The sequence below is a fragment of the Rutidosis leptorrhynchoides genome, chromosome 10 (assembly GCF_046630445.1).
Source record: "Rutidosis leptorrhynchoides isolate AG116_Rl617_1_P2 chromosome 10, CSIRO_AGI_Rlap_v1, whole genome shotgun sequence".
Classification (NCBI taxonomy): Eukaryota; Viridiplantae; Streptophyta; class Magnoliopsida; order Asterales; family Asteraceae; genus Rutidosis; species Rutidosis leptorrhynchoides.
In genome coordinates, this window is record NC_092342.1 from 137,359,534 (window position 1) to 137,431,622 (window position 72,089).

Consider the following 72,089-nt stretch of genomic DNA (forward strand, 5'->3'; position numbering starts at 1 on the left):
CAACATTTGATCAATGAAAGGTAAGGGAAAGTGATCTTTTCTGGTGGCGTCATTTAATTTTCTATAATCAATACACACACGCCATCCTGTTACAGTCCTAGTAGGAATAAGCTCATTTTTCTCATTTGTAATGACAGTCATGCCACCCTTCTTAAGCACGCATTGAACTGGGCTTACCCATGGACTATCAGAGATTGGATAAATTAAACCTGCATCTAGCAGTTTAATAATCTCTTTCTTAACTACATCTTGCATATTAGGATTTAGTCTTCGTTGGCGTTGCACATACGTTTTATGACCTTCTTCCATAAGGATTTTATGTGTGCAATACGAAGGACTTATTCCTTTAATATCATGAATCTTCCATGCAATGGCTGGTTTATGAGCTTTCAACACAGAAATGAGTTGTGATTTCTCATTTTCAGTAAGAGAAGACGATATTATTACAGGTAATTCAGATTCACCATGTAAATAAGCGTATTCCAAATGGTTTGGAAGTGGCTTTAATTCTAATTTCGGAGGTTCTTCTATCGATGATTTATATCGATATCTGTCTTCTTCTTTTAGCATTTGAATTTTTTCTGTTGTTGGTTCATATCCATTAGCTATAAGTGTAGCTAACATTTCAGCTTCATCAATTGATTCATTACCTTCTCCTAAAGAACATTCTCCTGTTCCTTGTAATTCTGGAAATTCTTCTAATAATTCTGCATGTGCATCTATAGTTTGAATATAATAACATGTATCATCTGCAGATTGTGGTTGTTGCATTGCTCTATCAACTGAAAAGGTAACACTCTCATCCTCTATACTTAGGGTCAATTTCTTACCGAACACGTCTATCATTGTTTTAGCCGTGTTTAAGAATGGTCTTCCTAATATGAGAGGAACTTGAGAATCTTCTTCCATGTCCAGAACAACAAAATCTACTGGAAATACTAAAGTACCAACTTTAACTAGCATGTTCTCCATTATCCCTCTAGGATATTTTATTGATCTATCTGCTAGTTGTATGCTTATTATGGTTGGTTTCAATTCTCCACGGTCTAGTTTATTGTATAGTGAATACGGCATTAGATTTATACTAGCACCTAAGTCTGCCAATGCTTCTATTGAACTAAGACTACCCAGAAAATATGGAATTGTGAAACTTCCTGGATCAGATAGTTTTTCTGGTATCTTATTCAACAGTACTGCTGAACAATTAGCATTCATGGTAACAGCCGAGAGTTCTTCCATTTTCTTTCTATTTGAGATTAGATCTTTCAAGAATTTAGCATATCTAGGCATTCCTGAAATCACATCAATGAAAGGAAGATTTATATTTATCTGTTTAAACATATCCAAGAATGTGGATTGCTCGGCTTCAAGTTTCTCTTTCTTCATTTTACTCGGGTAAGAAAGTGGTGGTTGGTATGGTTTAACATAAGGTTTAGCCTTAACTGTGTTATCTTCATTAACCTTTTCAACTACCGGTTCTTTTTCCTTATCTTGATCAGGTTGTGGTTCTTGTGGAGTAGGAATAGCTTCATCAGAAGTTACAGTTATTTCAGGTGGTTTAAGTGTTGTACCACTTCTTGTGGTAATAGCTTTAGCTGTTTCATTCCGGGGGTTAGCATTTGTATCACTAGGTAGACTTCCCGGTTTTCTTTCACCTATTAACCTTGCTAGGTTACTTACTTCTTGTTCCAGATTTTGAATAGAAGCTTGTTGATTTCTAAATGCTTGAGCATTTTGTTCATTGGTTTGTTTTTGAGATGTGAAAAACTGCGTTTGAGTTTCAACTAGCTTCGTCATCATATCTTCTAAATTCGGCTTTTTATCATCGGTTTGTTGTGGTGGTTTGTTTTGAAAATTAGGTCTTTGCTGATTGTAATTATTATTGGATACTTGTTGATTGCTAGGACCTTGTTGGTTGTTGTATGGAATATTTCGGTTATAATTCTGGTTTTGATTGTAAATCGGTCTTGGCGGTTGATAATTATTCTGATAATTATTTCCAGGCCTTTGGTTTATGTATGAAATATTCTCTCTTTGTTCCATTGTTAATTCAATACTGAGACAATCTTTTGTCAAATGTGGTCCTCCACATTGCTCACAACTAATTCGTATTGAGTGAATATCTTTAGTCATCTTTTCCATTCGTCTCTCGACAGCATCTATCTTTGCGGAAATGAAATCTAAGTCATGGCTAGAATCGGCTCTAGCTGCTTTAGATGATCTAACGATATCTTTTTCTTGGTGCCACTCATGTGAGTGGGAAGCAGTGTTATCAATAATTTTGTAAGCAACAGTTTCGGTTTTCTTCATAATAGAACCACCAGCTGCTATATCTATGTCTTTCCTTGTAGTGATGTCGCATCCTTGGTAGAATATTTGTACTATTTGACAGGTGTCTAAACCATGTTGCGGACATCCTCTTAATAACTTTCCAAATCTAGTCCAAGCCTCATATAGAGTTTCATTCGGCTTCTGTGTAAACGTAACAATTTCTCCTTGAAGTCTTACGGCTTTAGATGCAGGAAAGAATTGTTTAAGAAAATTTTCAACTAAAACGTCCCATGTATCAATCGCCCCTTCAGGTAACGATTCCAACCAATCTTTGGCTTCTCCCTTTAAAGTCCAGGGAAATAACATGAGATATATCTGTTCATCCTCCACTTCTCGGATTTTAAATAGTGTGCAGATCCTATTAAAGGTACGTAGATGTTCATTTGGATCTTCCTTCGGCGCACCACTAAATTGGCATTGATTAGTCACCATGTGTAGAATTTGTCCTTTGATTTCATAATCTGGCGCATTAATGTCTGGATGAGTAATTGCGTGACCTTGGCCAGTGCGTTTAGCTCTCATTCGGTCTTCCATACTTAAAGGTTCCAGATTCGCCATAATTGAATTTGTTGAATCGGAATCACTAGAGGATTCTGATTTAATGGTTCGTTCCTCAACAATCTCTGTTTGAATGATTGGTGGTTCCGGAGGAAAATTTAATGGTTCAGGATCTACGAATCGTTCCTGAATATTCTCCGGATTCTCAATTGTGAGGTCGGGTTCAAAAAATGGATTATCGGAAATTTGAACTGAAGTACTTGGTCGACTGGATGACGATTCTAAAGAAAAATCAACGGTGGTAATATTTGCTAAATGTCTTGATCTAGTTACAGGTGGTGAACGTACAAAAGGTGGTGAACGTCTTACTCGGTGCATTCACTGAATATCCTATTAGTTTTTAAAAGGAAAGAAAAATTATAATAAGTTATCCAATCAATAGAATTTTCTGATTTTGCCCACGTTTCGAATAGCCAAAAGATGCAGCAGAGGGGCAGGATTCGTTTGGTCTCAATATAATTGAGGACTGTTTGGCTCCAATAACCCGGTCCACGTACAAATCCAACTATTACTACAAACCAGAAAATTTTGATGTCTATCAATTTAACCACTTAAAATAAATTTTCGTAATTTTAAGAAATTTAGATAAGAAGTAGAATAAAAATCTATGTCCTAAAACTAGAATAGCGAGAAATAAGAAAGAAAAAGAGCGCGTCGAAAAAGGTCGAAAAAGAAAAATGGTTGAAAAATAAAAAGTGACGGAAAATTAAAAGAAACTTATAAAACTTAAAAACACTTGACTAACCTAACCTTATTACTACAACTAACTTAAAATTATAATCGCAAATTGAGATTACTAATTGGAATGATAATTGATACATAGGTAAAAGTCGTCTAAAAATATTAAAGCTTACAGGAAAAACTAAATCCCAAATGGAAATAACTTAAAAAGAAACTAAAACTTAAAAAGGCGTCGCAAAATTCTAAAGCACCTAAATCTTAGTCTAAAGAAAAAGCACTTAAGGAATTCTACGGCAAAGCCTAAAAATCTAGAAGTAAAAATAACTATGACAAAAACTAAGTTTAAAACTAAATATGAGCGAAAAATACAAAAGTTACGCTAAAACTATTAAAAAGGGACAAAATATAAAAATATACAAAAAGTTGTAAAAAGTACAAATTTTATAAAAATATTATTTTTATATTAATTATTTATTAAAACTATTAATTTTACAATTTAAATAAAACTAATTAATTATTACAAATTAATTAAAACTTAAATTAAATACTAAATTAATTAACCCTAATTAATAATAATAATAAAAACTCCGTAATAAATGCAAATGTAGGGTTTCTGCAGGCGCGTCAGGGTGGCTCCGCGAGTTGCGGTATTCCAAGCAGCAAACCCCGCGAGTCGCGGGGTTCCAGTTTTCAACTCTGGAACAGTTTAAAACTTGACATTTTTTTTTTATATTTTATGTTTATATCAAAATATTTATATAATAAAAACTTATATTTAAAAACTTAAATAAAAATAGAACTACTTTATAAATTTAAAAATATCTTAAAAATAGATTTATATATATTAAATTTTTTTTTTATATGTTTTAAATAAAAACAAAATACTTAAATAAAACTTATATAAAAATAAAGAAACTTTATAAAACTTAAATATTTAACAAAATCTTAAAAATACTTATATTTTTGTTTTTCTTTTTATATTTTCGAATATTTAAAACGTATTTTTATAAAAACGACTTTTAATAAAAGTAAACTAAAAATCTTTTTTTTTTATCTTTATATTAGCGTTGCGCTTCCGGCGTTTAAGAGTTCCCCGGCAGCGGCGCCAAAAATAACTTGATGTTTCGCGAGGTGTATATAAAATACTATTAATTTTTACAAGGAAATACTATTAAATACGATACAATTTTACACAAGATATTTATTTATTTAGAGAATGGATATACTTAAACCTTGCTACAACACTTATAGACAGTGTACCTAATCGTACAGTAGTGTAGTTTTTAGTAAGTCCGGTTCGTTCCACAGGGAAATCTTTAAACAAAGCTTAACGTTATATTAGTTTACTTTTATAAAAATAAAAATATATATATAAGTAATATTATTATTATAAAGGGGGGTTTTACCGTTTAATGACCGGTTTGTCGATTTTAAAACTTTAGTCGCAGTTAAAACTAAATGTAAAATAATAAATACAAGACTTAATTTAAAGCGTAAAGTAAATAACGATAATGAAATTGCGATTAATAAAAATGCGATAAAATAAACTTGCGATAATTAAAAAGTACGATAATTAAAAGTGCAATTAAATACAATAACAATAAAAATGCGATAATTAGAAGTGCAATTAAATTTAAAATAAAGGAAATTAAATATGAAATAAAAGAATTATGCTTATTTAAACTTCCGTAATCATGATGTTTGACGTGTTGATTTTAGTTTATTCCCATGGGTTAATTGTCCTTTGTCCTGGATTATTTAATATGTCCGTCTGGTTTTTGTCCATAACAGTCCATCAGTCATAAATATAAAGTGCGAGTGTCCTCGTCAAATTATCCTTATACCCGAAGTTAAATATTCCAATTAATTGGGGACTTAAACTGTAACAAGATTTTAATACTTTGTTTAATAATTACACCAGGATGTCGACTGAGTGTAACCCAAGGTTTTAATATTTTGTTATCAATTATACCAAGTGTCCTTGTACATAATTTCACCCCTGTTTTAATTATTCTAGTGGCTATTAATCCATTCCCGTGTCCGGTTAAATGAACGATTATTCGTACATATAAATACCCCGCCCATCGTGTCCGATTGAGTGTATATGGTAATTTATAGGGACGCCCAATTGTAAATCTTTATATTAACATTAACAAACTATCATTTAGTTAAATAAATATAAAGCCCATTAATAGCCCATAGTCTAATTTCCACAAGTGTCGTTCTTTTGTCCAAACCCCAATTATGGTACAAAGCCCAATTACCCAATTTTAGTAATTAGCCCAACATCATGATTACTTCGGATTAAATAAGCATAATAATAACTTAGCTATGAGACATTAATATAAAAAGGTTGAACATAACTTACAATGATTAAAAAATAGCGTAGCGTTACACGGACAGAATTTCGACTTACACCCTTACAACATTCGCTAACATACCCTTATTATTAGAATTATAATTAAAATTAAAATTAAAATATAAATTATAAATATAAATATTACGATATAGATAGAGAGATGGATGGATATTGGATGATTTTTACGATCAGAATGCGCGAGCTTTATAGGGAGTTTCAGAATTTGGGGCTCCGCGACTCGCGGCCCTTTTTGCCTTCAAACTCCGCGAGTCGCGGAGTTTGTAAATACAGCTCACTCCATTTTGGAGTCTTTCTTGCCGACGGTTTATTTTATTTATATAATATATAAATAATTATAAGAATTATTTAAATATTATATTATATTTATGTGCATAGTTGACTTGTAATTTTTAGTCTGTTGCGTCGAGCGTTGAGAGTTGACTCTGGTCCCGGTTCCGGATTTTCGAACGTCCTTGCGTACAATTTAATATCTTGTACTTTGCGTTTTGAATCTTGTACTCTTGTAATTTCGAGACGTTTCTTATCAATAATTGGAACCTCTTTGATTGTATTTTGTACTTTTGAGCTTTTTGGTCGTTTGCGTCTTCAATTCGTCGAATCTGTCTTTTGTCTTCACATTTTATTATTTAAACGAATATCACTTGTAAATAGAACAATTGCAACTAAAAGCTTGTCTTTCTTGAGGAATAATGCTATGAAATATATGTTCGTTTTTAGCATTATCAAAAATTTCAATTTTGATAAAGCAAATGCTCGTTCTATGCCAATGGGTAGCGCGATGAAGTTATCGAAGAATCAATCACCTAAAACGGAAGAAGACAAAGCGGAGATGGAAAAGGTTCCGTATAGATCGACCGTGGGAAGTATTATGTATGTTATGGTTTGTACGAGACCGGATATAGCTCATGCATTGGGAGTTGTAAGCTGTTATACGTCTAATCCGGGGAAAGAGCATTGGGAAGCGGTCAAATGGTTGCTTCGTTATTTGAAAGGTACTTCTAGTATGGGATTGTGTTTCACTAAGGGCAATGTTGTACTTAGAGGTTATGCGGATGTAAATTTGAGTGGATTTGGTGATTCAGGTAAGAGTACTACGGGATATGTGTTCATGGTTGGTAAGACGGCGGTCAGTTGGATGTCTAGACTACAAAGGACTGTTGCTTTGTTGACCACCGAAGCCGAGTATATGGCTATTGTAGAAGCTTCTAAAGTGCTTGTTTGGTTGAAGAACTTCTTGTGTGAATTGGGAAAAATACAAGACAATTGCGTCTTATATTGTGACAACCAAAGTGCAATCAATCTCGCGAAGAATCCGGTGTTTCATAATCATACGAAACACATTGATTTAAGGTATCATTTTATTCGAGAACGTATTGAGAATGGTACTTTGATATTGGGGAAAGTCCTTGGTATGAAGAATCCCGCATATATGTTTACTAAGGTGGTGTCAATGGACAAGTTGAGGTTTTGCATAGCCTCAACGGGTCTTCTCATGAACTAATGAGAAGGTGGTGACCGACTAGGGAGATTGAGAGATGATGATTCGATTCTAACAAGAAGTGTTGAAGACCTTGTATCGAAAGTCTGCTTATCCGACGTATGTGATAGGAGTGTGCGTGTCCCAAATGAAGTTTGGCGGTAAAGGGTGCTTTGGCGATCTTGATTAGTTTGATGATATGATGGGTTGACAATGTGAGTAATGGTTTTGACTATCTTCAAGTGAGAGATTGTTGGATGTGAAGGATATCAAAACAATTTGAAGAAAACGTTTCAAAGGAAGAGGCGCGCCGCAGCCCTTGAGAGGCGCGACGCGGCATAATACATAAACAGAACATCAGATTCGAGAAACTTCTGTTCAGGATTTTGCCTTGAAGGCGCAGCGCGGCCCTATATAGCCGCGGCGCGGCTCGTCTGACGGGGAATTTCCATATTGACGTTTTTCTTGTTCTCCAAAGTGTTTCCTTGTGGTTTTTGGCCTATATAAGCATCCTATTGTAAGCCTCATGTGCATGTACGAATTATATCAATAAAATCTCCTTAGTTGGTCTGTGGATTAAAGTAATCGACATTCGATTACATATAACCACGTTAAATCTCGCGTTCTATAATTTTTCATTATTGTTCCTTCGTTTGTCGATTGTGGAAGGGTAATTCTCTGGAATTACTTTATTGTTTGGGTCCTATAATCCTTATAAAGAACGGACATATTCTTCTTTGTAATTACTGCCCATGAATTCAGCTTTAACTGAAGATATTGAAGGAAATTAATTACAATCACTATTACACCCAATTAGATGGATTTACTAAAATGTTTGCTTAATAACACCATGTGTTGGTGATTCAAGAGTTTGTAACAGTATTGCTAACATTATGCAGCGAAATTACATAAGATATAGAGGGCACCAATCAATAACTCATCCTTCTGTAAATTCAGCTCCTCTTCTATATGCCTTCACTCCTCATCATGTTAAGACTTCAATTCTCTTAACTGACCTTCAATTCTCTCAATATAAAGCATCCTTTCCAATTAACACTCTTAACGATTGCCACCGAATGACAAAGTGGACAACTTATTTACAACTTAAAATTGTCAGCAGGAGCATAATGATAGTCCTTACTCCCTTGAGCTATATTGCGAAGTTCCAATTGTAATTAACACTTCCAAGGTTTTAAAAATCTTCTCTAAATAAGAGAACCTAATTCTTTATGTTATGCTATAAGACTATTTCCAACCCTGACTATGATGTCAGAGTCGAATTGTGTACTTTTTGGTGAAAAAATGAGTTTTTGATTGTGACTGTATTTGACCTTCGATAACCCAAAATGTCAAATTTATGTGTCAAATAGTGGTAGAGTAATTTAGTAAAATCTGATTGTAATTTGGGTGGGTAAAATAAATAAATAAAGAAAAAAAATATACTCTCTCTCTCACCCTGATTGGTCCTTCTCTCCCTCACGCTCCAGCTCTCCTCCGTCTAAAGCCCTGTGCCGTCAAACTTTGACGCTGCGATAATGGCGTCAGATTCCGTCAATCGGCGCCATCTCACTTGACAAATCAAATGTGACGCTGGGCTAAAATCAACCTAGATGGCTATACTAATACACTCATGTGTATAAGGGTCATGCTAAAAGTGATCAACTTCAACCATCCAACCACTATTAGTAGGTTTAAGTGAACAATTATTGATTGATTGTCCACTTACATCAACATATAGGTAATTAAGATCTATCTTCAAGGAATTTTAACAGAACTCTACAATACCTTGCCCACATCATGAGGCATCAATTCAAAAATACATTGGCAATAGCAGCTACTGACCTACTGTGATATTTGATGCAATGCTTTCATCACTATATTTAAAAAAAAAAAATCATTTTTCCCGTTATTTATATGTCATCAAAAACATGACCAAATTAATATCTAAAGGGTCTAATGATTATGATAGGTTAAACAAATGATTGTCGTATCAACAAATAAGTGGATAAATGAATGGATCGGTCAATAATTTTGGTAACTGATCCCATAATGATTATGGTATGAAATTGAAAGGAAGTGGATGTGATATTATCCATTAATTTCTCAGATCAACGGATCAATTTTTCTTTTTTCTTTTTTTATTTTTATTTTTCGAAAAATACTAATAACATTAAACAATCGGGAACACTTCATCTTTTATAATGAAGCCCCAATTGCAGCCTACATATCAAAAGCATTCGGACACAAGCTAAACAAAACTAACAAGCGCTCATAACCTACACAACTAGAGAAACCAATTACGAAACAAAGGCAAAATCGCAGACAAACAAAAAGTCTTATAAAGCTAAAACTGAATATCGAAGAGGGAGCCCAATCAAAAAACGTCAATTTAAAGATTACGCACCATCCAAGTTCGTAACACTACATTTTGCTTATAAACTCTATTTCATATAAAATAAAGTAGTGTGTCGAATTTGAGCCGTTAATAACATAATCAATACCAAGATCGCCGTCATTCCTTCCCGCGTGACCTGAATTTTGCGGACACATACATTGCATATGTGCGCGAGGTTCGAGGTACGATGTAGGATAATGAGAATTTTCCGTTTAATTCGGTCGACTCGTCATGTTCGCGATTTCCCGGTCATTGGACATCCCATGTTCCACATGTGCAATGTGCGATATGTGTATACGTGAATTAATCATTCATGATATATACCTCAGATTTTACGATGCATGGAGAATTCCACGGTTGTGATCGAGAATTCTACGATCATGATCGCCAAATGTTCAATCACGAGATGAATTTCTTCTTCATCGCACAACGCACATTGCACATGTTTAGTGTACGGTGACCAATTCTGTCATGACCGTCTAAATCATTACCCGATCATGACGAAAATCTCAATGATCATATACCTTACACATATGCCTATGTGATAAGGTATAAGACAAATTAGCAACTTTAGAAAGACAAATCGTTATAAGGAATGAAATATCAATTTGGGTGACACATAATCGTTATTAAATGGGAAGTGATTTGTCACCACTAAAACTTATTCATAACACCACTAAAACTCCAGGCATGATTTAAAATCCATAGAAATTTGACTCTATCATTTTCATGGCGTTCATTTTTCATTTATTTTGTATTATATATATATATATATATATATATATATATATATATATATATATATAATTTTATTTATACATTTGTTTTGCTGGTGATCATATACGTAGCATTGTATATGTATATTTTATTTACTAAAGGCTAAAAACAGAATTTACGCGAAGTGTATTCAAGAGGTTCGAAATATTCGCTGAAAATAAATATAGCGGATCAGCTGCCGCATTAATAAAAGACTGCGGGTTATTTCGCTAGGATTGCGTGGATGATTAGACAATCCGCAGACCGCGAATATTTTGAATACTATAAATAGAGAGCTTGGCCTCTCATTTATAGGTTGTTGATTCTCTGCCATTTTCCCGAACTTTTGTAATTTTCTCTTGTGATTTTGCCCAAGGAACTTTTACATCGTGTTAAGGTGAATCATGCTAATTAACAATCAAGACCGGGTCGGGGTTGTTGATCACTTGATTGCTAAAGTGAAAGACGATCATCAGGACCCAAAATAATCATCAAACGTCCCATCCTCCATCTTAATCTCATTGCACTCAATCTTTAATTAAGTAACTCATTAATTATGGATTGATCAATTTGGCGCCATCCGTGGGACACGTTTTAAAATTAAACTCGGAATTTTTTGTTTTGTGTTATCAAACAATTAATTGGCTGGTTTAATTTCAATCGATGTTTTGTTATGATGATTTGCAGGTACTTTCTAAGGCGTATCAGTTGATGTGATTATCGGCTATGGCAGCTAATGTAAAGCAAGTAAATAGTTCTGTAAATGCTGATGTGATGGCTAGTGATTCGCAAAATGCCTTGCCGTTCAATTCGCAAGAATCTCGTTTCCCTGTGCAATTGTCGTGGATAATGTCGGTATCGGGGATAAGATCGATAAAGTTGATCGTGTGTTTTGGCGGTTCGAGTAACAATTTTGGATTTTGTTGACCATAGTTGAACCGATTCCGAGGACGGAATCTCTTTTAAGGAGGGTAGATTTGTAACACCCGCATTTTGGGCCTAGCTGAAATGACCCTTTTGACCTTGGGCGTGTTTGTATGTTATTATAATAATTATTTGTTTATAATTATTTGGTTGTTTAGTTGAGACCAGTTTGTGACAAGGGTCACAGAATAGGTTCATTTGTTTAATTTGGACTCCGTTAGGGCCTCCCAGCGAGGTACGAAAGATATCAGATAACTGGTAAATACCCGTGTGTGATGGGGTATGGGATTTTAACCTCAAATAAGTGTAGTGAGCTGCATTTGGTTACCAATTTCTCCATCTCTCTAGAATCTTCACCAAACACCGTACCTTCATCCCTCTCATCTACCAAACCCTAATCCTTAAACATTGATCTTGAGCTCAAATTGGTGTCAGAATCATGTTTGTTATCGTTTACTGAGTCTATCAAGGTAAGTAACATGTGTTTTTGTGTTCAATTCGTTGTTAAATTCATGGTTTTGTGTGAGTTTTGTAAAAAGCTTGAATTTGTGTCAAAACAAGTGATTTAAGTGTTGTTATGGTCAAATTGTTGTGAGTTTTGAGTCTATAACAAGTAGTGAACAAGTTGTGGTCGATTTTGGTGTTTAAAACGAGTTCTAGATCGAGATTTGAGGATTTCATCGTGAAGTCTGTAGCCTTTGTTCAGTTTCTGAGGAAGATGAACACAGTCGGCCGACTGTCGGTCGATAGTCGATCGACTGAGGGTGAACCGACCGATTGTTTAGTGAACCGACCGACTGAGATTTACCTTCGGCCGATTGATGTAATACCAAATGAATCGACCGACTGGAAAGGTCAGTCGACCGGTTGTGTCTACAGTCGACCGACTGTCAGTGTCAATCGACCGACTGAGTGTCCAGGGCAGAATATTTACCAAAGTGTCATTTTCTAGCTGTTATGCTGCCCGTCTGTATTTTGGCGTTCAGAATGTAAATTTTAAAAGTGCATAAGTGTTGGGTGGACTTTTAGCGGCGCTTTTTGTGACTGATTTATGTACTGTGTTGTTTTGTGTTAACGGATAGAAACTAACTTGATTTGCCTTATGTTCAGGTGATAAGGATAAGGAAGAAGCTCAGTGATAGTTTATCTGAGCTGGTTGCTGGTAATCGGTGAGTGGGATTATCTCGGGGTGTAGTATAGAGTAGCAAGTTGCGCTACTATGTTTATATTGTTGATAGTTGCCATGATTAGTAGTTATGTTGTATAGTTGATCGCAGTTAAGGTTGCCATGCTTTTAGTAGTATTAGTTGCCTGTAATAGTAGTAGTTGACTGGTTGTATGTGCACAAGTTGTTGTTGTTGGAACCTATTGTTGTTAGGTTCAGCTCAGAGAGGTCAACCTAGTTGTGGTTGGGTCTAGTTGGCTACTGTTTGTTGAGTATAGTGCTGAATGATGCATCACCTGCGTGCGGATGACTATACTAGAGATTCAGTAGTAAAGACTATCGGTAGACGCTAGACTGATCAGCTAGTGGTCATGTGCCCGTACAAGCCGCCGATCCTCTAGTTGGAGCACAGTTGCTAGTTGTTGTTTGTTGTATGTGGTTGCATATAGCTGTTGATATAGGAGTACAAGTTGGTACTGTATGCTAGACCTTTTGATAGTTCCATTCACTAAGCCTTGTGCTAACCCCTCACCTCCTCCCTTGCAGGTTTTGGATCTTAGTGCTGGTAGGGACGGGAGTCGGGCTGACGATATGTTTGACAAGGCGAACTCTGATGTTTTAAGTTTTGTAAATATGTAACTAGTCGTTTAACGTAACACATGTGGTTTGTAATAAAGTAATTAACTTATGATTTGTGGTAATCATGTTTATAACTAACTAAGGGTATTAATGTAAACTCAGTCTTCCGCTGTGATTAAAAAAAAAAAAAATCTAGGGTGTTACATTGGGAGTTTACTCGGGTTTAACCGACCCCTTGGATTTTTTGCAGCGGTTTGAAGGGGTGGTAAGCACCTATAATTGGGATGAGCCGGTAATGTGTAGATTATTTCCTATGGTTTTACAAGGGTCAGCAGGGGAATGGTTCCATAGCTTGCAAGCCCACAGTATTCTCGGTTTTATTGATCTTCGAGATAAATTTTTGTTGCAGTTTCAAAATCTTTTACCGCAGAAGAAGACGCATATTGAATGTCATGACATCAAGCAAGGCAGTAAGGAAACTTTAAGCGCATTGCTTACGCGGTACATTTATGAATGCCAAAAGATATCAAGTTTGAATGAAGACCAAAAAATCTCTGGGTTTTTGCATGCCATTAATCCGCAACGACATCCAACGCTTTTGCGGTGTCTGTGTAGAGATGTTCCGCCAACTTTCGCTAAGGTGCAACAAGAAACGTATGATTATCTCAGAGGTGGAGAGGATAGTACTATAAGCCCTGCATGTGGGTGGGGAAAGGATAAAAGTTGGCGAGATGATAATGATTCTTTTCGTGATGGAAATAGCGATAATTATCGCGGTTCAGGATATATAAGGCGAAATGGCGACGGTGGCTACCTGCGTAATGATAGACATCAAGGTCGAAATGATAATCATGGATATAGTCGTCGAGATCGCTATTCTTCGCGAAAATGGAATAATGAGTCTTTCAATATCATCCAGATGTTAACAAAAACACCTAAAGAAATTCTTTTACAAGAAAGGGTTGCGAGATCTTTTCCTGATCCTCAACTTTTAGCGGAGAACAGCAGACGAGACAAATCCAAGTTTTGTATTTTTCATGATGATTATGGTCATGATACTAACCGCTGTAGGGATTTGGTAGAATTGATTGCGGAGGCATATGAGCAAGGAAAACTAGATCATTTAATAGCACAAGGTACTGCAAGTACTACGAATGTGATTATCTTGCCTACAGAGTCCAATGCTCCGCAAGTGCCAAATGCTGCTGATAGAAAAGCTCTCGCGGTGAAGAATCTTGCGGTAAAAATGGTAAGTAAGAAGGAAAATTTGAGCGGGATTCAGGTCATTAATGTGGTAGAGGTGCATGGCAAAATGTCAGTGTTCCAAATATCTGAACAAAATGCGAGCTGGCAATGTCCCTCTATTACTTTTCCTCCTGTAAGCTTGAGCGCGGATCTTGATAAGCCAGTGGTGGTTTCATGCCGCATTGCGAATACTGGCACTGTGATTATGAAGGTGCATGTTGACACTGGTAGCAGTGTAGATGTAATGTATGAGCAATGTTTTAGCAAGTTGCCTGTGAACATTCAAGTTTTGATGAAACCTACTGCGGTTTGGCTTGCTGGTTTTTCAGGGGAATCAACTTGGCTTATTGGTCAGTTGGAATTGCAAGTTGAATTAGTAGATGACTGCGATGAATCGCTAAGGCGCCAAGCTTTGTTGAACCTTTATGTCATGCGAAATCAGTCGCGGTTTAACATGATTCTTGGGCACACTGCTTTGTACATGTTTGGCGCAATACCATCCACGCTGCATGGAATGGTGAAGTTTTCTGCTTGTAAGGGTATTGGCACGCTGACTTCGGCGGTAGTTGAGTCACTTTGCGTGATGATTATGGCGCGAGAAAGTGTGGGTGTTGAGGGGCATGCAGTGCTCACTGAATAATACACACATTTGTAATAGAAGAACTTGGATAGAATGCTTAATCATGATTGATCATGATCAATATGTTGTTTTCATTGCTGAGCTGTTATTGCTAAAAAATAATGCATAAAACAAAATTAATTTGTGTTCTAGTTATTGTTTCTATACAAAGCAGAAAACACTGCGTGTGGGCACGCGTAGTGATCATTTTGCAGAATACAATTGCTTAAATCTTTAAACACTGAATTAATTTTTGTGCAAATGTGACTAAGTGTTCGCAGATATTTTAAAACAAATGGCATTGTTTTGCTAAGTAATTATGCGGCCTACTTATGCTATAATAATGCGGATGTATATTGTGAAATATCAACTCTAGAACCAAGTGATGAAATTGCACACTTGTGTTAAATAATGAATATTGCGAAAGGATAAAATTTCCTAAGTATTTGATCTTGCCATACTTAGATGCTTCGCAATGCTAATAAATTGCCTAAGGATCGTTTTGGCGGACTTAGAAGATTCATATTGTATGAAAACAGATTGTTTCGTGAAAGTACATACTTATTATGTGCACAATAGTAAAAGTTGGAAATTGCAAAGGACAAGTCTGAATTATGAATATATATTAAATAAAGCGCTATATAAATAAGTCAAGTTGCAACTGCGGAATATAAATATTTCATTAATAACGCGTTATGCGAAATGCGTAAAATTACAAAAACGCAATATATGATTGCGGATTACATGTTTACAATTTAAAAGAACTATTTTAAAGCTTAAGCGCTTTAATATCTTCAAAGGTAACATCTTCACGCCGGCTAAGTTCCTCCAGTACCGGGATAACGAACTTCTCAACTTCCTTCTTCGCTATATTCAACGCTTCTTGTGCTTCACCGGTTGGGCATATTTCTTCTTGTGCAGAGCAAGTTATACCACTCGCAGCGGGTAGCGAGCTTGGCAGCTTGGGCATATGCTTGAAATTTTTCGGTCACTGGTGCCGAATCCATTACCTTGTCGCCAAACTCGGGCAGATATTTGATAAGTTGAGAGAATTGTTTTTCTGCGTATTCCGCTCTCTTTTTGAGCGTCGCATTTTCATCCGCAGCTTTCTTCAGTTGTGCCTCAAGCTTCTGCATTTTTCTGCGCTGAGCACCAACAATTTTGACCTGCTTATCAAAATGATCAGACATTTCGTTGAATCGCTCAACATTGTCAACGGTCAAACAAATAGCATTGAAACAGTTGTGTATTCGCTGTCTTTCAGCCTGAGCGAATGAGAGTTCGCAGTATTGTGGTTGTACATTTCTGGGTACAAACTTGCAAAGTTTGCGGTAGAGTCGGTTGGCTTGTTCCTCTTCTCAGCCTCATCCGCATCTTCTTCGCGATTTGATGCTTCGGCGTCAAAGGGGAGATTTAAATCTTCATTGTCGGGCTCTTCAAAAATATCGTCGGGGATCTCCCTAGTAATGTTGTATAGTTGTTCCGGCTCCCCTGTAGAGTCTGAAAGCACAACTAAAATGAAATAAGCAAATAAAACAAATTAATGTGACAAAATTATCAGTGTAATGTAAGCGATAATGCGGAATGAAATTTACTTACTTGCTTCTTGTTTGGTTAAAAAACGAAGAGGTTTTTTGCGAGGCGTGGTAGCCCCCTCTGCTGTTGCTTTACGTTTTTCGCGGTCTTCACCACCGGGAATAGAAAACGTATTGAGAATCGGTTCGTCAATAAGTATGCTCTCGCTGTCGCCGTCTTTTAAACGACGTGCAGGTCAGATCGTGTTAACATCCGCTGACCTCATCACCAACTCAAGGTCAATCTCTGCAAAATGGTATCGCAAAAAAGTTATACAAATATCGAATGATATATAATGCGTTTTTGTATAAAGGAAAACTATAAGCAATATACCATTGTTTGCTGCATCAATCAAAAGTGCGTTGTAATTGCCCCATAGCCAATAGATGGAAACCCTGCAGATATAAAGCGGCACGTTGGAGTACGCCCGCATAATCAAGCCCGCATTCTTGATTATTTTAAGAATATCTTGCTCAAAGTCATCTGGGGTGACCTTGTCATTCGTAGTGGCGTCCATCTCGGTACACCAAGTTTTGGGTATGTTGCTATCGACGTGGGCGGTGTTGTTAATAAAGAAGAATGAACCGCGCCAGTTCCCAATAGAATCTTTGGGAGAAGTCATTACACCAAGGCGACTGCGGAATGAATACCACCCTGCGTCATGTGGTGTAAGACTGTTGAAAGCGCGGAAAACGTTAAGTAATGGTTGCTTATTGAGAGCCCTGCAATACATCTCAAACAGCACAATTTTATTGACAGCGTTTGGGTGCGGCTGAGCAACTGCAACTTTGTAATACTCGCATACGCTGCGAAAGAAAGCGGTGAGTGGCAGTCGTAAATTGCCGTGAGAAATCGCGGCCTCGTAAATCGTTATCATGTTCTTAGGAGGGGTGTTGCCCTATCCACCGCCGATGGTGCGGTGGGAGAGAATTGTGCAAGGAGTGGGTAATGCTCTTTGAGGGTTTCGACTTTCGCCTCCGTCATATATGAAACGAAGGCGCTAGGTGTGTTGACAGATGATGAAGATGCCATTTGTGATAACGTAAGTAGATCTAGTAATGGATTTGAAGATAGCAAAGGGTGGATCGCTAAATTGCAAGTGATGCGTGTAAGTTTCGGTAAAGAATTTTTGATCGATTAGGAAATTGAAGGTGAAAGCGTAAAGTTGTTAATGCGAATTACTTGCCTATTTATAATTGAAATCTGGGCGAGGAAGTCGTAAAGGTAATGGTTAATTTTTAACGGCTAAAATTACCGCAACGCGTTAACGGTAATTTTATAGCCGTTACATCGTTTTTGATTTGACAGCTTTACAGAGTTGCTGTTATTATTACGCGTTGTCATTGCGAAAATCAACGGTAATAAATTAGCGATGAAAAATTATTAAAATTTGTTGCAAATATATTTGTAAAGTCGCATATTTTATTTTTTAGAGTTTATCATGATACATTTGCTTCGCAAAATGTATCATAATAAACTGAGAGAACTTGATCATATACATAGCATTGTATATGTATATTTTATTTACTAAAGGCTAAAAACAGAACTTACGCGAAGTGTATTCAAGAGGTTCGAAATATTAGCTGAAAATAAAGATAGCGGATCAGCTGCCACATTAATAAAAGACTGCGGGTTATTTCGCTAGGATTGCGTGGATGATTAGACAATCCGCAGACCGCGAATATTTCGAATACTATAAATAGAGAGCTTGACCTCTCATTTATAGGTTGTTGATTCTCTGCCATTTGCCAGAACCTTTTTAATTTTCTCTTGTGATTTTGCCCAAGGAACTTTTACATCGTGTTAAGGTGAATCATGCTAATTAACAATCAAGACCGGGTCGAGGTGGTTGATCACTTGATTGTTAAAGTGAAAGACGATCATCAGAGCCCAAAATAATCATCAAACATCCCACCTTCATCTTAATCTCATTGCACTGAATCCTTAATTAAGTAACTCATTAATTATGGATTGATCAGCTGGAGGTCCTCATGGAAGCAATCTCTCTATCCGTCGAACATAGAGAGGGAAAACTTTCTCTAGCCTTGTAGTGTTTCACTCGGGAGGAGAAATGACTTCTCTTTATTCTAGGGTAGATGAAAGATTGTCTACGTCTCACCTCCCACATACCCTACACATGTGAGATTGAGTATGTTGTTGTACAATATAACATTATAACACATATTTAATGATAAAACATGTTTAGTGATGTACATTAAAGTATGGTATACGATCATCAAGTTTTAAATATAAAAGTGATAGCTAATGACAACCCTAAGAGTTGTCATTAAGAAATCTAGACATATGTATATTTTCATTGTACATTTTCAATAAGGAAGTGATATATGTACACAATCCATTTTTGTTATGTACACAACCATAATGCTTTACAGTGTTGTACTGTACAACACTGTAAAACACAATAGTTGTGTACATAACAAGAATGAGTTGTATACGTATCATCACCCTTTTCAATAACTAGATACTTTTATGAAAAAAGTTAACCTATATAACTTACAAATGTACAACTTTTTTTTGTATTAAAAAACTTCTTAATGATAACTCTATTAGTTTTTATAAACAAAACACAAAATAATAAGTTTCGGCGAGATCAATGTACGGTCCCTATATAAAATCAATAAACCAAAAGGTTAAATTTAAATTATTTTTTAATGTTTTCAAGAAATCAAAAAGTTTTAGCAATTGATCAGATCAGATCAGATCAGATCATATCAGATCCTGTGCGAGATAACCATCATGACTACAGGTGCGCAACACCCCGATCCCACCCATTTCAACCCGATAAACAAGATCGCACTAGCATCACTATCTGCCATGGTAGCAGAGACCACAACTTTCCCCATTGACATAACCAAAACCAGGCTTCAATTACAATCACCCGATCGCCCATCATCGGCGTTTCAAATCGTTACCGGCATCGTTCGCAAACAAGGGTTTACAGGTCTATACAAAGGCTTATCACCTGCTGTTATCAGACACATTTTCTACACACCTATTCGAACAGTTGGTTATGAACAATTGCGTCATGCTGTCGTCACTAATCATGATGCTAATCCTTCTCTTTCGTTACCAATTAAGGCAATCATTGGTGGTGTTTCTGGTGTTATTGCTCAGGTGAATACTTACATTTGCAAACCCTATGCCCCGTTTGGCTCACGGAATCCAATAAGATTCCGGCGGAATTGGAATGGAATCTAGACACGAGTCGTGTCTAAATTCGATTCCAATTCAGCCGTAATCCCAGGGGATTCCGTGAGCCAAACGTGGCCTTTTGTTTCTGTTTAATTAGTTTATTGATATTGATTATATGTGATGGTGCAAGTTATGCATTTGCTGTAGTAACTGTTTAATTTAGGATATCAATTTAAAGAAGACAATTAGGTTTAAGTTGGATATTGTTTAATGCCTCAGATATATAGTGCCTTATGCCCAAATTGTTACATATAGATGTAAAGCTATTAGTAGCCATTAAAGCTAGAGATTTCGGTCCCTTGAAGCCTTCGATAAGATAACGATTAAAGTCTCTATCTTTTTGACAATTTAGAGAGTTTAAGCTTTAAGTGATTGAGCACATTTCATTTTTTTGAAATCGGTTTTCATAAGAGTAGTTTGTAGAAATTTTCATCTGAAGCTCTCGAATTTTTCATTCATTGTTTTATGTAATTTGATAAGTTGTTACGAGTATTATTAATGACATTGCTCAAGCCACTAGTTTGGTCATTTCGAGCGTGACACTTGGTTAGGTAGTTGAGTTGTATTGACTCGGTTATTATATACTGTTTTAGTTTTGATGCATATGTTACGTAATTGCACTTGCCTTCGAAGGAAAAAAGGATTTTCTAGAACATAATTTACGAACATTGCATCCATAAAGCTTTGAAATATAATTTTGATATAAACAAGCTTTGAAATTAGTTATTGAGTCGACAGCAAACGTCGATTTATTGGCGACTTGACTAACTCTTAGAGCCTAAAGTAAATTACAGGCAGGATTTAAAACCCATGGAAATTTGATTTTACCATTTTCATGGTGTCTCAGTTTTATTTTACTTTTTTAAAAGTTTTTTCCTACTTATTGGCCGAAGGTCCACTCGAAAGCAATCTCTCTATCCGTAGAGTAGAGAAAGGGATGACTTTCTCTACTTTTGAGAGTGTTTTCACTCTGGGTGGAGAAATGACTTGTCTTTAATCTCGGATAGGGGAAGGATTGTCTACATCTCACCTCCCCATACACCACTTATGTGATATTGGGTTTTGTTGTTGTTGTTGTTGTAAAATATAAATTAGTACGGAGTAACACTGAAATTAATTTTCAACAAAGGCCTCTTCTTTAGTTCGTTTTAGTGTTCATAAGAGCTTGATCCACTCCTGCATATTAAGTTTAAGGGAAAAGGATCGTAATACACTTTTTAAAGTGTTAGGACAAAATACACTTATCCTTTAGAAATTGAAAATTTGTACCATAGGTTGGAACAAACCTTTGTCTGAACCTAGTTCACTGGTCGGAAAAACTTGCTGACTGATAAAATACAACCATGATCCCGTGCAATAGTTCGAACGGTGTTCGAACACGACCATGGTCGAACCTAATGTTCTTGTTCGAATTCATGTTCACTATGCACGGAGTTCGAATTCGAACAAGTTCGTGTTAGAACCTGTTCAAACTTTTTTTTTTTCGGAATTTGTTTGCGTGTTAGCTTATCCGGATAATAATATAGTTATATTTAAAGGAAACAAATAAGAAAAGTTAACATACAAGTTTACAAATATATTACACAAGTCTACTAGGTATAATAAAGCTTGTCTACGTCAATGCTTTTTTCTGAATTATGAAGATCCACCATCTTTGTAGAATACCTATAGAAAAAATTGAGTTATTAGTGAAATATCTAATATCTGTTGGGTAAGCAAAGTTGTTTAAAAGGACAAAAACTGTTAAGATTATGACTATAGGTAAAATTTAAATACGTTTACCAAATTCCTCATAGTAATGTTAAGACTATGAGTTAATCGTCTTGGGGAAAACACAGAAACCTTATAGAGTACCGGAAGAGATCCTACACATATACCCTTAACCTCTCTAAGGATTTTGTAACGAATAGTACTAGAATTTGTACCACTGGTATCCTAGATATTAATACATAATACTTTGCACATCATACCATATCGAGAATCTTACTATTACCACTACCGTCAGATCACCTAATACATTTGGAACACAAGACTTGATAATAACAACCTAATGAATATTAACCAACATAATTAACATAATCTTACAAAGTTTCAAAGAACTCAAAAAAATCAAACAATATGAAAAAACAGTAATACCTTGTTGAGTTTGCCACTTTCAGATCATCCTTTATATTTCCGAAATCCAAGGACCGTGTTTAAAGTCATCATCTTCTCTTGGATTTTCAAGCATTTCCCTTATATAATCGTGTGTAACTTAGCAGCCTGGATTATACAAGCAGGACCTGGAATCAGATAACTTAGAGGAGGTAAGGTTGTGGTTTCAAATTGCAATTGAGAGGAATTGCAAGTGCGTATAATAATATCGGAGTCGTTAGCGTCAAGACTTACTACCCATGAAGAAGAATGACCCATTTTTGTTAGGGTTTGGAACTATAGGTGTGTGGGGTTTTATCTTTTAAGATGGTGAAAACGGTAGTGCTATATCTATGAAGTGAAAATGTTATTCGAAGGAATCTACAAAATCTAAGAAAATATTATCCGGATAAGTACCAACTGTAGTTGAGTTCGAATATGGTTTAGTTCGAACCATGTTCGAACCTAAGATGATGCACAAGTGAAAACGTCCTCTAAAAAATCTCGAAAAAATACGGAAATTCTTATCCAAAATTTTTTATCCGGATAAGTCCTAACCATAGTTGAGTTCAAACATTGTTTAGTCGAACCATGTTCGAACCAAAGAAGATTCACAAGTGAAACGTTATCCAAAAAATCTAGAAAATCTACGAAAATCTTATCCGGATAAGTAACAACCATAGTCTGAGTTCGAACATGGTTTAGTTCGAATCATGTTCGAACCTATGAAGATGTACACGTGAAAATGTTATAAAAAATATGGAGAAACTACGAAAGTCATATCTGAAATCTCATCCTGATAAGTACCAATCATGAACATGGTCTAGTTTGAACCATGTTCGAACCTCTGAAATTTATATGGATAATAGATCTTATAAATACGGAGTTTTTGGACAACCTTCTTATCCATATTCGTACAAGATAAGACATTCACATTATGGTTTATTTTTGTATAACATTTCATATCCATATTTGCCGTATACCACAACACAATTACAAACTTACAATAAAAATTACAAACTTACAATTACAAGCTTAGAGTACTCTTAACGGTGTCGTCGTTGGCACGTCTTGGAGCTCCGTCTTCAATGGCGCCAATATCAGCATCCATGTCATGATCCGCCTTCAACCACACGTGCTTCATTTCGTGGTTGCCACACACAATTGAAGACGAAACCAAAAGCATTTATTTAATGTACATTTTTCATTCTTACTTGTACCACTAAATAATTAATTAATTTAGTGGGTGTAAGGAAGTGTGTGATGGGTATGTCATGGATGTTAGCAAAATGTCTTGGATTAGTGATGGGAAGGAAGTGATGATAAGGCGCTGATGTGGAAGTCAGTCTTGGAAAGTAAGTGCGTCATGGTTGAGAGTGGTCTTACACCTTTGCATTATCAAGTAAGTTTAAATATTACACGTGTTTCGATGGTGAATTTAAACATGTAAACATTTGTCCGATTTATATTTTCCACCAGACTGTTTTTTACGCCTGAAACTCCCAGTCGCACCAGTAAAACCTATGAATCGTCGGAACTTGTTAAAGCATGTTTTTAAATACTTAGGTTTACCACTAGATTCACAATTATGTACGAGATACATAATGGATAACTTTGTGTTAACTAACGATGATGATAATTTTAGTGATTTCTTCACATACCCAATTATAAATTAACCGATAGAAATATATCTTGTCGATATTGCACGTTCAATGCATGGTTTAGGTTTTAGGTTTTGAAATGGATCAAAGTAGTAGTGGTGGTAGAAGGCTTCAACAGTCAAACCAACCAACTTCCAATCAAGGGTTGGAAAACTCGGCATACTGTAACACCCCAAATCCGGTTTACCAAAAGCGACATACATTTTTTTTTAATGGTAGAACATTTGGACGTTCAATACACTTTCAAAACAATTACGACCCAAACCAAATAATTCCATTCGATCCCAACTCATTCACAATTGTTTTAACACATTCATTACACATCCAAACTCGTGTTTAACGCAAAACTTAGTTCAAAACGTACAATAGAACCTTAAAGGCCCGTTACATAACGAAAGCGGTAATTACGACCCAAACACGCAACTAATCGGGTTAAGACACAACAACCCAACCCGATACCAAGAGCATAATCCTGGGGATTTACCAAATCCTCACTCCAAGTCCAAATGATCCAAAAGCTATCCCGATATAAGCTCAAGCACTCCTGAGTGTCTAGTCTAGCAACTAGATAGCTTCAAGCCAAATGGTACTTATAAAAAGGTAAACAACGAGGGAGTAAGCATAAAGCTTAGTGAATGCAATAATTATACATATACATATATAATCCACTTACTTGCAAACACTTACACAAATACCGCATACAAGCTAACAATCCAATTAGCATACAATCTTAATATATAATGCTAAATATCCACAATACACAACAAGCTAGCTTCACCAATAGCATATAGTCATCACAATATAATATGCTAATACTACAATTACACAACTATGGTTGACCATAAACACACACAAACACACAAGGGAACAGTACTCGCATAATGACCGTTGGTACTCGCACACTTGTAGCGACCCCGACAAATCGTCAATTGACGGCGTCGACTACTTAGGTCCCGTTGCGTGGTCATAGGTCTTTAACGTGACGTTTGACCAAAGATATGTCGCATTCCTTTCAAAAATAAAGATTGTTTCAAAGTTTACAAGAATTGTTCATCCAAAAGTTACGTTACAAAGTTATAGTTACATGTGAAACCTATGCGACACAGTTTTAAAGAAAGTCAAAAGACGCTCCATGAAATGCATGTATACTCGACATCCAATGCAAGTATCAAATAATGAGCGGAAGCATGTTTCACATAGCGTTCAAAGACCTGAGAAAAACATAGAAATCTGTCAACGAAAACGTTGGTGAAATCATAGGTTTAAGTAAGTAAGTACAAGTGAACCACAAGATTTGCATCAATGAAATAATAGTAATACATTCCAAAAGTTTGTTTCACGAGCACCCAATTATCAATGCTTAACATTCCTTCCATAGAACCCCATCACTTAGTGCTAGAACATACACTGTTTCTCGAAAATATATTTCATTCGTAAACGGTAGCGAACCGTTTGAATGAGGGTTTGTCAAACCCATATGGATCCATACAACATAAGTTCTCGCTTACACCCGGCAAGTGTAACTAATGATAATCGAATTGAGGATTTTGTTCTAAACTCGTATGTAGAATGTTTGTTTTCCTGTACTTGTGTTCACTTAGTAAAGAAATGTTTATGTTTTCTCATCCCAAATGTAAGTTCAAAAAGAGTAAAAGTGGGACTATGATCTCACCTTGAGTGCACGAGTAGTAAAGTACTTCAACAAGTAAACGTGTGCAAAGAACAATGCTAGTCTTGACCTAAACAATAGGTTGTATCAATAACGGTAAACACGATAGGTCAAAGATGTTCAATTAGTCCTATGGCTCGTTAAGACTCGATCATAATAGCATGTGAATCAAATTGTCATGTTTCATGCAAGGTACAAGTATAAAAACATGTTAGAACGATTGCACAAATATTTGGTTAAGTTTGATTAAAAGTCAACTTGGTCGGGTCAAAGTCAACGAAAAAGTCAATATGTTCGGGTCGGGTCCCGAACTATTTTTCTGAGGTTTTTAATCATATATGAGCATGTTAGAACAAGTTTCATGTGAATCGGAGGTCCGTAGTATGCCAAACATTTTTCGTATTTTGGACATGGAGGTCAGAGCCTGGACACGGCTTATGCCGCGCCGCGGCCCATAATTGTCGCGCCGCGACAATACACGGGAGCTGGTACCTGGCCAGTTTCAAATGTTCAAGTCTTGATCCAAAATTCGTTTTAGCACAAAATGCAAACCGTAAACATTTAGAACTCGCACCTTATATCGTTGGAAAGCTCTTTTGACAAAGAACATAACTAAACATGTTTCATCAAACAAAAACATCATTTCCAATGACCGATTTCTCGTCATGTGATCATTTAAAGTCCATTTTCAAGTTTCAAGTTCACAAAATGCATTTTAAGTTTCAGGAATCCAATTCACACATATGATATGCCGTTTTGAAGGTAATGAAACATGCATTACAACTAAACACTAACAATTAACATTTCATGGTATTCAAGCATCAAAAAGTTCATCTCAAGAACGATCAAACCCTAATCAAGAATCACAAAATCATTAATCATGTTTTTGAAGTTTTACAAATCAACCTACACATCAAAATGAAGCTAGTGATACCAGTAACACAATTAAAACATGAACTTTAACAATTTAACAACATTTAATCTTCCAAAATCAAAGATTAAGCAAACCCATTTTCAAGTGTTCAAACTAGTTACTCAAAACAACAAATCGAACAAACAAAACATATATTCATGTTATACACGAGCCATAGACACTAATTAACACTTTTATAATTCAAAAACATCAAGAACACAAAATCTAGTAATTTTAGAAAGTTACCCAAATGAGATGAAATTGGTATCAAGTCGAAGAGGATGAAGAGAGGATTCCAAATATGTAATTTGTTTTGATGTTAGCCTCCAAATCCGAAATTAGATGATGAATCTTGGTTGAGTTCTTGAGAGGAAAATGGAAGTATGAAAAGAGAGAAAGAGAGAAAATGAGAGGAGGTTGAAGGTTTGACTAGTTGACCTAGTCAAATCTTTGGCCTCTTTGCAAGTTTAGTCCCTCTAGTTCTGGTGCGGGTGCGTGAATTAACCAAACGAATTATTTTGAATTACACGAGAGTACGAGAGATGTTAAAATCCAATAACGAAAATATTTTAAGAAGGTTAGCTAATGGAGGCTATGAATCGAGATACTGAGGATAATATTACAATAAAAAGACGGGCGTTAAAATAATTTAACGGAAAAATGCGGGATGTTACATTACCCACACCTTAAAAGAAATTTCGTCCCGAAATTTAGTTGGAAGCAATAGTCGTTGCTTCTTACTCGAGACCTTACGTTGCCAATGCTATGAATAAGTGAAGATACATCCTTGGGCATTCCCACAAATTTTGACAGTCGAGATTTCAGTTTGTATTAAGACTTGGTTTTACGATCCAAAATTTCAACCAGTTTCCCATGAAGGGGAGTTTGCCATCAATAGTAAGTTTATCTAGGAGAGTAGCACGTTCCTGTTCCGTAGGACACGTCTCTAAGTTTGTTGCATGGAACGTAGGGTAAACGGAAACTTAATTGAGTCGGAAGTTCTAAACGGTAGGAGCGGTTCCAATACACCCCAAGGTTTCAAAAGGATTAATATTTCGCGGTTTAAATTTCCCTGATTCCCGAAACGGATTTCACCTTTCCAAGGTGCGAGGTCTCAATATTACACGGTTACTGACTTGGGATTCAAGAGGTTTACGTCGAATATCGGTATAGTCCTTTTGGCGACTACGGGTCATCTTGAGTCCTTCTCAGACTTGGACGATCTCAACTGTTATTTCTTGAATGAGTTCGGATTCGGTGATTTGCTTGCCACATGCTTTGATCCAACGAATAGGGGTATGACATTTGCGGTCATATAGGGTTTCGGAAGTGCGGCGTTAATACACGAATGGTAACTGCTGTGTGAGAGGAGAGAACTAAAGGCAACAATACAAGTTTGTAACATGTCTTTCCAAGATGTGAAACGTACGTTTGTTTGGTCCGTTGATTGTGGATGATACACGGCATTCATGTTTAAACGTGTCCCTACAGTTCCTTGTAAGGCATCCCGAATTTAGAAGTGAGACGAGTATCCCGATCTGAAATTTTAATGGAGATGGTACGCCGTGCCGAGCTAGAATTTTCTTTAATACACGTTTGAACAGGTTTCGTTTCTCAAGAGGTCCGCACCGCGGAAGATCCATCGGTTCCCGAAAGTGGTTGTTAGGACTATTCACCATCGTGGCGAATACTAATATAATGTGAAGAGTTTCTCTCTCCATTGAGAAGTTTTATAAAAAGTTTCCTTACACGGAAATGCGAGCAATAAGACAGGAGTGAAATGAGAACTTAGAATAGGATGAGTTCACACCTTGAGGTAACCATGTCGCGCACTTAGTGGTCGAATGTTGAGGCTTGGTGGGATAACGAGATAGTACACGTAGTTGTATGATAAGTCAAAGAAGAGTGAAGCATCCTTGGATTGGGTGTTATCTTAAGTTCCAGTAATATCAGGCGGAAAATGGTGAAATAACAGGGCTATGTAACGTGGCACGTGTTGATGAGAAGGTTGATCGGGTCCATGATTAAGTATTCAAATTTATCGAGCAAATTAACGAATTTCAGTTTCCTTGATTTCGAGTCGAGAGAGTATGTCTTTCGGGCGTTCAAGTAGAAATATTTCCATATTTGAGTTCCAGTGTGCTAAACGAATTTAGCTAGTAAGGTTTGTGTGAAAGATCATGTTTAAAGTTCAGACACGGAGAGGTTTAAATTTTTCCCTCAGTGAGTTAACGAGTTTAAAGGTCGTTCAACACGAGAAAAGTCGGAAATGAATCTTCAGTGATAACCGGCGAGATCTAAGATTTTACGAATACAAGTCTGAGTCGTGAGGGTTTCCCGATTACGTGTGGTTCCGATTGCGAGATGTATTGAGATACTTTGACCACTAACAACATGGTCTAAAAATTGAACTTCGTTTAACCAAAATTCTCACTTGGAGAATTCGGTATAGAGTTGCTCTTTTCTCAAGTGTTCGAGCGTAAGTCGGAGACATTGTTCGTTTTCTTCTTCGCTTGAATAGGTTTAGAACATCAATTATAAGTACGGTAACGATTTGTCTAAATAAGTTTGCACACGCGGCTCCGGAGGTTTATGAATACAGACGGAGCCTTAGATTAACTGAACGGTACTAAGAGAGATTTACAACTATCGTAGCGAGTTCAGAAAATGGTTTAGGAGACATCGTCTCCCTCAACCCTCAATTGATGATAACAAGGATGGAGATCGATTTGGTATACACACGAGATCCTCGTACTTGATCAAGAGGTCATTGATACGGGGAAAAAGAATATCGGTTCTTAACCGGAAATTATTTAGTTCACAATAATCTATACAAGACGATAGGGAAACAATTCTTCTTAACGATTAGGTTTTGAGCTCCTCAACTCTATAGGTGTTAAGTCAAAATTCAAATTATTCACCCAATAAGTTTAACGTACATCCTCCGATATAAATTTGGTGGCACACAATAGTTTTTCGTGGGTCACTTGAATGGCCTAAGCAATATCTAGGGGGAGTGGTGGAGTGCAAGGAGTACGAGTCAAAGTCTTGGTTATAAAACGTCTAACGATAACCGAATCGAATAAGTATGAAATATGCGGGTTGTTGTGAAGAAACGTACCCGTGACTAGTCCATCGTCGTCTCGGGCATCCTAGGTGTCGATGTTGAAAGTTCAACGGCGGGCGTTGGGGTTGGCTTTCTTCTTTGGGCACGCATTCCTATAATGACCCGGTTGGCCACATTCGAAACAAACAACCGCTCTTGGCGCATTGGGCGTCTTTTGAGCGACGGTAATGGTACTTTTACAAATATGGGCCACATGGCCACTTCTTTGACACCTGATGCAAAATGGTTTGCCACATTCACCCAAATGATGTTTGCGACATTCGTTACAGTAGGGCAGGTTTCCGGCATACCCTTTCTTGCCGTCGGAGGTGAAGGACTTCTTGGTGAAGTTGTTGTTGTAGTTGCTCGATGGAGAGGCTTCCCATTTTCTTTTGTTGTTACCCGGTTGGTCCTCGGCCGTAGGTGTCGGCGCTTCAATTTCATTCACCGTTTTTATAGATTGGCGGGCCATCGTTAAAGCCTCTTGTAGGTTGGCGGGTTTGGATGACATTAACCCGTGTTGAACGCTCTTCGGGAGGCCATCCATGTAAAGTTCGACTCTTAGGGATTCGGGAGTCATGAGATTTGGACACATTAAGACTAGTTCGGTAAACCGTTGATTATAAGCTTCGAGGTCATTCCCGACCGTTTTTAAATTCCTTAGACCCTGTTCGAGCCTTCGAGTCTCGTCGCGCGGGAAGTATTCGGTGATCATTCTTTCTCTTAATTCGGTCCAAGAGAGTGTAAGGGCCTCATCGATACCCACTGATTGTACATACGTGTTCCACCATGAGAGAGCAACACCGGTGAAAGTGAGGGTGGAAAACTTGACCTTATCTTGGTCCTGACAACCGCTTATGTTAAAAACGGCTTCCGTTTGTTCGAACCATCGGGTGAGAGCAATCGGTCCCCCGGTTCCATCGAAAGTGGGAGGTTTGTACCCCATGAAGTTTTTGTAGGAGCACCCCTCGTTTGAATTATCAGCTCCATGATTGTTGTTGTGGTTGGAGAAGTGATCGGCCACGGCCTCACCCACGGCGGTGGCTATCATTCGTTGAAGGGCTTGTTCTAAAGTTTCGAGAAGGGTATTGTGTTGACCTTGGTGAGCCATTGTTCCTTCATGACACAAGAATATCGTTGATTAGTATTCTTAACAATACTAATCGTGATATGGAATAATGATGAAGAGAAAATTTTCCTTGATTCGCCTTAAATTCTTTATGTCGTAATGTCGGAACGTTCATATGAGTCACCGTAATATAATCCCGGCAATTATATTACCTTGATTCATATGTGCATTCGACATTATTCTATAAAGTCAAGGTGGCGCGTCAATCAAATTAAACAACGAAAGATTTAGATGAAGCGAGAGTTAGTTATGAGTAGAAACGTTCGAGTATAAATGCACAAATAGTCAAGTAATTCCTATTTCATGTCTATATGCCGGTTGTAGTCTAGATTCACTAATGTACCCTATGACTCGGGGTTGACACCAATGAACTCTAAATCCCTACAACCAATGCTCTGATACCACTTGTAGCGACCCCGACAAATCGTCAATTGACGGCATCGACTACTTAGGTCCCGTTGCGTGGTCATAGGTCTTTAACGTGACGTTTGACCAAAGATATGTCGCATTCCTTTCAAAAATAAAGATTGTTTCAAAGTTTACAAGAATTGTTCATCCAAAAGTTACGTTACAAAGTTATAGTTACATGTGAAACCTATGCGACACAGTTTTAAAGAAAGTCAAAAGACGCTCCATGAAATGCATGTATACTCGACATCCAATGCAAGTATCAAATAATGAGCGGAAGCATGTTTCACATAGCGTTCAAAGACCTGAGAAAAACATAGAAATCTGTCAACGAAAACGTTGGTGAAATCATAGGTTTAAGTAAGTAAGTACAAGTGAACCACAAGATTTGCATCAATGAAATAATAGTAATACATTCCAAAAGTTTGTTTCACGAGCACCCAATTATCAATGCTTAACATTCCTTCCATAGAACCCCATCACTTAGTGCTAGAACATACACTGTTTCTCGAAAATATATTTCATTCGTAAACGGTAGCGAACCGTTTGAATGAGGGTTTGTCAAACCCATATGGATCCATACAACATAAGTTCTCGCTTACACCCGGCAAGTGTAACTAATGATAATCGAATTGAGGATTTTGTTCTAAACTCGTATGTAGAATGTTTGTTTTCCTGTACTTGTGTTCACTTAGTAAAGAAATGTTTATGTTTTCTCATCCCAAATGTAAGTTCAAAAAGAGTAAAAGTGGGACTATGATCTCACCTTGAGTGCACGAGTAGTAAAGTACTTCAACAAGTAAACGTGTGCAAAGAACAATGCTAGTCTTGACCTAAACAATAGGTTGTATCAATAACGGTAAACACGATAGGTCAAAGATGTTCAATTAGTCCTATGGCTCGTTAAGACTCGATCATAATAGCATGTGAATCAAATTGTCATGTTTCATGCAAGGTACAAGTATAAAAACATGTTAGAACGATTGCACAAATATTTGGTTAAGTTTGATTAAAAGTCAACTTGGTCGGGTCAAAGTCAACGAAAAAGTCAATATGTTCGGGTCGGGTCCCGAACTATTTTTCTGAGGTTTTTAATCATATATGAGCATGTTAGAACAAGTTTCATGTGAATCGGAGGTCCGTAGTATGCCAAACATTTTTCGTATTTTGGACATGGAGGTCAGAGCCTGGACACGGCTTATGCCGCGCCGCGGCCCACAATTGTCGCGCCGCGACAATACACGGGAGCTGGTACCTGGCCAGTTTCAAATGTTCAAGTCTTGATCCAAAATTCGTTTTAGCACAAAATGCAAACCGTAAACATTTAGAACTCGCACCTTATATCGTTGGAAAGCTCTTTTGACAAAGAACATAACTAAACATGTTTCATCAAACAAAAACATCATTTCCAATGACCGATTTCTCGTCATGTGATCATTTAAAGTCCATTTTCAAGTTTCAAGTTCACAAAATGCATTTTAAGTTTCAGGAATCCAATTCACACATATGATATGCCGTTTTGAAGGTAATGAAACATGCATTACAACTAAACACTAACAATTAACATTTCATGGTATTCAAGCATCAAAAAGTTCATCTCAAGAACGATCAAACCCTAATCAAGAATCACAAAATCATTAATCATGTTTTTGAAGTTCTACAAATCAACCTACACATCAAAATGAAGCTAGTGATACTAGTAACACAATTAAAACATGAACTTTAACAATTTAACAACATTTAATCTTCCAAAATCAAAGATTAAGCAAACCCATTTTCAAGTGTTCAAACTAGTTACTCAAAACAACAAATCGAACAAACAAAACATATATTCATGTTATACACGAGCCATAGACACTAATTAACACTTTTATAATTCAAAAACATCAAGAACACAAAATCTAGTAATTTTAGAAAGTTACCCAAATGAGATGAAATTGGTATCAAGTCGAAGAGGATGAAGAGAGGATTCCAAATATGTAATTTGTTTTGATGTTAGCCTCCAAATCCGAAATTAGATGATGAATCTTGGTTGAGTTCTTGAGAGGAAAATGGAAGTATGAAAAGAGAGAAAGAGAGAAAATGAGAGGAGGAGGTTGAAGGTTTGACTAGTTGACCTAGTCAAATCTTTGGCCTCTTTGCAAGTTTAGTCCCTCTAGTTCGGGTGCGGGTGCGTGAATTAACCAAACGAATTATTTTGAATTACACGAGAGTACGAGAGATGTTAAAATCCAATAACGAAAATATTTTAAGAAGGTTAGCTAATGGAGGCTATGAATCGAGATACTGAGGATAATATTACAATAAAAAGACGGGCGTTAAAATAATTTAACGGAAAAATGCGGGATGTTACAACAATGACCGATAATGTACATATACGCACGATGTAACACTAACCCCCAAAGTGGTCGTCCGCAGTTGCCGTAAAGCAACCGATAAATCGGTCACACCCACCCATCACGCACATATGTGGTCTCCATCGCAACAAGAGTAGCGAATCCTCACGCCTGGATAACGCTATAGTGAATCCTCACGCCCGGATAACATTAACCACATAGCCCGCAAGCAAACAAACTATATACACATATATATAATTATTCCATTCACCTTGGAATGCCCGCACAAGTCATGTAATATGATTTCTGTCCACATATCCGAGCAAGTAGTTACCTATATCACACATAGGCATAATATATATATAAATAACCATTCTCTAAAAGAGAATCCGACACAAACATCCCTTAGCCAAGGGCTCACACTTTTCTTGTCAAAACCCGCCCATTTAACACTTAATGGACACAATCCAATTACTACTTCGGGTGGTAATTCAAACCCACTCTACAAAACACAATTTAACCCAAATTATACTTGTCACCAAATCGACCAAACTAGGTCCCGGCACTAGATCACTAACTAACTAGTGGTTATACTTACACACCACTAAGCCAAGTCAAACACAACCCATTATCACTACGAGTGATAATTCAACTCACACCAACGAGCATACTGTTGAAAATAGGAGGTTATGTATATTATTTGTGGGAGAGTGGATTGATGATTTTTAGAAGTTAGATTGATCTTGAAAGCTTTTCTTTTATTGCTTATTGCTTGCTTTGCTTGATTACAAATGAGGGGTGAAGCCCTCTATTTATACTACTCAATGGAGTAGTCTAGATCACTCCATCATCTACTACTGTCTAGATATTTCCTAGTATTTCTAGACCTAGATATTTTACAAGATTATTCTACACACATTCTACACACTTTCACTACTACATATTACAAGAAGCTTCTACATAATGGGCTATAATCTTGATCCAAAATATTTGTATACTTGCAAGCCCAAATCTAAAACACATAGCCCAAAATCAAGTTTAGTTTCCAACAGCCCCCCTTAAACTTGATTTCGTCACTCCGAGCATATTCCGTAATCTCTGAAATGTCTCGTGTTTTAGGGGCTTTGTGAAAATATCAGCAACTTGGTCAAGTGACTTCGCGTACTTTATCTGCACCTCTTTATTTGTAACACACTCCCTTATGTAATGGTATTTTGTATCGATGTGTTTGCTTCGATCATGGAAGACTGAATTCTTTGCTAGAGCAATCGCAGACTTGTTATCCACATATATCTCTGTAGGTTCCTTTTGAAAAAACTTAAGCTCATTTAGTAACTTCCTGAGCCATATTGCATGACAGGTGCACGATGTTGCTGCAACAAACTCGGCTTCACACGTTGACAGAGTCACAATGGGTTGCTTCTTCGAGCTCCATGTGAACGCCGTATCTCCCATATAGAACACGAAACCACTCGTACTCTTACGATCATCTTTGTCTCCAGCCCAATCACTATCACTGTATCCAACTAGCTTGAAGTGATTAGAAGGCGAATAAAACAGGCCATAGTCAATCGTACCTTTGATGTAGCGAAGTATCCTCTTGGCTGCCTTCAAGTGATTTATTGTAGGTGCTTCCATGTATCGACTTACTAGTCCAACTCCGTAGAGAATATCTGGCCTCGTGCAGGTTAGGTATCTCAGACTTCCAACCAAACTCTTGTATTGTGTTGGGTCCACCAAGTATCCTTCATCATCTTTTGTCAATTTGAGATTGCAATCCACCGGTGTGTTCATTGTCTTGCATTCATTCATCTTAAACTTCTTGAGCACCTCACTCGCATAACCTTCTTGGGATATGAATATTCCTTCTTTCTTTTGTTTTACCTCGATCCCAAGATAGTAAGCCATAAGTCCAATGTCGGCCATCTCGAACTCCCGAACCATTGCTTTCTTGAACTCCTCAAACATTTTGGGATTACTGCCAGTGAATATCAAGTCATCCACATATAGGCACACAATCATAACATCTCCTTCCTTGCTTACTTTGGTATAGAGAGCATGCTCATGTGGGCATTTTGTAAAGCCATTCTGTTGGAAATACTTGTCTATCCTGCTATTCCATGCTCGAGGCGCTTGCTTCAACCCATATAAGGCCCTTTTCAATTTCAGCACCTTATTCTCTTGGCCTTTCACGATGTATCCCAAAGGTTGTTCTATATAGACTTCTTCTTCTAAGTGGCCATTAAGGAACGCGGATTTGACATCCATTTGATAAATCTTCCAATTATGCTGAGCCGCAAGTGAGATTATTAATCTTATAGTTTCTAGACGAGCGACGGGAGCAAATACTTCTTCATAGTCTATGCCAGCTCGTTGACTATATCCCTTCGCCACCAACCTTGCCTTGTATCTTTCAACTTCACCTTTGGAATTCTTCTTGGCCTTGTACACCCACTTTACACCAATAGCCTTATGCCCTTTTGGAAGTGTAGCAAGATCCCACGTATCATTCTTCTCGATTGCTTGAATCTCCTCGTCCATGGAACGTTTCCACTTTTGGCTTTTTGCTGCATCTTCGTAACTTATTGGCTCACAATTGGCAAGAAGGCTGAACAATGTTAGATCCTCCATAGGTTGAGTTACCTCGTACAACTCCTCAATGCTCCTTGTGTGATGTTGTAGCCTACTTGATTCTCCTCCTGATGTTGGTGTCACTTCATTAGGTGTAGTGGTTGGAGTACGTGGAGAGTGCGGAGATGGTGTACTAGAAGGTTCTTGAACTTCTAGATATTCTTCGTTCCTTGCAGTATTCTCGAATGGATAAGGGACAAAGTCGTAGTTCTCCTCTTCGGGAACATTCCAATCCCATGTTGCTTCTTCATCGAACACCACATCTCGACTTGAGATTACTTTACCGGTCTTGGGATTGTATAACTTGTAACCCTTCGAACTTGAGTCATAGCCCACGAATATGAGTTTCTCGCTTTTATCATCGAGCTTCGTCCTCTTCTGATCTGGCACTTGAGCATATGCCACACTTCCGAACACTCGAAGGTGTAAGATGCCGGGCTTCCTTCCACTCCAAGCTTCAATGGGCGTTTTGTTCTTGACGCTTCTAGTGGGCGAGCGATTTGCTAGATAGATCGCACAGTCCACTGCCTCAGCCCAAAACTCCTTAGGCATCCTTTTGCTCTTTAACATACTCCGGGCCATATCAAGAATGGTCCTATTTTTTCTTTCCGCAACACCATTTTGTTGAGGTGAATATGGAAGAGTTAGAGGACGTCGTAAGCCATTGTTGTCGCAAAATTCCTTGAATTCCTTGGATGTAAACTCTCCTCCACGATCGGATCTCATCGCCTTTATGGTGAGACCACTTTGATTCTCCACAAACGCTTTAAACTTCTTGAACATTCCAAAAGCTTCCAACTTTTCTTTTAGAAAATAGACCCATGTCTTTCGATTAAAATCATCAATGAATAGAAGAAAATATCTATTTTTACCAAAAGACGGTGGGCTTATGGGTCCACACACATCCGTGTGAATAAGTTCTAGAGGTTTCTTCGCTCTACTAGAAGCCTCTATTGGAAAACTGTTTCGGAAGTGCTTTCCTAGAAGACATCCCTCACAAATTTGATCCGGGTGATTAATTGGAGGCAAACCCTTCACCATTCCTTTACTTGATAATAATTTTAAGCCTCCAAAATTTAAGTGCCCATATCTCATGTGCCAAAGCCAAGAATTATCTTTGAAACATGCTTTTAAACATCGTGGAATGTCATGTTGAATATTTAGCAAGAACATCCTATTCGTTGACATTGGCACCTTAGCAATCAAACCTCCTTTTTGGTCTCTCAGATAAAGACTACGATTTATCATGTGAATATCATAGCCTTTCTCTAAGAGTTGTCCAATACTCAGTATATTTGTCTTCATATTAGGCACATAATACACGTTAGAGATAAATTGATGCCTTCCATTTTTCAAGCGGATGAGGATCTTACCTTTGCCTTTAACCGGGACTTTTGAGGAATCTCCAAAGGTGATATTTCCACTTATTACCTCGTCTAACTCCACAAACATGTTTTTGTCACCGCACATATGGTTGCTTGCACCTGTGTCGAGATACCACAAATTTGATTCTCCGTTATCTTCACCTTTGCATGCTAGTAACAAAGTGTTTTCCACGGCTTCAGTATCATCTTGTGCAAAATTTGCTCTTTCTTGCACGTAATTGTTTGACTTCTCGCATTCTGAGGCATAGTGGCCAAATTTATGACAATTATAGCATTTGGTTTGAGAATTGTCATACCTTGGCCTTCTACTTGTGTAGCCTCTCCCGCGACCTCTTGTCGGGTGAAAATCTTGACTTCTTTCTTCATTTTTATAAGAACTATAACCTCCACGTTTGGAATATCCTTGCCCTCGTCCTCGGCCACGTACTTGACCACGACCTCGTTGACTCGGTTGATGAGTCTTTTCACTACTCTCTTCCTTGAAAGATAGTTTTGCTTGTAAAGCTTGCTCCAAAGGCTCCTTATTTTTCTTATTGAACCTCTCTTCATGGGCTTGTAGTGAACCCATGAGTTCATCTGTAGTTATTGATTCTAGATCTTTAGATTCTTTGATGGCTACGACTATATAGTCGAATTTTGAATCTAATGATCTAAGAATCTTCTCAATGACTCTTACATCACTTAGAGTTTCACCATTCCTCTTTAATTGATTGACAACCACCAAGACTCTTGTAAAATAATCAGAAATTGATTCTGAGTCTTTCTTATTTAAGGATTCGAACTCACCTCGTAGTGTTTGTAGTCGAACCTTTTTCACCTTATCAACTCCCTTATAAGAATTCTCCAAGATCTCCCATGCTTTCTTGGCGGTGGTTGCACTTGCAATTTTCTCAAAAGCTCCATCATCTACACTTTGTTGGATGATGGAAAGAGCCTTTTGATCGTTCGTCTTCATTAATTTTTTCTCCTTGCCGAGAGGACCTTTTTCTGCAGGTTCCTCATAGCCTTCCTCCACAATCTCCCATAAGTCTTGTCCACCTAGGAAGGTCTTCATTTGGATGCTCCATCGATCATAATTATCCTTTGTGAGGCGAGGAAACGTGATGACATTGTTGGCCATCATCTTGTCGAACCAAGCTCTTGATACCAATTTGTTGAAAATAGGAGGTTATGTATATTATTTGTGGAAGAGTGGATTGATGATTTTTAGAAGTTAGATTGATCTTGAAAGCTTTTCTTTTATTGCTTATTGCTTGCTTTGCTTGATTACAAATGAGGGGTGAAGCCCTCTATTTATACTACTCAATGGAGTAGTCTAGATCACTCCATCATCTACTACTATCTAGATATTTCCTAGTATTTCTAGACCTAGATATTTTACAAGATTATTCTACACACATTCTACACACTTTCACTACTACATATTACAAGAAGCTTCTACATAATGGGCTATAATCTTGATCCAAAATATTTGTATACTTACAAGCCCAAATCTAAAACACATAGCCCAAAATCAAGTTTAGTTTCCAACACATACTCGTTGGACTTCTAAGTTCCAACAACCTAAATAACCCTTAAGTGCAAAAGCAACCCATTTGCACTTAACGACGCTAAAACAAGCCAACACGACCCATAATCACTAATGGCTAGTGATTATATTCCAAACTCACTACTCAACACTATTTCAAGTATTTAAGTACGCTACATCACCAAATCTTTCAATATACGCAATATTGACCCGTATTGCATTTGACCACACTTGACTTATGTCAAATTCACCCATAATCACTAACGGCTAGTGGTTATGTCTCTAAAACGTCAATTAACACATAAACCAAGTATTTACACACTTATTCACCAAAACTTGACTCAAACCTTAGTTTTGACAACAATTCAAGGTCAACACCCATTTTGACTAACCACATGTTCTTATGAACATCAAAATCACTAACACAATTACAACCTAGTGATTAACACTAAGAACCATGACAAATATCACCAAATTCGTCATCAAACCCTAAACCCACATTATTAGGGTTTATATACCCAAATTACACACCAAAACCCCCAATTTCAAAGAAAATGGTCTCTATAACCCAACACTAACACAAACCCTAACCCTATTTTCATAAATTGAATACCAGTTTCGGATTAGGAACTTACCAAGGTTATAAAGATGAAGCCCTAGCTTGTAGAGCACCATAAATGGGTCAAGATTGCACCTTATTGTCCTTCCTCTTGCTCCTTTTCTCTCTAGTTTCTCTCACTAGGTGGGAGTGTTTGTGTGGGTGAAAAAGGAGATAAGAATGAGATCTAGATCTGATCTCAAGCTTTAAACACGTCCACACGTGAAAAGACCAAAGTGCCCTCATCAATTTTACAAAATAACAAAAATAAAAAAAGCCCGCTGTGGACCGCCAGACCAAAGTGGACCGCCGGTCCACTTCTGACCTGCTGACGAAAAAACCTAGCGCTGGACCGCTGGGCCAATCTGGACCACCGGTCTAGTTTGCTCTTGATTTGCCTTTGAACCGAGGTTGGACCGCCAGGCCAATCTAGACCGCCGGTCCACCTAGCTTCCGGAAATTCCAATGTTACACATACCTCGGCGAGAACTCGTCGATTTCTTGGTTTCACTTGCTGTTCGGGTTCTCGAGCTCTAACTCGGCTAAAAACTTGGTCAAAGGCCGGTCAACGGTAGTCTGCGGTTGGTCAACGAAGATCAATGACAAATTGATGAAATGATGATAAAAATTGAACTTACCTCATAGTTTATTAAAGATGAAACTTGAAACGACTCGAACACATTTTTCAGAATAACGACATCTTTTTTTTATTGGTGCGGTGCACCAAGGTCTAGGTACGGCGCACCAAAACCTGTTGCCCAACCATCGCCCATTTTATTCATTGTGATGCGGCGCGCCATGAGCGGGAAATCCCGTTTCAACTCTTTTTAAGCCTAAGACTCAAAACCAAACTTCACAATGACATTGCAAACTGTACAAAGCTCTTAAAACGTGTTTATAGCAGTTATACAAGACATTGTTATCAGGAATAACATGCTTCACGATTAATGTTATCAGGAATAACATTTATCGATGAATGTTATTTCTTCGAGCGTTTTCTAGTCAAAGTAATAACATTTATCACAAATTACAAATTGTCTGTTTTAAATGTTTATATTTTCACCTAATTTTATTGTTTGTGAAAAACGAAAAAAAAATTTACTTCCCTTAATGGGAAAAATTTACTCTGTTTCCATGTTTTGAAAGAAGGTGTTCTTCCTTCATCCTCCATCCGCACTACGAGGGCCGCCCGGAATATGTTTGGCTGTTTAATAGCCAATTCCATTTCGGTACATTTTGGTATGCTGAGAAGATGAAGAGATGAACTTTGGAATTTAGTTACAGAGAAATTCAACAAGAAGCTTTCGTTTTGGAAAGGTCAAGCTTTTGCTAGAGGATGAGTCTTTCTCCTCCGTTGTAACGCTATTATCTCAGAAGCTCAAGCTGTTGCACGCCTTACATCTTAGATTGCATCTTCGCCTCCACGAAAGAAGAATCAAATCAATCAAGTTCCATGGGCATCCTCCGAAGTATCATCTCAGAAGAGCCGTGATAAAGAACAGTCTCGGAATAAGGAGCCCGAAGGGAAGAAAGTACACCCCCTATATCCTCAAAAAAAATGTTTCACTCTTGATGATTACCCCATATATATATATATACATATATATATACATATATATATACATACATATATATACATATATATACATATATAAGCATCGTGGCCAAACAGAAAATAACAATTGATTTATTTTGTATGTACGCATGTTTAGGGTTTAGGGTATGGATGCTTGTATACTTTTGTGTGTGTGTGTTCCTGGGTATGCATGTATACGTTTGTTTGTATGTGTGCATTTATGGTTGCATTAGGTATCTTTATGAACGTATGTTCGTTTGTTCTCGTATGTATGTATGCGTATGTAGGTAGGTTAATGTGTATGTTTGTATGTATGTATGCGTGAAGAGGTGTATGTATGTTCGCAGGTGTGTTCCATGTATGTATGTTTTAAGTATGTTTCGGTTAGGATGTAGGTATGTATATATGGATGTATGTATGTATGTATTTATGTATGCATGTATGTTGATATATATGCTTAGGTATGTCTATGGTATTTGTGGGTGTGTATGTATGTGGGTGCTTAGGTGTATGTGGGTGTAGATATATATGTATGTCAGTATGTTTGTTTGCATGCTTGTATGTAGATATGTATGCTTAGGTGTGTCTATGGTTATTATTATGTGGTCATATATGGTTATTGTTCTTTTAATGTAGCATTTCTTGATATGGCTTGAGCACCGCACAACAGTCTAAGGTACGTTTTCATACATGCATGCATGCATGCATGCATGTATGTATGTTTTTTTTTTTTTTAAATTACGGCTCTATTAAGTGAGGCAAAAGCAAGTGTCAATTTATTGGCGTTTTGACTGTTGCTTAGAGCCTAAATTGAACTCCAGACATGTTCTAAAGCCCATGAAAATTTGATTCTACCATTTTCATGGCGAAATTAATTAATTAATTATTTTTTTAATTAAATTTTTTAATTAAATTTCATTTTATTTTATTTATTTATTTTTATTTAATTTAATTTAATTTTTATTTTTAATTTAATTATTTAATTATTTAATTATTTAATTATTTTTATTTAATTATTTTTTTCTTTTCTTTTATGTATTTATTATTATTATTATTATTATTATTATTATTATTATTATTTTTTTATGTTCCTTACTTTTTGGCCGGAGGTCCGCTTGGAAGCAATCTCTATACCCGTCGAATCGAGAGAGGGATGACTCTCTCTACTCTTGGGAGTGTTTCACTCGGGGTGGAGAGATGATTTCTCTTTATTTAAGGATAGATGAAGGATTGTTTACGTCCCACCTTCCCCATACCCCACACATATGGGATTGGGTTTTGTTGTTGTTGTTGTTGATTTATTTTGTACGTAATTAAGAAAAGCCAAGAATGGCTGTTATACGCCAAAACAATAAAAGTCTAGAGGCTTGACAATTTTTATTCAGTATATCAAAATAAACTCCTATCTAATTCCTTTGGGCCCAATTAATTCAACCCATATTGCTAGCAAATTCCCATTCTAACAAAACCAAGCCCATATACATTATAATGAAAAATATTATGGAGCCCAATATTTAAAAACTTAGTATTTATCAACCCAATTGCAAACACACCTGATCCTGCATCATTCTCCCATTCTTCAAAAAGACTCGTCCTCGAGTCTAAGAAAACATAACGCCCATTGGTTAAGAAAAGACCTTCCAGTTCCTTCATCTTGTCTTCAAATTCCTTAGGCTTTGCACCATCTTTTCAGTGTCTCTCATTGATAACCTTCCCTTATCATTGGGACTAGGACTCTTATGCTTCTGAACTTCGAATACTTAACCAAAACATCAGGTTGATTATCATAATAGGTTGAGAAAACTTGTTCCTTGTGGTTGCTTTCACTGGTCAATATTGCACCTTGGATACCCGCACCATAAGCAACAATTTCCTCATCCTTAATTTCAAAAAAAGAAAATAATTCCTCACCATCAGTATCATAAATGGGTTCGGTATCATAGATGTATTCTCCATCCTCATCCTCATCATCAATATAATAGACGGGTTTGTCATTCTCACCATCCGTATCATAGATGAGTTCTGAATCGATTCGTTCCGAATCGTACTGTACAGGGAATCGTTGTTGGTTCTGTTCCAACTCGACGATTTGCTTATATAGTCGTTCAATTTCTGCGTGTCGAGGGTCTTCGTTGCCTCTTTCGGCGTGTCTACGATTATCTCCATCGCTGCCTCGATCGGCGGTTCTGCAATAGCCTCTTCGATAACCTTCACGAAACATTGTTTGGTCAAAACCTGAGCTCTGAATACCAAATAATGTAAGCATCATGACTAAACAAAAAATAGCAATTGATTTATTTTGTACAATTAACAAAAGCTAAGAATAATGGCTGTTATACAGTAAAACAGTAAAAGCCTAAAGGCTTGACAATTTTTATTCAATATATCAAATTCAACTCTCACTCGATTCCTTTGTGCCCAATTAATTCAACCCATATTGCTAGCCAATTCCCATTCTAACAAAACCAAGCCCATATACAATATAATGAAAATAATTATGGAGCCCAATATTTAAAAACTTAATATTTATCAACCCAATTGCAAACACTATCGATCCTGCATCATATATATATATATATATATATATATATATATATATATATATATATATATATATATATACAACATCTTTAAAGTATGTATCGATTACTCTTTCATACTTAATATTCTTTGTTTTTTGTTTTGTCGATTTGGCTGAAGGTCCTTCTGAAAACAGTCTCTCTATTCTCGAGTAAAGGGGATGGGTGACTTTTTACAATCATGGGTGGAGATCCACTCGCTGGTAGATGAATGATTTTCTACATCTTATCTCTCTCCACTAGTATCGCGTGGAATTCCGTATTGTTGTATAATTTAACATTCAATTTAGTTACTACATGTATTGTGTTTATTAAATATTTTTTTTTATTGAGTTAGGGTGCTTGGTAATCTTGAATTTTGGAAAACCGGAAGCTTAATTATTTATTTCACTTATTATATGGAATTTGGCACTGTACTTGGTAGTAATGATCAAGCAACACATATAAATAGCTGCCTAAAGATGCGTAAGGAATTAAATTGTTCTGTATTGGCCCTCAATTATTTTTTACTATTTGTCGTTTCATCATTGTCGGAAAAAAGGTTTCACCCACATTTTGATGGCATTACCTGTTGGGTTAATTGTTAAGTTTAGTTTAATAATTTATGTTAAAGTTAATTGGTTTCATAATTACGGAGTATTTGATATGTTATGTATTATTAGGTAATAGTTTAATTAATTGGTTGAACTGGTAGCCTTTGAATTGTTATTTACCTATAACTGAAAGTTTAGGAATGGTTGAGTGGGTTGCCATTTCCTTCGGTAGAATTAAAAGTTGAAGTAGTGAGGTAAATGGGAACGTGTGTTAGTGTTAGTTTGTTTCTTGTTTTTGGCTATTTTTATAGGGTTTTTTTTTTTTTTTTTTTTTTTTTTTTTAACGGATAATAATTATTGTAGCAAATATTGATTTGTATTTTGTTTCTTTCTGTCACCCGTAGTTATAGTTTGTTTCTTTTACATTTGTTCGGTATTAAATACAAACTATGATAGTATATTATAGGGAAAAGGTCACGTGAGAGACATGCTCCGAGTAAAAAACGAGTCAGGGTAATAAATTTTTTACTACTCAATATCGTACCATGCTAGAAACACAATAATTTAGAGTAATAGGATCCTAGTTATCAAGGTTACCGTACTGGCTAACAAAATAATGCTGGTGCACATCTACCTGAGTAGCTCCTTATTAGTTCTGTCATCATAAATTTGCTGCATAATTAATTACTCTCTCGTCTCATAATATTCTTTTTTAAATGCTTCAAATTAGTTGTATACTTCCATAAGCATATAAAAATAAAGAGGTAAAATTCATTTATACACCTAATGTATGTATTTAAGACAAAAAGATGGGTAAAACTGAAAAATACAGAAAAAGTATAATGTAATGATGATATTTTTAAAAGTGTTTTTTTTTGTATGTGGAGAATTAAATTGAGACGGGGGTAGTACTTTAATACTTGTAAACAATACGAGTGAATGACATTCATGTTTTGTACTTTAATAGTGCAGGTAGTGGCTAGCCCTGCCGATCTCGTTAAAGTCAGGATGCAAGCCGATGGTCATATGGTTAACCAAGGTATCGAACCAAGGTACACAGGCCCGTTTGATGCTTTGCGCAAGATCATTCGTGCCGAAGGCTTTAATGGACTTTGGAGGGGTGTTTTACCTAATGTTCAACGAGCTTTTTTAGTAAACATGGGAGAGTTAGCTTGTTATGATCACGCAAAACATTTCGTTATTCATAATCAAATCGCGAATGATAACATTTATGCACATACTTTAGCCTCTATGATGTCGGGACTTTCGGCTACTATAATAAGTTGCCCTGCTGATGTCGTCAAAACAAGAATGATGAATCAGCGGGTCGATGAACATGGTAAGTTTAAGTATAAAAACTCGTACGATTGTCTTGTTAAAACGGTTCGATTTGAAGGGTTGAGAGCATTGTGGAAAGGGTTCGTTCCTACATGGGCTAGGCTCGGCCCGTGGCAATTTGTGTTTTGGGTGTCATACGAAAAGTTGCGATTATTTGCGGGGCTTTCTTCTTTTTGAGCATCGACACAAGACGAGGAGTGATATTGGGTTGCTATTATACTATTTTTGATTTTGATTGATTTGATTGTAGAAAACTTTGTTAGTTGTGACATTTACATTCATTATTATTTTAAAGTACACTGCTCATATTTAAATATTTGACTATTCTTTTCCATTTTATGTGTTTATTCTGTTCAGTTTTCATGTCATGTCCACGTATAGTACGCTGTTGCTATACTTATTCATCTACCGATGGTCCCATCTTTCAATTTCACCCCTTACTTGCATTGAACATTTACAATTTATATATACTACTATTTTTTCAGTTAATTAACTAATTATCAAGTGAATATATATTTCGTTTTATGTTGTTTACCCTGACAATAAAAGATGATTTTTTTGCAGGATAAGTTCGGTTCACCCTGACAACAGGCATGTCAAAATTTACCGAAATATGAAACCGTACTGGTACCGAAAAACTAAACTGATAGGTATTCAGTTTCGGTTCTTGGATTTGAGAGGAAACAGTTTTGGTACTAAAGATTCGGTATTGGTTTGGTACTGGGAAAACCGAAATTGGAAACTTTGAAAAGATTATGACCAAGTCCTATTAATATAGAATTATAGTTTGAAAACCGAACTTGGAAACTTTGAAAAGATTATGACCAAGTCCTATTCAATATGGATTGGTAATTTTCATCTATAGGCGGCTAGGGCTAGGTTTCGTCGCGATGAGGCTCATAATTAAAAAACCACTACTAATTCATCTCAAGGTAAACCACCGATCCACCATACCCAGGGAATGAAACTTTCAAAACTATCCTCCATTACCTTCGAAAACGTATGCGTCTACGTTGCATGCATGGGAATCTTCATTTGAAGGTCCACCCTCCAAAATTAAGCACTAAATATCTGATCAAAGGTAACGAAGTACCTACCTATCCTTTTATTTGTCATGTTCAAGAATCGTGAGTTGATTCTTTATTTGGCATGTTGAACGCTCTTTAAATATCAGAATACATCATCTTGGTGGTTGATGGATTGACGTTCAAGGGCGACTCAAGTAGTATACTCGTGAGGTCACGAGACACCACTAGTTTGAAAATTTTTAGTAGAAAATACTCTTTAAATTGTATAGGACACAACTAAATTTAACCACATGACCCCATATATTTTTTAAATTTATAGTTTTTCTTCTAAATTGCTTAAGACACTACTAGATTCAACTACTCTGACACCATATATTTGTCGAGTTTGTAATTTTTTGAAAGTAAACTACCACTAAAATGACATTCAAATATAATTATAGTGGGAAAAAAATATCGGAACCTCATTGCGTTTTAATCCTGAAATCGCCACTGTTGACGTTGTTTTTCAAAACGACTCAGCTGATCTTGTTTCGTTCTCAACGAATGAAACCATTCTTTTATACATCTCATAATAGAAGAAATATGATGAATTCAGGAGCGTACTGTTTGTTTGGACATATATTCATGGACTTCCATAATGTGCTTGGACCGAAGAAATTTATAAACAATGTTGCTCTTGTTTTTTCTATTAATCCTGAAGATTACTGAAATTGTGTAAAAGTTTATGTAGTTACAAGAAGGCTTGATTAAGAACAAACAATTTAAAGTGTATAGTAACTCAATATCAATTTGACGATATTAATTGAAGATGATGACTCGTGCATATATTTAATCGCATGAATTTGAAGACTAGAAATGTATAGTAACTCTATTGGCGTCGGTTGCTTCTATAACATCTGAAGAGGTTGAAATATCCGAAACCATTCTTCAATAGACAAAACCAATTGTTGAAAACGTGATGGAACAAATTTTTGAAGATAAACCTTCTGACTCCACTCATGTTCTCGAGATTAAAGATGATTGATCATGCATATATTTTCCAAAGGGTCAATATGCTTGCTCAATACGTTTAAAGGGGTTTAAGGATCTTAGAACTTAGCTCTCCGGTCCGGCTACCGTGAATAACCCTGGCCGACATGATGATGTCGGCGGGGTGGCTAAGTGGTTAAGTCCACCTTCGATAACGATCGTTGATCAGAAGGCCCCAGATAAGGTTGTAGGTACCAGTCTATGAAGAACTAACATGTAAACCTTAGAAGTCGAGAATTGATGATTATTGCTACGTGTTGTAGGTTTCGTATATATCCTCTTTAAAAAGACGACTGGGGTATATATAGGAAAACCCTAATTGTAGAACCGTCCTAGATAATGATAATCCCTTCCATAACAAACTCCCCTGAATCTCGGATGTAATTATGGAAAAGATATTCAGACTTGATAGCCAAGTAACCGCCATATTGGGAACAAAGGTATTAAATACAGTACCGCATACCGCAAAGATAGCATACGCATACGCATACTAGTGCGTGCCCGCATACGTATAGCATGCACATGCGGGTTGCGGTATCATTATGGCCCCCCCCCCCCCCCCCCCCCCCCCCCCCAAGTTTGATGTTATGTGACGCAAGACATATGATATCAAACTATTAAGCCAAAAAGAAAAAGAAAAAAGAAAACATCCAACATTAAATTTACCGCACGCGGCTCGAGGTCATTAAATGCCTGCCACTATCGCAGAAGCCCATTCGGCTGACAAGACATAAAGTGACAGTGAGCAGGCGCTTGTGAACCACTCGCTCAATAAAGGGGAACTGTAAACAAAGATCCACGCGCGAGCAAAAAAGTTCACCGTCGGATCTAGACACGTGTACGCCTACGATGAAACCGTTTCACTCCACTACACCAATACCTCACTATAAATAGATGTGATTCACCCTCATTTCTATTTTTCTGCCCAAAGCTTCTCCGATACTCTGCTAAATCAACTTCGATCAATTTCCGTGTACTCCGACAAGCTATAAAAGGTTAGTTATTCTTCGATTACTCTTAGAAATGACAAAAGCAAATGAGACATTCGTAGATAGCGTAGTATCGATTATAGAACAGAAGCATATAGATTCATTAGTGAAACAGTACCCGCCGCTAAAACAATACAACCCGGTGCCACCCCTTGCTAACCAACGTGCCCATGAACCATCGGAGAAGAAGGTAGCCATATACGAACACGCCTTTAAGCACGGAAATTTTAGGGTTCCACCTTCAGAATTCTTTCTAGGCGTTTTAGACCATTACCACATAGGATTAGGGCAATTACATCCGTATGACATAGGAAAAATAGTGCTTTTTGAGATGTGGTACGTTGCGCTAAATAAGGTACCACTAGTGAAGGTGTTCTGCCATCTATACCGTCTGGCTACCTATCATAAGTCCCGGTTCACTTTCTTTGCCCGACAAAATTTTACCAAAACCCCCAAATCGAATGTTGGTCATTGGAAAGAAACTTTCTTTTACATCGACCAATCGGTCTTCGGAGCCAACTTTTCGCAAACGTTAATCTGGTGCGATAGCGTGATAAAAGATGTAAACAAGACCCCCATCCTTGATGATGACGAAACAAAATTGTTAGCGGAGTGCGCTAACGCACAGCTTGTGCACCGATCATATGGGAACGTTATGCTGCGGTTAGGAAAGATTTCCGCACACTGGCTATGGGAGAACATGCTTCCAGCCATAATCGCGCCGAATGGCAAGGGTAGGAATAGTACAAATGCATGTGAATATATAACCGCCGCTGTATACTTATATGTTCTAACTGTGCGCGTACGTTTACAGAGATGAAGATGAAGAGAGTTCTTACTGCTGAGGAGATTGTGGATATCTCCTTCCGCAAGCAGAATGTTGATGAGCAGCTGGAGCAAGAAAAGACCGGCGAGAACGAGGTGTCCGCACCCACAACTTTAGCTAACAAGCGCAAGGGAGCCGACACTCCGCAAACGAACCAACAAAAAGAAGAAAAAACTGACTCCGAAACAAAAGGAGGATATACGGAACGACAACTTTGAAATGACCCGTTCATATACATTATAAACGATTCACAATAGTTGATTACATTGCGTGGTATTTGACCTCTATATGATACATTTTACAAACATTGCATTCATTTTTAAAAGACAAAATTTCTTTACATCGAAAATTGACAGGCATGCATACCATTTCATAATATCCACTATCCAACTATAAATTGATTTAATAATAATCTTTGATGAACTCAATGACTCGAATGCAATGTTCTTCGAAATATGCTATGAAAGACTCCAAGTAATATCTTTAAAATGAGCAAATGCACAGCGGAAGATTTCTTTAACACCTGAGAATAAACATGCTTTAAAGTGTCAACCAAAATGTTAGTGAGTTCATTAGTTTATCATAATAATTTATTTTCATCATTTTAATAGACCACAAGAATTTCATTTCCAGTTCTCATAAATATACGTCCCATGCATAGAGACAAAAATAATCATTCATATGGTGAACACCTGGTAACCGACATTAACTAGATACATATAAGAATATCCCCTATCATTCCGGGATCCTCCTTCGGACATGATATAAATTTCGAAGTACTAAAGAATCCGGTACTTTGGATGGGGTTTGTTAGGTCCAATAGATATATCTTTAGGTTCGCGTCAATTAGGGTGTCTGTTCCCTAATTCTTAGATTACCAGACTTTAATAAAAAGGGGCATATTCAATTTTGATAATTCAACCATAGAATGTAGTTTCAATTACTTGTGTCTATTTCGTCAAATATTTATAAAAGCGCATGTATTCTCAGTCCCAAAAATATAAAGGGTAAAAAGGCAAATGAAACTCACGCATATAAATATTGTAAAACAATTGATAAAGCATTTTGCATGTATTCTCAGCCCCAAAATGTATATAAAAAGGGAGTAATGAAACTCACGCATATAAATATTGTAAAACAGTTAATAAAGCATTTGCATGTATTCTCAGCCCAAAAATGTAAAGAGTAAAAAAAAGTGCAAATGAAACTCACCATACTGTATTTCGTAGTAAAAATACATATAACGTCATTGAACAAGTGCAAGGTTGGTCTCGGATTCACGAACCTAAATTAATTATATATAATTATGTGTTGGTCAATATTTGTCTAACAAATTAGGTCAAGTCATAGTGTACCACAATCCTAATGCTCGAGACTAATATGCAAAAGTCAACAAAAGTAAATTTGACTCAAAATAATTTCCAAAAATCTATACATGATTAATATATAGTTTAAATATTGTCGTTTTATATTTTTAAATATTTTTAAAAGATTTATTAGAGTAAATAATATAATTTATTTATTAATAAATAAAATTTTATATTAAATTTATATAATATAATATACTTTTATATATATTAAGTAATAAAATTTATAGGGTTCATTTAATATCATAAAGATAATATGATAGGTATTATTAAAGTAAGTTATTACACGTAGTAAAATATGTTTGTATCACATATTTATTTGATAAAATAATATCTATAATGATAGTAAGTAAAAGTTGTATTATTTTGTAATAATAATTATTATTATAAAAATATCAATATTTATAATTACTAAGATGACATTATGATAAAACGATAATTCTAATTATGATAACTTTAATATTTACGATAATTTTTAATATTATCTTTAAAATAATAATTCTATTTAAAATAATAATAATAATGATGATATTTTATAGTAACAATGACATTTCTATTAAAATGATAATTTTTGTTAAAATGATAGTTTTAATACTAACGATATTTTTAATAATAATAGTAATGATAAAAATAATAAGAACGATAATTTTATCTAAATCAATATCTTATAATATTTTAATTTCATCATGATACTCTTACTCATTATTTCCTAATCGTTTCGTTTAATAGCTTTTAATCGTCTTTATATTGTGTTCATAATAATGATAATAATAGTAATCAAAATAATTAGGTGTTACAAATATTTGTTTTAATTACACTAATATTAATAATGATAGTTACTATAACATTTTTAACGATAATACTAATAATTATCTTAATGATAATATAGTAATAATAATAATAACAATGACAATATCCATTTTTAAATAATGATATATATATTAATAATGATAATAATAATAATAATACTAATAATAATAATAATAATAATAATAATTGGATAATAATTATAATAATACTAATTATAACTTTAACGATAATAACGATAGTAATAATAAAAAAAATAACAATTTTTAATGATAAATCCCTTTTATTGATAAAGATAATAATAATGATAATAATAAGATAAAACTAGAACGACGATAAAAACGATGATAATAATAATCATTTTTAATAAAAATATCGAAAATTCAATTGATTATAACTTCTAATCCGTTCATCGAAACCATTCGATATCTAAAGGAAAAGTCGTTAATTTTTCGCTAGCTTTCCAAGGACATGCATATCTTATACCTTATCTCAACCGCAAGTGTAACTAATTCAATATTCAACCTAACCTGTCTAAGGGCAATATCAAAAGTACAAGCATGCATAATCCTAAATACTCGAGCACTAGTCAGGGATACACTATTAGTATGTAAAAGTTAAATTATGAGTACTCACGTATCAATATTGAGATTCAATATTGCAGGAAAGGTACGTAGACGCAACGGAAATGATAAACAGTATATTGACCTCACGAGCATACCCATGAACCATACTCAATCACCTCCATAGCTATAACCCATAATTTTCTTAATCCTATCCTACTCGAAAAACAATTTCGAAATCACTCGGACAGCACTCCGTCGTAATATTTTATGTATACTAATAATATCTTGAAATAATACGGAGTAAATATATATATGTAAATCGATTGAGAGAGTTTAGAGAAAAATATTTTCAAGTTTCTATGAAATAATGAAACCTATTGAATTCTATTTATAATATATTTTTGAATTATTAAAGTGAATTATTAAAGTATGAATTATTAAAGTGAATTATTAAAGTATGAATTATTAAAGTGAATTATTAAAGTATGAATTATTAAAGTATGAATTATTAAAGTGAATTATTAAAGTATGAATTATTAAAGTGAATTATTAAAGTTAAAGTAAAGTAAAAATAAAGTAAAGGTAAAGTTTAAGTATAGTAAAAGTATAAAACTATGTACGTATAATACGCGTATAAATATATATAATATTAATTTAAATCATTATATATATTTAATAAAATAAAATATAAATATCGTTATCTTTATCATACTAGTTAAGTAATGAGTTGTCAAAAGTGGTTCTAGATATTTATAAAAGTTATATACGTTTTAATAATAAAGTTCTTTTTAAACTGAAAACGTTTTTGTACGTTTGAAACTAAATAGATCAATCGAGTCTTTATGAGATTCAATCTTCCACTATCCTTTGTCTAGTTCTCAATGATTGACAATTTGTTCTTATTTATAAATCACTTTACCATTTTCCGAATATTGTTAAAACGGAAAGATTTCTCAAATCAACGTGGGCCTTTCAACAGAGACTTGTAACCATAATTCAATATATCTGATAATTCAATCATTTGATCTTATCTTCTAATTCCATTGATAAATATTTTGAAACAGATACAATCATATAAAGTATTTAATCTAATATTTTGTTTACGTTTCAAGTTATAATATATATACACATATACATATATAATCATATTCGTTTAATGGTTCGTGAATCGTTGGAACATGGTCAAGGTTGAATGAATGTATGAACATAGTTTAAAATTCTTGCAATTTAACTTAACAAATATTACTTATCGTGTCGGAAACATATAAAGATTAAAGTTTAAATTTGGTTGGAAATTTCCGGGTTGTCACAGTACCTGCCCGTTAAAGAAATTTTGTCCCGAAATTTAAGTGGAAAGGTCGTGAATGATAATAAGTATGTTTTCATGATGCATACGGGCTAAAAATTAGAGTTTTATCATCAGCGAATAATTTGGATAAACAATCCATTTATATGAAGAGTACGAATGAAGCTAACATAGAAGAGTGAAATGAGTAAGTGTAGATTCATCTTATCATTTGACGTAGATATGATTGATTCCCAGATTTCAAGGGATTTGAAGAAAATCTTCTTAATAAGATTTGACTCTCCGGTAATCAAGGGAATTAGGATCCGCTTTAAATGAGATCGTCCATTTTAATTGTTCTGTCGGAGATTTTCTTATAAATTCACCTCCTTCGTTTCCTTACAACTCACACCTTCTGTTGATGCATTTTATGCAAGTTCCTAGACATCTACCCGCGTCCATTGCAGGTACAACAGTTTACAGGCCACCATGATTGCTCGTTATTATCCTATCCGTGTTTGTATGTGGTTACAGGAACTGCAGGAACGAGATTTAGATGTTTAACTATGTTAGACTTAGTCAGACGTACGAGTGAAGCCTCACTAGTACAGCTGACAGGCTCATACGCACGGTTGATGCTGAGCTAAGTCACAATTACAACCTAAATGAGAAGACACGAGTGAGTGATCACCCGTATGACTGATGAAGCCAACTCGTACGTGTGATGAATGAATCGTATAGGTGAGTCAACAGCAGGGGTATATAAAGTCTTATGTTCTTCATTTTAGGTTAAGCCTCTCATTTGTTACACACACTCAGATCTAGTGAGCTCCTCCGATTCTCTCTCAGTCCAAATCACCCAGGTGGTGAATAATAGCTCTAGGTGTTGATCTAATCACACTTGATTTAGTTGTGGTTTGACTAAATTAATCAAAAAAACTTAACCTATTCACTAGAGGGTTTGATTCACTTATTCCGCCATTGTGTGAGTTAAATCTGTTGATTTCTAAGTTCCTAGTCATGTTTCATCACCTTCTATTCTTTCCCCCTCAACTCATATTTTAAAGTATTCATCAATATGCTCCATCCAGTTCTGATTCTCGATATACTTCTAACTTTTATATCGGTCATTCTTCTTTTTCATCTACCGCCGGAAGAATCTATTTACTTCTACTATACTCTTGGGTTTATAGTATTTCTAGTTCTCCCGTGTCTTTATATTGCTATATGCATCGATATATATGGTTTATAATTTTTGGTTTGTCGTTGGGATTTATATGTTCCCTTATATTTCAAAGTATCTGCTTCTGTCTTCTATAATCATTATCATTCACAGTTAATGCTCTCTTTTATTTGCTGCAATTTATACCCCAATTTCTATTTCGGAGTTTTGTCCTTTCGTTTCTTCTTCTTGCGATTAAGCACCGCTTGTAATGGTCCAGAATTCACAGATATGAATTTCGGAATGAACATTGTTAATGTTCTAGGAAGGAAATTGTGATGGCACGATCTTGACTTGTCAAATTACTAGAATACCTTGGAAAAGGCCGAATCATCAAAAAATATTTTCTTGATATTTTAGAGGTTAAATAGAATACAAGAGTCGTATAACATGGCACATGATGATGTTATGATCTGTGAATCATCACGTTCTATTTAGAAACTCAGCATGACTTAATGTAATATAATCACATTGATCAAGTGTCATTATATTATACTAATTCATGCTTCAGTTCCCAACATTACTTCAAAATATTCCTATTTTAAACTTGAATGTTTCAGAATTTTGAAACTAAAATAGTTTCTTTTATGATGTAATACAAATAGCGCGAAGAGGTAAATGATTTCAAATAAGAAAAATTAAGAAAATATCTTCAGAAATATGGAGGATATTTATAATGAAAGATATGATGATATTTTAGAATTTCTAATATCAGAGGATGATGAAGAATATTGTCCGCAGGGGTTTAGAGTCCGGAGCAAGGTATTCGTTAATGACTTCAGCAGGTACTGAATCATTTGGATCCTTTGAAGTCAGGTTCAGTCTTTGTAATTTATCCACAGCCTCCTTCCTACTTTGCTCAATCCATTTTCCAGTTCCAAAACTTCTCTTTTTCTGCGCTTTGCCAACACACTTCATCATTATCATCCAGCTTTTACCGTTTAAAGTCATTTATAGTTTTTGCTGCTTCATCAGCATTTTTTTTCTTTTTCGGAGAACCAATTCGTAGTTCGGAGTGTTTTTCAGAAACTTCACATTCAAATTAAGTCCAGAAGATAGACGTTATATATACACATATAACTGTTGGCGTAGACATCCTGTGAGATTTCAAAATACTGATTGCTAATTCCCAATGATTCATATGGAAATTCTCATTACAAGATGCGAATGAGTAAATGATGGAGTTTCAATGAATAATTATAATGACTTTTTGGAGAGGCTAAAGTCAAAGGGTAATGAAGTTGTTGGTACATCTGCTAATAATGGGGTGGAATGTAAAAGGTTCCCTGGTAACGAAGGTGTATATCTCAAGGTTATAATAAGGTTAGTCTGACTGAAAAGTTGAAGTTGACTTGCTGGAGCTGTGACAAAATTGGCTACTTTGAATAGGAGTCTCAAAGTTATTTTTTGCTAATAAATGCCAAAGAATCTGACGCGGATACGTTGTTTAAACTTTTACTTTGGTTTCAAGAATTTTTCGGGTACATAACTGTGGGTAACATGTGGTTGGATCATCATCTCGATTGCTCATCATTCGAAGTGTCTTCAGAAATTTTCGAAGGGTTTAAACACAGATTGTAATCGTTAACATACATTTGATGTTCTAACACAGTTTTGAAGTCAAAATATAGCTTGTGAAAGATGTAAGGATCTAAGAGTGATGATTTTGGTCATATCTCAAGTTGAATTTTGAGATTTCAAAATCAGAATATGTAATTAAATTTTGAATGAGTATGGTTGTTTTGATTTCTATAAAAGAATGTATATTGTTGTGAAATTAGGGAGTATAATGGATGATTTGCTGAATCAGATTCGAAGAATGTAACATATTAATTGTGAATTTATATATCTCTCGGGTATTACCTATCCGTTAAAAAAAAATTTCACAATTTATATTTTGTACAAAAGAATTTTATTATAGTCTTTATGAAAATATATATATATGTATATTTTCTTCATATGTAATATAGATTTAATGAGTTAATGTTAAATTAAACTCATTTGATTTATGGTTGAAACTAGAATTGAATAATCCCTAAAGGCTTTAAAAAGTACATAACTTTTACGCAGTATTTCTTTAATGACATTGAAATTATGAATCAATACTTCGTTATTTGTTGATGTATGATGTTCGGTTCGTGGAATTCTTGTGAATTTCGCAAAGTACGAATGATGTTATCTGAAAAGTTTCGAGTACATCGATGATGAAAATCAAATATATACTTGATTTATTATGAATTGGAATTTGTTGAATTGCGACAGAGATTGTAGTTAACGCTGGTTAAGTTGCGGCCGAAGGACGTACATTATTGCATATTTGTAATATGAATTAACCGAGTAGTTAAGATTCACACACAATAGCTTAGCACGGAAAGATTTATTTCAAAATATATATATATATATATATATATATATATATACATATAATTTCTTCAGAGGGAATGAGTTAATTCTTCATAACTCGTTGATACAATATACACGTTATTGATTCGTAATGATGTCCACAGTGATTCTTGAATTGACGGAGTTTGTGATGTTATCGGTGTTGTTGATTCGGATGTTGACTGTACTGACGATGCTGGTAACGCTGACGGTACTGTTGTTGCTGTTGGTAAAGCAAGTTTAGCTTGTTAATCACACACCATTTATGTCAGGGTTTCTACTCTTCCTTCTATCATTTTGATTCGTTTAACTGATTTATGGTTAGGGCTAGATTAGATAATCTATAAGACTATAGAGATTACATAATCGCCGCGGAATGTTTCTCCAATGAAGTTATGAATTAATACTTCGTCAGTTATTGTTGTTGGTACTCCTTGGTATCTATGGTGCGTATGACGTTGATGCTCATGGGACAGATTGTGAAGTTAAGGTTTACGACGCGGTTGTGGTTGGAGGTGGTAATGGTACTGTTGGCGTTGATGATGGTGGTACTGGTTATGCTGCTGGTGCTGCTGCTGGTGTTTGTAATCTTTGCACCATATTCTCCAAAGCCACTACCCGAGCGTGAAGCTCGTTGACTTCTTCTATTATACCGGGGTGATTGTCGGTTCGGACGAGCGGATAAATATAATATAGAATTTGATGTAGTATATAATCGTGACGAGATACTCTGGAAATGAGAGATAAAATGGTGTTTCAGATTGGTTCGCCAGTAAGTGCTTCAGGTTCTTCGTTAAGAGGGCAATGGGTGGATGGAAGGGATCACCTTCTTCTTGTCTCCAATGATTGAGGAGGCTAAGAACCCATCCCCAATTCATCCAGAATAGATGATGGCTGATTGGTTGATCCATTCCGGTCACACTGCTTTCAGAGCTGGAGTGGGATTCCATTTCGGAATCCGAGGAACTTGAATTAATGATGAATTCCATTTCGTACGATTGAATAAGGATTTTTTTCGATATGAAATGATTTTCGGTTATCGGATGGTATTCTAATTACATAGAATATCCATAGATATAGAACAAAAGATTTCATAGATTACGGAGGAATCTACGGGATATGTCAGGTAAAGTTTAAAGTAACAGATACGATAAGATATGATTTAGCAGATACGCTAAGATATGAATTTTGTCTATACACTACTCATGCAATTAATGTAGCAAGACGTGTTTAAACTAGTAATGATAAGCAGGTAATTTCCTAAGAATGATAAGCAGATGATTTCCGAATAAAAATGATAAGCAAAACTTTTGACATGCAGACACGGTCGAAGTCCAGACTCACTAATGCATCCTAACGACTTATCAGTTAGACACACTAATGCAGACATGGTTCGCTAAAACCACCGCTCTGATACCAACTGAAATGACCCGTTCATATACATTATAAACGATTCACAATAGTTGATTACATTGCGAGGTATTTGACCTCTATATGATACATTTTACAAACATTGCATTCATTTTTAAAAGACAAAATTTCTTTATATCGAAAATTGACAGGCATGCATACCATTTCATAATATCCACTATCCAACTATAAATTGATTTAATAATAATCTTTGATGAACTCAATGACTCGAATGCAACGTTCTTCGAAATATGCTATGAAAGACTCCAAGTAATATCTTTAAAATGAGCAAATGCACAGCGAAAGATTTCTTTAACACCTGAGAATAAACATGCTTTAAAGTGTCAACCAAAAGGTTGGTGAGTTCATTAGTTTATCATAATCATTTATTTTCATCATTTTAATAGACCACAAGAATTTCATTTACAGTTCTCATAAATATACGTCCCATGCATAGAGACAAAAATAATCATTCATATGGTGAACACCTGGTAACCAACATTAACTAGATACATATAAGAATATCCCCTATCATTCCGGGATCCTCCTTCGGACATGATATAAATTTCGAAGTACTAAAGCATCCGGTACTTTGGATGGGGTTTGTTAGGCCCAATAGATCTATCTTTAGGATTCGCGTCAATTAGGGTGTCTGTTCCCTAATTCTTAGATTACCAGACTTTAATAAAAAGGGGCATATTCGATTTTGATAATTCAACCATAGAATGTAGTTTCAATTACTTGTGTCTATTTCGTCAAACATTTATAAAAGCGCATGTATTCTCAGTCCCAAAAATATAAAGGGTAAAAAGGCAAATGAAACTCACCATACTGTATTTCGTAGTAAAAATACATATAACGTCATTGAACAAGTGCAAGGTTGGCTTCGGATTCACGAACCTAAATTAATTATATATAATTATGTGTTGGTCAATATTTGTCTAACAAATTAGGTCAAGTCATAGTGTACCACAATCCTAATGCTCGAGACTAATATGTAAAAGTCAACAAAAGTAAATTTGACTCAAAATAATTTCAAAAAATCTATACATGATTAATATATAGTTTAAATATCGTCATTTTATATTTTTAAATATTTTTAAAAGATTTATTAGTGTAAATAATATAATTTATTTATTAATAAATAAAATTTTATATTAAATTTATATAATATAATATACTTTTATATATATTAAGTAATAAAATTTATAGGGTTCATTTAATATCATAAAGATAATATGATAGGTATTATTAAAGTAAGTTATTACACGTAGTAAAATATGTTTGTATCACATATTTATTTGATAAAATAATATCTATAATGATAGTAAGTAAAAGTTGTATTATTTTGTAATAATAATTATTATTATAAAAATATCAGTATTTATAATTACTAAGATGACATTATGATAAAACGATAATTCTAATTATGATAACTTTAATATTTACGATAATTTTTAATATTATCTTTAAAATAATAATTCTATTTAAAATAATAATAATAATAATAATGATATTTTATAGTAAAAATGACATTTCTATTAAAATGATAATTTTTATTAAAATGATAGTTTTAATGCTAACGATATTTTTAATAATAATAGTAATGATAAAAATAATAAGAACGATAATTTTATCTAAATCAATATCTTATAATATTTTAATTTCATCATGATACTCTTACTCATTATTTCCTAATCGTTTCGATTAATAGCTTTTAATCGTCTTTTATATCGTGTTCATAATAATGATAATAATAGTAATCAAAATAATTAGGTGTTACAAATATTTGTTTTAATTACACTAATATTAATAATGATAGTTACTATAACATTTTTAACGATAATACTAATAATTATCTTAATGATAATATAGTAATAGTAATAATAATAATAACAATGACAATATCCATTTTTAAATAATGATATATATATTAATAATGATAATAATAATAATAATACTAATAATAATAATAATAATAATAATTGGATAATAATTATAATAATACTAATTATAACTTTAACGATAATAACGATAGTAATAATAAAAAAATAACAATTTTTAATGATAAATCCCTTTTATTGATAAAGATAATAATAATGATAATAATAAGATAAAACTAGAACGACGATAAAAACAACGATAATAATAATCATTTTTAATAAAAATATCGAAAATTCAATTGATTATAACTTCTAATCCGTTCATCGAAACCATTCGATATCTAAAGGAAAAGTCCTTAATTTTTCGCTAGCTTTCCAAGGACATGCATATCTTATACCTTATCTCAACCGCAAGTGTAACTAATTCAATATTCAACCTAACCTGTCTAAGGGCAATATCAAAAGTACAAGCATGCATAATCCTAAATACTCGAGCACTAGTCAGGGATACACTATTAGTATGTAAAAGTTAAATTATGAGTACTCACGTATCAATATTGAGATTCAATATTGCAGGAAAGGTACGTAGACACAACGGAAATGATAAACACTATATTGACCTCACGAGCATACCCATGAACCATACTCAATCACCTCCATAGCTATAACCCATAATTTTCTTAATCCTATCCTACTCGAAAAACAATTTCGAAATCACTCGGACAGCACTCCATCGTAATATTTTATGTATACTAATAATATCTTGAAATAATAAGGAGTAAATATATATATGTAAATCGATTGAGAGAGTTTAGAGAAAAATATTTTCAAGTTTCTATGAAATAATGAAACCTATTGAATTCTATTTATAATAAATTTTTAAATTATTAAAGTGAATTATTAAAGTATGAATTATTAAAGTGAATTATTAAAGTATGAATTATTAAAGTGAATTATTAAAGTATGAATTATTAAAGTGAATTATTAAAGTATGAATTATTAAAGTGAATTATTAAAGTTAAAGTAAAGTAAAAATAAAGTAAAGGTAAAGTTTAAATATAGTAAAAGTATAAAACTATGTACGTATAATACGCGTATAAATATATATAATATTAATTTAAATCGTTATATATATTTAATAAAATAAAATATAAATATCGTTATCTTTATCATACTAGTTAAGTAATGAGTTGTCAAAAGTGGTTCTAGATATTTATAAAAGTTATATACGTTTTAATAATAAAGTTCTTTTTAAACTGAAAACGTTTTTGTACGTTTGAAACTAAATAGATCAATCGAGTCTTTATGAGATTCAATCTTCCACTATCCTTTGTCTAGTTCTCAATGATTGATAATTTGTTCTTATTTATAAATCACTTTACCATTTTCCGAATATTGTTAAAACGGAAAGATTTCTCAAATCAACGTGGGCCTTTCAACAGAGACTTGTAATCATAATTCAATATATCTGATAATTCAATCATTTGATCTTATCTTCTAATTCCATTGATAAATATTTTGAAACAGATACAATCATATAAAGTATTTAATCTAATATTTTGTTTACGTTTCAAGTTATAATATATATACACATATGCATATATAATCATATTCGTTTAATGGTTCGTGAATCGTTGGAACATGGTCGAGGTTGAATGAATGTATGAACATAGTTTAAAATTCTTGCAATTTAACTTAACAAATATTGCTTATCGTGTCGGAAACATATAAAGATTAAAGTTTAAATTTGGTTGGAAATTTCCGGGTTGTCACAAACTTTATACCCGTGGAGCAGTCGTCCGCAGATCTGCCCCCCATTACTGGTAAGTCTTTTTTGTTTAAATGCTGCACAATTGCTTACTGCGTGCTAACCGATACGTATTCACAGAGCACATTGATGAGACGCATTAGATGCCGCCGCGAGGAAATCCGGACCTCGAAGCCACTGCCACGTCAAATGTAAAGACCCGTCCTTATCCACCTGGACGAAATCTTCAACATTTGGTCCCATTGCGATGATTGACTCCAAGTAGTATCCTTAGTGTGAGCTAATGCACAGCGGAAGACTTAATTCGTACCTGAGAATAACATGCTTAAAAACGTCAACATAAAGTTGGTGAGATATATAGGTTTGATGCTAGCAGCGTAATAACTATGGACAACAAGATTTCATATACATACATAATACACTCGCAAGTGTATGGAAAAGTCGTTGAGCACTTGGTAACCATACTTAACATTTAAATCACAGCAGCATATTCTTAAATAAACCCTACACCGTACCAAGTGTAGTAACGAAACGAAGTACTGTGCAACCGTTAAAAACTGGTCGCCCAGCCCGGTTGGGGTTGTCAGACCCGATAGATCTATCAACAGGATTCGCGTTTATGCTCCTCACGTAAATATTAGCTACCAAGTATAAAGAGATATGCCATGGTACAACTCAACGTAGAATTTATATTTTTGATCACTTGTGTCCATAACGTAAATCATTTATAAAACAGCGCATGTATTCTCAGCCCAAAAATATTTAGAGTTTAAAAGGGACTATATACTCACCATACTGTATTTTGTAGTAAAAATACATATAATATCATTGAACAAGTGTAAGGTTGGCCTCGGATTCACGAACCTAAATCATTTCTATATATATTAATACACATAATCGCACTCAAACAATATTTATATATATTCTTATTAATTATTATTTATTATGATTTAGTAGTGTTATATATAGTTATTAATTTTTATCTTTATCTATTATGATAGTAGTAATACTAATTAATAATAATAATAATAATAATAATAATAATAGTAATAAAAATGATAAATTTAAAATAAATATACTTTTAGTAAAAAAAAATGATAACTTTAATAAATAATATTGTTAGCAAAAATATTAATTTTTAACAATAATGGATATTTATAATCATAACTATAAAAATAATAATACTAATACTTATATAAATAATAATGATAATATTAATAATAATACTTATAATAATAATAATAATAATAATAAATAAAATAAGATAATAAGTATACCCTTTTGAAATCTTAGTAAAAAGAAATGTTGCGAACGGAACTCGAACCCAAGACCTCTCGAAAATCACCAACACCTCTTACCATTACACCGTCTTAGCTTATCTGTTATTAATCGAACCCCTAATCTATTTAACAGTTTTATTTATCTGTTTTCCTTTTCTCTTCTCCTTCTTCTAAATTGTATCAACCCTAGACAATTTACATCCATCATTATCTATCTATCATAATCTCATCAACACATACATCGATCCTGATAATTATTGTATTGCCATTAGCGTCTATCATGTTATCGAAACCAACACCATCACCAATCACCTAAAATCATAACCGATATCTTCTTCATTTCATCATAATCAAACATTCAATCATCATCTAACTCCTTATGATCTTTTCGTTACACCATCATTAATTATACCGTCATCATCATCATTATATATTAATCTTATTCATGATCATCGCTGTAACCTATATCCTAATTGTTTATTCGTTTCGTGATGTTCAAATAGAAAGGAACGTAGCAGCAACATAAGAAAAGAGTAGATGGGCCTTGGCCCAAGAATCCGAATCAGATAGGACCAAGTTAACTTGTCCATTTATAAACGAAAAGAAGCCCAACAGACAAATGGATCTATTGGCCGAATTCGGGTGTCTGTGTAGAATTGTAAAAGGCATCGTGGAATGCAAGTGGGGTTTAAAAGATTAAATAGCTGTCGGCCATTTAGGAAAAAGAAAAAAAAAAAACGCTGCAGCAATAATAGCGAATAGAAATAGAGAGAAGACAGAAACATATGAGCTGTAATCACTTATTAATTGTCATCTTCCTTCTATTGTTTTGTAAGCTCCACAAACGTACTCCTTTTCTTTGTTTCTTCATCGTTACTTCTTTTTGAAAGGAGTAGAAACAGTAATTAGGTCGATGGTGGTGGTTTTTAATTTTAACAGAAAAGAAAGGAACCGTAACAGGAAGAGAGAATAACAATAGTTGTCGAGGGGATTTGCAGGGTTTTATCCTGGTTCGATAATGGTTGTCTCGTGATAGTTTAATGGGAGTGGGTTGCAAAACAGATACGTGAAGATGACGGTTATGAAGGTTTAAGGTGATCATGGGTGGTGGTGTTTGTGGGTGTGACTTCGGACATGAACAGAAGCAACAATCTCAGGTAGGTTTCGAATAGAAAAAGAATAGAAAATAGAAGTTGAAATAGTAGATGGTGTCGGTTGTGGTTTCGGTTTCAATAGAAAACAAACGTGGCAACGGGTGGTGTTACGATAGTGATAAGGTGACTCGGTTTAGGGTGGCGGGTTCTGGTGGTTTGGAATATAGAGGATGGCGGTTTAGGGTTTCATGAAGAGAAACACGAATTAGGAATGGTGGTTTGTGGGTTTCGTCTTTGATAAAAAAAAATACAAGGAACCAAGTAGAATAGTTGATATTGTGGTGATTGTCTAGTGGGGTAAAACGATGGGATGAAGGATGATTGATGACGGCCGGAGATGTTGATTCATGGAGGTTCTCCGGTAGTTTGTGGAATTAGGGTGATGATGATGGTTGGCTGTGAAGTGAAGAAAAAGAAACACAAGGTGTGTGTGTGTGTGTGAGTGAGTGATTTTTTTTTTCACAAACATATTTACTCGGTTTTTATGGAGGGCTAGGGTCGACAGGTAATCACGGGCAGAACAAGAAAACAGAAAAAGAATAGTGCAGATAGTGATATATATCGCTTATATATCTGTGTTTATGTTAATATATATACCGAAATTCATGGAATCATATATCTGATTTAAGACTTTTAGGTATCCAGCTGTTTACAAATTAGATTAGCTATTAATAATTAATTAATAAATAAATAAAATATAACAATATGTTATTATTAATAATACAATTTTGTTAGATAATGTTACCTAATTTTTAATCCATGAACTTATTAAAATTTATATTGATAAGTGATAATTAATAATTAATACTAATAACAGTAATAAGTTGTATCATAATAAAGATAATGATAATAATAATTATAATAAATTTCTTTAATAATGATAATACTAATAATATTAATAATGATACTAGTAATTATAATTATATTAATAATAATAATAATACTAATCAACATTAATAATGATAACTATAGTAATAGTAATAATAACATATCAAATGCATAAATTTTTATATCATAACTTTCAATAATTCTATTAGTATGGATATTAACATTAAAAATAATAAAGGTAATAATATTATATACTGTATCTATACAAATAAAAAAAATAAAAAAAATTTAATTATTTATATCAACAATTAAAGGTTCGTGAATCGTCTGGCATGGATATCCGAATATAGTTTTCAAACTTTCTAGACTCAACATTACAGATTTTGCTTATCGTGTCGGAAACATATAAAGATTAAGGTTTAAATTTGGTCGGAAATTTCCGGGTCGTTACAGTACCCACCCGTTAAAGAAATTTCGTCCCCGAAATTTGGTAAAGGTTGTCATAAATATCAATAGGAATGTTTTCATGACGATTATGAGGTGATAATGAAGTTTTATTATTATCGAGAGATATTAGATAAAATGATTCAGTCATGTGATGCGCACAAGTGAAGCTATCACAGAAGAGTGAAATGAATAAATATGGAATTGTTTTAATCGATGACGTGATTAGAATGGATTTTCTGAATTTATGGAATTAAAGAAAATCTTATGTAATAAGATTTGGTTCTTCGGCGATTTAAAAAAAACAGGATCTCCTTTGAGTTAATGCGGTAATCTGTTTCGATTTGTTTGTCGGATATTTTACTATAAATTTACCTCCTTCCCTTCCTTATTTCCCACATCTTCTATCCTCAATTCATACCTTAGAGTACTCTTTAAAATGCTCCATCCCATTCTGATCCTTGAGATACTCTTAATTTTCACATCTATCACTCTTCTTTTCCATTTACCCCCAGAAGAATCTATTTACTTCTATTATACTCCTGTGTTTATAGTGTTTCTAGTCTTCCCGTGTCTCTATATTGCTGTCTGCATTGATGTACACGGTTTGTAATTTCTGAATGGTTGTTGGGGTTTATATCTTCCCTTATATTTCGATGTCCCTGCTTCTGTCTTCTATAATCATTGTCATCCAGAGTTAATGTTCGCTCCTAATTGCTGCGATTTTTACTACAAATTTTTATTTTGGAGCTTCATTCTTTTTCTTTTCCTCCTCTTCAACTAAGAATCTTTTGTAATGGTCCGGAATTCGTAGGTATGAAATTCGAAATGAATATAGTTAATGTCCTAAGGGAGAATTGGTAATGGCACGATTTTTGATTTGTTAAATTACCAGAATATCCTGGAAAAGACCGAATCATCAAGAGAATATTTTCTTGATATGTTTAGAGATTGGATAGATTGTAAGAGCCGTGTAACATGGCACATGATGATGGTACTGTGAATCATCACATTTCATTAGAAACGCAACATGACTTACTGTAATATAATGAAGTTGATCAAGTTTCATTATATTATACTAATTCACGCATCAGTTCCCAACACTGCTTCAAAACATTCATATTTTAAACTTGAAGATTTCAGAATTTAGAAACTAACACAGTTTATTTTATGTTGTAACGCAGATATTACGGGGAGATAGATGATTACAGATAGGAATAGTTGTGAAAATATCTTTAGAAATATGGAGAATATGTATAGCGGAAAATATGAAGATATCTTATAATATCTAAGATAAGATGATGATGAATAATATCATCTGAAAAAGTTTAGAATAAGGAGTAGGGTTCATACTGACGGTTTCAACAGACACTGAATCATTTGCATTATTTAAAGGCAGGTTCATTCCTTGTATTTGTTCTTTGTTTCCTTCACGGTTAGCTCAATCCATTTTTCAGCACTAAATTTTCTATCGAGCGTTCCTAACATTCCCTTCTTTATCATCAAACTTTTGGCCATTTAGGCCATCTAAAATTTTACTGTTTCCTCTGCATTTAATGCAGTCATATCTGAATCGTCGATTATCAATCCGAGGTGTTTTTGGGCGAATTGTGTTTTTAGATGATTAAATGCTGATGATAACATGGCGGAGTATGAAAGGTTCCCCGGTAACGATGAGGAAAACCAATCGTATATATCAAAGTTATAATAAGACTTATTCGAATAAAAGGTCGAAGTTGTTCTGCTGAAGCTGTGACAAAATTGGCTACTTTGAAAAGGAATCGTAAGGTTGTTTTTGCTAATAAATGCTAAAGAATTCGTCGCGGTACGTGTTAAACTATGACTTTGGGTTCAAGAGTTTTTCATGTGTATAGATCTTTTCTTCTGTAGATGAAGTGCGGTCGGTTCAACTTCTCGATTGAGGTATTTTCAAGAATCCTGATAGGTTTGTACGCGGATTGTAAACGTCGAGATACAAATGAGATTTAGGATGAAATCAAGTGGCAAACTTGAAGAATTGTTTAGTTTCATATGTTATAATCAATATTTTAATTCATTTTAATTGTCCAAAGTTAGCAGTCCAATAGTCCAGTTGTCCACTAGTCCAATATATTCATATATAATTTAATATATAATATTCGAATTAATTAATACGTATCGTGACCCGTGTACCGGTCTCAGTATTGATCACAACTCAAACCATATATATATTCTGAAATCAACCTCAACCCTGTATAGCCAACTCCAATATTCACATATAGAGTGTCTATGGTTGTTCCGAAATATATATATAGATGGGTCGATATGATAGGTCGAAACCTTGTATACGTGTCCCGTTATTTAAAGTGCGTAAAATAAATAACAGAACTTAAATGACAATAAATTAAATTGCGATAAAATGTAATACGGAATTAACAGTTAGCTGGGAACAGTTAACTAGGAACAGTTAGCGTGGATTCCTAACAGAATTTCTCATAATTAATTTGTTTGTTTCTAACACTTTTTAATTTGTCCAATATTTCTTCTTTATGCCACTTGTTGGATTCGGGTAGGTAGAATCCAAATATGAAATTTAAATGGAAATGATTAATCTGGAATGAACGGATACGTATATCGGTGATTGCAAGTAGGATAGCAAATGACCGTTGAATCAGATTCGAAAAATGTACAGTGTAACTTATTAATGTGAAATCCAAATATTCCTCGGGTACTACCCACCCGTTAAAATATTTTCATCATTAACAGTTTGTACGAGAGAATTTTTAATTACAATCTTTATGAAAATATACTTGCATATATATTTTCTTCGGATGTAATCTTGGATTTAATGAGTCAATAAGATATTAAACTCATTTGATTTATCGTTATTACTAGATTACATGACCTCTAAGACATTAGAGATTACATAATCATCATGTCGAACGAAGATAATGAGGTAGAACGATATGTAAAGCGAAGATAATCGATATAGAATGATATGTAAAACGAAGATCATACTCGAAGTACAGGTAGTGATATTGAGGTGTGTGATGTTGATATCCGAGGTACAAATTGTGATGTTGAGGTTTACGATGCGGTTGTAATTGAGGGTGGTAAGGGTACTGTCAGTGTTGATGATGGTGGTACTGATTATGCTGCTGGTGCTGCTGCTGGTGTTTGTAACCTTCGCACCATATTCTCCAAAGCCGTCACGCGAGCGCGAAGTTCGTTAACTTCTGCTAGTACACCGGGATGATTGGTGGTTGGAGTGAGCGAATGAACAAGATCTGAAATATGGGATAGTATATAATCATGACGAGATACTCTAGAAATGAGAGAGAAAATGGTTTCTCGAACAGGTTCGCCGGTAAGTGCTTCAGGTTCATCGCCAAGAGGGCAATTTGGTGGATGGAAGGGATCACCCTCTTCATGTCTCCAGTGACTTATTATATTACGAACCTACCCCCAATTCATCCAGAATAGATGATGGGAGATTGGTTGATCTATTCCGGTGACGCTGCCTTCGGAGCTTGATTGAAAATCCATATCGGCATAGCTGTCATAATCTGAGGAATTCGAACTAGATGCGGAATCCATCTTGTATAATCGGAAAAATGAATTTTTGGTATGAAATAGATTATAGAAGTTAGATTTGGTACTCTTCAATACATACTTTACATGTGTATATATAATACCAAAATCCCATAAATTACGGAGAATCTTTGAAAAGATGTCAACTAAAGTCCAAAGTAACAGATATGCTAAGATATGAATTTTGTCTATACACTATCGATGCACTAAATGCAGTAAGACGTGTCTAGACTTATGAATGATAAGCAGGCAATTCCCTAAGGATGATAAGCAAATAATTTACGACTAGAAATGATAACCAAAACTTTTGACAGGCAGACACGGTCAAAGTCCAGACTCACTAATGTATCCTAACAATTATCAGTTAGACGCACTAATGGGAGACCTGGTTCGCTAAGACCAACGCTCTGATACCACCTGTAAAGACCCGTCCTTATCCACCTGGACGAAATCTTCAACATTTGGTCCCATTGCGATGATTGACTCCAAGTAGTATCCTTAGTGTGAGCTAATGCACAGCGGAAGACTTAATTCGTACCTGAGAATAACATGCTTAAAAACGTCAACATAAAGTTGGTGAGATATATAGGTTTGATGCTAGCAGCGTAATAACTATGGACAACAAGATTTCATATACATACATAATACACTCGCAAGTGTATGGAAAAGTAGTTGAGCACTTGGTAACCATACTTAACATTTAAATCACAGCAGCATATTCTTAAATAAACCCTACACCGTACCAAGTGTAGTAACGAAATGAAGTACTGTGCAACCGTTAAAAACTGGTCGCCCAGCCCGGTTGGGGTTGTCAGGCCCGATAGATCTATCAACAGGATTCGCGTTTACGCTCCTCACGTAAATATTAGCTACCAAGTATAAAGAGATATGCCATGGTACAACTCAACGTAGAATTTATATTTTTGATCACTTGTGTCCATAACGTAAATCATTTATAAAACAGCGCATGTATTCTCAGCCCACAAATATTTAGAGTTTAAAAGGGACTATATACTCACCATACTGTATTTTGTAGTAAAAATACATATAACATCATTGAACAAGTGTAGGGTTGGCCTCGGATTCACGAACCTAAATCATTTGTATATATATTAATACACATAATCGCACTCAAACAATATTTATATATATTCTTATTAATTATTATTTATTATGATTTAGTAGTGTTATATATAGTTATTAATTTTTATCTTTATCTATTATGATAGTAGTAATACTAATTAATAATAATAATAATAATAATAATAGTAATAAAAATGATAAATTTAAAATAAAGATACTTTTAGTAAAAAAAAAATGATAACTTTAATAAATAATATTGTTAGCAAAAATATTAATTTTTAACAATAATGGATATTTATAATCATAACTATAAAAATAATAATACTAATACTTATATAAATAATAATGATAATATTAATAATAATACTTATAATAATAATAATAATAATAATAATAATAATAATAAATAAAATAAGATAATAAGTATACCCTTTTGAAATCTTAGTAAAAAGAAATGTTGCGAACGGAACTCGAACCCAAGACCTCTCGAAAATCACCAACACCTCTTACCATTACACCGTCTTAGCTTATCTGTTATTAATCGAACCCCTAATCTATTTAACAGTTTTATTTATCTGTTTTCCTTTTCTCTTCTCCTTCTTCTAAATTGTATCAACACTAGACAATTTACATCCATCATTATCTATCTATCATAATCTCATCAACACATACATCGATCCTGATAATTATTGTATTGCCATTAGCGTCTATCATGTTATCGAAACCAACACCATCACCAATCACCTAAAATCATAACCGATATCTTCTTCATTTCATCATAATCAAACATTCAATCATCATCTAACTCCTTATGATCTTTTCGTTACACCATCATTAATTATACCGTCATCATCATCATTATATATTAATCTTATTCATGATCATCGCTGTAACCTATATCCTAATTGTTTATTCGTTTCGTGATGTTCAAACAGAAAGGAACGTAGAAGCAACATAAGAAACGAGTAGATGGGCCTTGGCCCAAGAATCCGAATCAGATAGGACCAAGTTAACTTGTCCATTTATAAACGAAAAGAAGCCCAACAGACAAATGGATCTATTGGCCGAATTCGGGTGTCTGTGTAGAATTGTAAAAGGCATCGTGGAATGCAAGTGGGGTTTAAAAGATTAAATAGCTGTCGGCCATTTAGGAAAAAGAAAAAAAAAACGCTGCAGCAATAATAGCGAATAGAAATAGAGAGAAGACAGAAACATATGAGCTGTAATCACTTATTAATTGTCATCTTCCTTCTATTGTTTTGTAAGCTCCACAAACGTACTCCTTTTCTTTGTTTCTTCATCGTTACTTCTTTTTGAAAGGAGTAGAAACAGTAATTAGGTCGATGGTGGTGGTTTTTAATTTTAACAGAAAAGAAAGGAACCGTAACAGGAAGAGAGAATAACAATAGTTGTCGAGGGGATTTGCAGGGTTTTATCCTGGTTCGATAATGGTTGTCTCGTGATAGTTTAATGGGAGTGGGTTGCAAAACAGATACGTGAAGATGACGGTTATGAAGGTTTAAGGTGATCATGGGTGGTGGTGTTTGTGGGTGTGACTTCGGACATGAACAGAAGCAACAATCTCAGGTGGGTTTCGAATAGAAAAAGAATAGAAAACAGAAGTTGAAATAGTAGATGGTGTCGGTTGTGGTTTCGGTTTCAATAGAAAACAAACGTGGCAACGGGTGGTGTTACGATAGTGATAAGGTGACTCGGTTTAGGGTGGCGGGTTCTGGTGGTTTGGAAT

At 34.9% G+C, this 72,089-nt stretch overlaps 2 protein-coding genes across 2 annotated transcripts; both read left to right on the top strand.

Moving 5' to 3' along the window:
• Positions 1 to 13,541: 13,541 nt before the first annotated feature.
• LOC139870642 (uncharacterized) lies at positions 13,542 to 15,131 on the top strand. Its single transcript, XM_071858422.1, has one exon. It carries the CDS (start codon positions 13,542 to 13,544, stop codon positions 15,129 to 15,131), a length of 1,590 nt encoding a protein of 529 aa, XP_071714523.1.
• Positions 15,132 to 19,365: 4,234 nt separating this feature from the next.
• Positions 19,366 to 45,742, top strand: LOC139873066 (mitochondrial uncoupling protein 3). The gene is made up of 2 exons (XM_071860997.1): positions 19,366 to 19,820; positions 45,056 to 45,742. Exons 1-2 carry the CDS (start codon positions 19,443 to 19,445, stop codon positions 45,596 to 45,598), a joined length of 921 nt encoding a protein of 306 aa, XP_071717098.1. The 5' UTR covers positions 19,366 to 19,442; the 3' UTR covers positions 45,599 to 45,742.
• Positions 45,743 to 72,089: the final 26,347 nt, after the last annotated feature.

What these genes read in the sequence shown, in the direction of transcription:
- LOC139870642 (XM_071858422.1), top strand. Translation starts at nt 13,542, where the DNA reads ATGTGTAGATTATTTCCTATGGTTTTACAAGGGTCAGCAGGGGAATGG.
- LOC139873066 (XM_071860997.1), top strand. Translation starts at nt 19,443, where the DNA reads ATGACTACAGGTGCGCAACACCCCGATCCCACCCATTTCAACCCGATA. An exon ending in TTTCTGGTGTTATTGCTCAG is followed by an intron (nt 19,821 to 45,055) that starts GTGAATACTTAC and finishes TTAATAGTGCAG; the next exon opens with GTAGTGGCTAGCCCTGCCGA.